Here is a 65,528-nt window from a genome sequence, read left to right on the forward strand (position 1 = left end):
CTCTGGGCCCACTCCAGCCCCTCAGTAGAATAGAATAGACCAGGTTGGAAGAGACCTTCAAGATCATCCAGTCCAACCCATCAACCAATCCAACACCACCTAATCAACTCAACCATGGCACCAAGCACCCCATCAAGTCTCCTCCTGAACACCTCCAATGATGGTGACTCCACCACCTCCCTGGGCAGCACATCCCAAGGGCCAATCTTTCTTGCTGGGAAGAACTTGCTCCTCACCTCTAGCCTAAACCTCCCCTGGCACAGCTTGAGACTGTGTCCTCTTGTTCTGGTGCTGGGTGCCAGGGAGAAGAGCCCAACCCCCACCTGGCTCCAACCTCCCTGCAGGGAGTTGCAGAGAGCAAGAAGGTCTCCCCTGAGCCTCCTCTTCTCCAGGCTAAGCAACCCCAGCTCCCTCAGCCTCTCCTCACAGGGCTGTGCCCCAGACCCCTCCCCAGCTTTGTTGCCCTTCTCTGGACACCTTCCAGCAGCTCAACCTCTTTCCTAACCTGAGGAGCCCAGAGCTGGACACAGGACTCAAGCTGTGGCCTGAGCAGTGCTGAGCACAGGGCAGGATGAGCTCCCTGCTCCTGCTGGCCACACTGCTCCTGATGCAGGCCGGGATGCCATTGGCCCTCCTGGCTGCCTGGGCACACTGCAGGCTCATGTTCAGCCTACCATCAACCAGCACCCCCAGGTCCCTCTCTGCCTGGCTGCTCTCAGCCACTCTGCCCCCAGCCTGTAGCACTGCCTGGGGTTGCTGTGGCCAATGTGCAGCCCCTGGCACTTGGATGTGTTCAGTATCCTGCCCTTGGCCTCTGCCCATCTGCCCAGCCTGGCAAGGTCCCTCTGCAGAGCCTCTCTACCCTCTCACAGCTCAACTCCTGCCCCCAGCTTGCTGTCAGCTGCAAATTTACTGCTGATGGACTCCATCCCCTCCTCCAGATCATCAATATAGATGTTAAAGTGCATGGGGCCCAGCACTGCTCCCTGGGGCACACCACTGGTGCCTGGCTGCCAGCTGGCTGTGGCACCATTCACCACCACTCTCTGGGCTCAGCCTCCAGCCACTTCCTCACCCAGCTCAGAGTGCTGCTGTCCCAGCCAGGGGCTGACAGCTTGGCCAGGAGCTTGCTGTGGGGGGATGGTGGCAAAGGCCTTGCTGGAGGCCCAAACCTGCACCCAGCATTTGAGGTGCAGCCTCCCCAGCAGCCACAAACTTTTTGCTGGCATTCCTGTGAGCATCCCGTGGCTGCTGGGGGTTACAGCCAGGGCTGCTGAGAGGCTTTCCCCTCCCAGGCACAGAAAGGGGGGCTGGGTTGGGCCCTGGTGAGGCAAGCACGGCTGAAGGAGTGAGCTGCAGGCTGCTCAGAGCTGTTTCCTGGCCCTTGCAGGCAGAGCAGCATGACAACAGTGAGTATTTTTAGAGGCCAGCTGCCTGCCACACAAGAGAAGGAAAGCAGCAGACAGGCAAGGAGAGGGGGCTGAGTGATGCTTCCCCCCTTTGCCCAGTGTTTTCCTTCCTCCCAGGATGGGGCTGCTGGGGGTGAGGAGCCCCTGCACCTCTTTGCTGCCCCGAGAGGCAGCCGGCGCAGTTCTGCCCCTCGGCTTTGTGCCTCCTGTCGCGGCTCAGGGGTGGTGCTGGGGGCTCTGCTGGTGGGGTGGCAGATGACTGCCTCACAGCTTTGGGCTGGTGGGGGTTGGAAGGTTTGGAGGAGCCCTTGTCACCAGCAAGGGAGGGCACACAGTGTCTGCTGCAGCTGGGGTCGCTGTAAGTCGTTCGGGAGCTCTCCCGAGGAGGTGGCGGAGCTGTGAGGGGAGTCAGAGCCACGGTTCAATCCATGCAGCCAAGACCTCTACAGCTGGAGCTGGGGGAAAGGGAGGTTGGCTCTAGCCAGAGGGCTTTTAAACTGCCCTCTGCAGGGAGGGTGACTCCTAGAAGGGTAGGGCTTGGAAGGCGCCTCCAGAGATCGTTGAGCCCAACTGCCCTGCAGAATCCCCTCGGGCAGGTCACCCAGGGACACATCCAGAGCCAGGGTCTTGAAAGCCTCCAGAGAGGGAGACTCCACACAGCTTCTCTGGGCAGCCTGCTCCAAGGCTTCAGCATTCCCACCCCACAGAAGTTTCTTCTCCTCTCCAGATGGAGCCTCCTGGGTTCCAGTTTGTATCCATTGCCCCCTGTCTTATCACAGGGCACCGCTGAAGAGAGCCTGACCCCTTCTTGTTGACACCCACCCTTCAGGTATCTAGAGACATTGATAACATCCCTCCTCAGCCTTTTCTTCTCCAGACTAAACAGACCCACCTCTCTCAGCCTTTCCTTATCAGGTGGTCTGGTCCCTTCATCATCCTCATGGTCTCCATTGGATACTCTCCACTGTCCCTCTTCGACTGGGGAGCCCAGAACTGGACACAGTACTCCAGATGTGGGCTCACTGAGGCAGGCAGTGTGGGGTGGGGTTGGTTTGAAGGGGATGGGATGAGGTTGGTTTTAAGGCCAGGCATCTCTTGAGCTGGTGCTTAAGGATAGGGTGAGCCTGAGCCTCCCCATTGCTCCAGGTTATCCCCCACCTCCATCTTGCTCCTTGGCAGCTGTGGCCCAGCTCCTGATTTGTTGATGCCATAGCCCTCCAAGCCTGCTGTCTGCCTGGATCTCCTCCTTCTGAGGGTGCTTGTAGATGCTTTTTGATTTCCTTTTGCTCCTCCTAGCCAGGTGTGAAGCAGACAGTGCTCTGCAGCTGGTCCTGGGTGAGTGCCTCCTGGCATGGGTGGACTCTGCTTCCCACTTCCCAGCTCTGGAAGTGCTCCTCTGCTTGTTGCCTCGGTGGTTTTCCTTTCTCTTGGGGAAGAGACATCCCACAGCTGGGAGTTTGGTCATCTGCAGCCCCACTGCCTCCCTCCTGCCCCCAGCTGGCTGTGAGGCAGGGTGGCCTTTCTCGTGGTTGAGGGTGGCACACCTTGAAGAGAAGGAGAGGCAGAGAAGGTGGCACAGCTGAACAGGGCTTTGCTTACCTGTAGGAGGGCCTGGCATGGGCAGGCCCTGCTGCTCACCAAGGGGTTCATTCCTCCAAGAGATTGTGCTCTGTGCTTTGAGGCTTCAGAAGAATACAGAATTAACCAGGGTGGAAAAGACCTTTGAGGTCATCAAGTCCAACCTACCACCCAGCACCATCTAATCAACTAAACCCTGGCACCAAGTGCCTCATCCAGTCTTGTTTTAAACACTTCCAGGGATGGTGGCTCCACCACCTCCCTGGGCAGTCCATCCCAATGGCCAATCACTCCAAGCAGCTGCTGTGTGCTCCAGTAAGGACCTGCTGCAGAACCACCCTACACAACCACAAATAAACCCAGGAGCAAAACTAAGAAGATGAGGAAAGGAGGCTGCCTTCTGTTCTGGCTTTAAATTCCTCTCTCTCCATGCTTCCTCTCTAGGCAAGGTAAATGAGTGACTCTGCAAGGCAAGCAGCAATACCACAACCCTCACAATCCTCAGCTCCCAGAGCTGCCCTGTCTGCCAGCCACCTCCATGCTGCCAAGGCAGCTGGGGAGTGCACGGAGCAGGGCTGCTCCAGAGCGAGCCTTGTGCTGTGGCAGCCTCACCCCTGGCACAGGGCTGTCTCCCAAGTCATAGCATGGATCATGGAATGGCTGGGGTTGGAAGGGACCTTAAGGATGAGCCAGTTTCAGCCCCCCTGCCACACCTTCCACGAGCCCAGGTTGCTCAAGGCCCTGTCCAGCCTGGAGAGTGCCATCCTCTGGCTGGAGTAGGGGAGCTGCTGCTGCCTGGCTGAGCAGCTCAGTGCTATGGAGCCTGCCTCCCCTCCTGCTGCACCACACAGAGCAGAGCAGAGGTGTGTGATCACCCTGCAGATCCACACCTCACTATCCCTTTTGCTGCTGCCCTGGAAGCCTGGGGCCTTTCCCAGGCATCCCTGGGTAGGTGCAAAGCCTCCTGGGGAGCAGGGAGATGCTCTCTGCCACCGCGCTGCTCCTGCCTGCTGCGAGGAGCTGGGGGCAGGTGAGGTTAGGCCTTGCTCTGCAGCATGCTTCTCCCTGGGGCTTATTTTTTTCTCCCAACAGTGTCTTTCTTCCTGCAGGAAACCCTCAGTGCTAACTGCCTGGAAGCATTTCACAGCCATGCTCTGCCTGTGGGTGTAGCTGCCGGTGCCTTTGGAGCTCTTTGTTGCCTGCCACTTAATAATTGCCCTTTTACTTCCTCTCCCCCCCGGCTCCAAAAGGCAGTGTTCTGGTTTTCCCACACACCCCAGGGGCTGGAGGGGTTCTCAGTGCTGAAAACCAGTTGCCCCAGTAACTCCTGCCCCCTTGAGCCAGAGAGGAAATGCCGTGGGAAATGCCTCCGCCGCTCCCTTTGTGCGGCGCTGCCGTGGGATGCCCAGGGAGGAGGTGTCCCAGGAGCTGGATGGGATCACTCCTCAGCGTGGCTGAGGTCAGCAGTGGGCTCTGCTCCCTCTGCCGGCATGGCATGTCACCATGGAGTGTCCCTTCATCCTCCCAGTGAGGTCAGCTGAGGCCTGAGGGAGCCTGGGCAGCACCAGGGCACGAGTTCTCTGCTTCAGGCAACCCCTGGGCTCAGAAGGGAGGTGGCCAAGGAGCTGCTGCGTCACCCCACGGGGCTGGATCCAAGCTGTGTTTGGGAAGTGGCTCAGGTCAGCCCTTTGGAGCAGCTCCAGAGCCTCCCCTGTGGATGGCTGAGTCAGGAGTGAGTCACCTCGCCGGCAGGTCCCCTCCTGACGTTTCCTTGCTGCTCCCTCCCAGCCCTCCCAAGCCGACATGTCTGACTCTTGCCCTTTCCTCTCCCACTGTGCTGCTGAGGGATCCCTGAGCTCCTTGATTCCAGCACCTGGGATCTCCCCACCCCCCTTGCCCCTTTGGCTCTGTGAAGCTTGCAGGTGCTTGCCACCCACTGCAGGGCTTGCAGTTGGGCTTTGTCCTTCACTCAAGAAATACTCAGGAGGGAAAAACCCAGGCATGGGGGCAAACCCTTTGGGAATTCCCAGGCCTGCCTGCAGGATCCTTCTCCTCTCTGGGCAGTGAATTTGAAACCCCAAGCCTCCCTTGAGAGGTGAGGGAGCAGCCCCAGAGCAGCTCTTCTGCAGGCTGAGCTGCTCCCAGCCCGGCTCTGTGACTTGAATGAGCTCCTGACTCGGTCAGGCCAAGCCCAAGGGCAGGAGGCTGAGGTGTTAATGCCTTCACTGAGCTGTCACCCAGGACCCCTCTGCTTGACTCTGCAGTTCTCCAAGGATGCTAAAATTAGCTTTGGGCTACACACTCTTCCTTATGAAGCCTGCTCCTAGCAGCTGGGGGAGTGTGCCTGCAGTAAAGTAGGGCTCACTGGATGGCAGGGTGACCCTGGGAGGTCACCTTTCTCCCCCAGGCTTGGGGGAACCTGGCCCTGCAGCACTGTCTGGGCTGGAGGAGGCAGATGCTCTCCATCTGTGGTGTAGGCACTTCTGTGCAGAAGAGGGCAGCTGCAGCAAAGGGGCAATACTCAGGCAGGCCCAGGGGATGCTCAGGGTGCAGAGGCTGTTTGCCTGTCTTCCCTGAGGATCTGTGTGCAAGGAGAGTGGCTCTGGATGTCCTGTGACCTTACCTCCAGGCCTCTTTGCCCTCCTGCTTCCCAGCATCCATGGGCTGGATGTGTCTTGCAGGGCTTTGGTGTGTCCATCTGCTGAGGCTTGATGACTCTGGGTGCTCTGGAGCAAACAGCCCTGTGGGGCTCCCTCTCTCACATCATCTACCTCTTCCCAACTCTTTGGCTTCCCTTGGAGCAGCTACTGCAATCTGTTCTGCTCCTTTCCCATCCTCCCCCACCGCCCCCAGAAGAAACCAAGTGGCTAAAAAAAGCTCTCTCTGCCTCCTGGCTTGCAGCAAGCCAGCCCTGGGTGGCTGAGGCATGATGCCACTCAGCCCCTCCTGCATCCCCCCTGGCTCTAGAGACTTCTCTGTGGCATATCCGGAGCCCCAGCAGCTTTTCCTTGCTGCTGTGTCTCCTTCTCGTGGCTGGAGCTGGGTGGGGGTGGGCAGAGGAGTCTCCAAAGCCTGATCCCTCAGGCAGTGAGGTGGTGCTGGCCTTGGCCAGCTTCATGATCCATGGGCACGTCCCTGCCGCCCCGTGCTGGCACGTGGCCGACCTGACAGCGTGGGGGCTCTGCCAGGAGCCACTGGGAACCAGGGACAGCTTTTCTTAGAGGTTGGCCAGGGGCAGCTGCTTTTTGGGGTGCTGCTTCACATGACAGGAGTTTATTTTCTCTCCCCTCAGCCAACTGGACTGACTCAGCAAGGCAGTGGTGAGGTGGGATGGAGCAGGAGCAGCCCTCTGCCAAGGCAGCAGCCTGTGCTGCTCCAAGTGGTGCCAGCCAGGAATGTCCCAGCTCAGCCATCAGAGAGTCATGGAATTGTTTGGGTTGGAAGGGACCTTTCAGATCATCCAGTCCAACCCTTAACCCAGCACTGCCAGCTCACCACTAAACCAAGTCCCTCAGCACCACCTCTGCAGGGCCTTTGAACCCCAGCAGGGATGGGGAGTCCACCGCTGTGCTGGGCAGCCCTGTTCCAGGGCCTGACAGCCCTTTGGGGAAAGAAATTGTTCCTCATGTCCAACTGAACCTCTCCTGGCACAGCTTGAGGCCCTTTCCTCTGGTTCTGTTGCTTGTGCTTTGGGAGAAGAGACCAAGCCCCACCCAGCTCCAGCCTCCTTTCAGGGAGTTGTGGAGGGCCAGAAGGTCTCCCCTCAGCCTCCTCTTCTCAAGACTGAACCCCAGCTCCTTCAGCTGCTCCTCTCCAGCCCTGTTCTGCAGACCCTTCCCCAGCTTTGTTACCCTTCTCTGAACCCACTCCAGCACCTCACTGTCATCCTTGCAGTAAGAGGCCCAAAACTAAACCAAATATGTGAGGTGTGGCCTCACCAGTGCCCAGTACAGGTGGACAGTCCCTGCCCAGGTCCTGCTGGCCACACTGTTGCTGACCCAAGCCAGGATAGTGGTGGCCTTTGTGTTCCCCATGCCTGGCTCACTGTCCAGAGCTGAGTGGCTGCCATCCCCCAGCCCTAGGAAGGTTGGATGTCTTGTTTCCACCTTGGGCCTATCCTTTATGCTCTTCCCCACCTCCCTGCAGCCTGGAGTCAGGAGGAAGGACTCTCATAGGGCCCTTTTGAGGAGCTGGCAGAGGAGGCCCTGCAGTGCTTCCTGCCTAGGTGTCCCAGCTCCTCTCACCCCCTGTGCTGCACAGGGGCCAAGCCCCTTCACCTGCCAGGGCACTGGGGCTGTGTTGGGCTCCAGCTCCTCCACCTGCCCCTGCAGATGGTGCTGGTTCCTTCTGCAAGGCAAATGGGTTTGGGCCTGATGCTGCTGGGTACCATGGCCCTCAGGCACTCAGTGCAGGTGCTCTGCTGGCAGAGGGAGCGTGGTCCTGAGTGGCACAGGTCTTTGGGGCAGCTTTGAGATACCTCCTGGTGCAAGGTGGCATCACCAGCTGCAGGGCTCAGAGACTGGTAGAGCTTCACTTCCATGGGGAGTGATGCCCTCGGGACAGCCAGCAGGTCCCTGTGGTGCCCCAGTGCTGGAGGTGTGCTCTGTGCTCTGCATGTGACACCTCCAGGAGATGCTAGGTCAGAATAGAACAGAAATAGAATTAACCAGGTTGGAAGAGACCTTTGAGATCATGGAGTCCAACCTATCCCCCAGCACCACCTAATCAACTCAACCATGGCACCAAGCACCCCAGCCAGGCTCTTCCTAAACACCTCCAGGGGTGGGGACTCCACCACCTCCCTGGGCAGCACATCCCAAGGGCCAATCTCTCTTGCTGGGAAGAACTTTCTCTTCCCCTCCAGCCTAAACCTCCCCTGGCACAGCCTGAGACTGTGTCCTCTTGTTCTGGTGCTGCCTGCCTGGGAGAAGAGCCCAACCCCCACCTGGCTCCAACCTCCCTTCAGGGAGTTGCAGAGAGCAAGAAGGTCTCCCCTGAGCCTCCTCTTCTGCAGGCTAAGCAACCCCAGCTCCCTCAGCCTCTCCTCACAGGGCTGTGCCCCAGACCCCTCCCCAGCTTTGTTGCCCTTCTCTGGACACCTTCCAGCAGCTCAACCTCTTTCCTGACCTGAGGAGTCCAGAGCTGGACACAGGACTCAAGGTGAATGTCCTGGCTCTGCAGATACCCTTTGCTTGGCTGCTGAGGAGGACAACTCCTCTGTGCTGCCTTCCCTCCTGGAACCCATGAAGGGTAAGGGGAGAAAACTTGGGAGTCCCTTCACCTTCCCCAGCCCCCTGTGCTTCTGCTTCGCTCTGAGGGGGCTGACAGATGAAGTCTTTCAGTGTTTCCCTCCTGTCTTGATCAGAGAGAATCCAACTCTTCCAGCCCCCACCTGGTGCTGGAGCAGCTGGTGCCATGGGGGAAGCCATGGGAGGAGGTTGGGTGCTCAGGCTTTGCTCAGCAAGGAGGAGGTACCAGGACTCTGCTTCACCTGCCAGCTTGGACCAGCTATCCCCTGTGTGTCTCTCATGACTGGGCACATCCTCACCTGGTGGAAGCCAGCTCCCTTGGCTGTGGGCCCAGGATGCTCTCTGGAGACACTGAGCTGGGCTGTGCAGTGGAGCTTTCCAGCTCTTCCATGGACCTTAAGCAGCCTGGGCTTACCCCTGAGCTCCCTGGGGCCTGGGGTGTCCCATGCTGGGGCTGGGCACTGTCAGAGGGACCCCTCCTGGGGCAGGCACCTCTGGGGAGCTGGTGCATGCAGGGCTCCTGTTCAGCCTGGGATCCCTTAGGTGAATGTCTCTCTGTGTGGAGTGGGTTGCTGGGCTTCAGAGAATCCCAGCATGGAGGGGCTGGAAGGGACCTCGAGGTCACCCAGCCCAACCCCCCCTGCTCCAGCAGGGCACCCACAGCTGCTTGCCCAGGGGCACAATGGCCAGGAGGGGTTTGGAAGCTCTCCAGACAAGGAGGCTCCACAACCTCTCTGGGCAGCCTGCTCCAGGCCTCCAGCAGCCTCACACCAAAGAAGTTTCTCCTCCTGTTCAGATGGAACCTCCTGGCTTCCAGTTTGTGCCTGTTGCCCCTTGGCCTGTCCCTGGGCACCACTGACAAGGATCTGGCCCCAGCTTCTTGCCCCCCAGCCTTTAGCTCTTGCTGAGCATTGCTCAGCTCCCCTCTGGGGCTGCTCTTCTGCAGGCTCTCAGCCCCAGGGCTCTCAGCCTTTGCTCCTCCCAGAGCTGCTCCAGGCCCCTCAGCAGCTCTGTAGCCTCTGCTGGACTCTCCCCAGTAGTTCCCTGTCTCTCTTGAGCCCAGAACCTGGAGAGCCCAGAACCTTGGGGAGCCCAAAACCTGGAGACAGTACTCCAGCTGTAACCTCCCCAGGGCAGAGCAGAAGGGGAAGGGAACCTGTCTGGCCTTGCTGGTCACACTCTTCTTAATGCCCCCCAGGAGACCATGGGTGTGCTTGCCCATGAGGGCAGCTTGTCCACCACACTGCCACCACCTTCTCCACAGAGCTGCTTCCCAGCAGGTCAGCTCCCACCACCACCAGCAGCCTGTACTGGTGCAGGGAGTTATTCTTGCTCAGGTCCAGGACCCTGCACTTGCCCTTGTTGAGCAGGCTGCAGCTGGGCGCTTGGCCTGGGCTGCTGCTGCCCTCTGCCTTCAGGGCACATCCTCCTCCTCCTCCTGGCACTGGAGGTGTGACACTGCTGCTCTCTGCATTTCAGCCATCTGCTAAGGGGAGAACTGGTATCTCCCACCCCTGGGGTGATGCCACAGCTCCTGGCCAAGCTGTCAGCCCATGGCTTGGATGGGAGCACACTGAGCTGGGTGAGGAACTGGCTGGAGGCTGAGCCCAGAGAGTGGTGGTGAATGGTGCCACAGCCAGCTGGCAGCCAGGCACCAGTGGTGTGCCCCAGGGAGCAGTGCTGGGCCCTTTAACATCTTCATTGATGATCTGGAGGAGGGCATTGAGTCCATCAGCAGTAAATTTGCAGCTGACAGCAAGCTGGGGGCAGGAGTTGATCTGCTGGAGGGTAGAGAGGCTCTGCAGAGGGACCTTGCCAGGCTGGGCAGATGGGCAGAGGCCAAGGGCAGGAGATTGAACACATCCAAGTGCCAGGGGCTGCACATTGGCCACAGCAACCCCAGGCAGTGCTACAGGCTGGGGGCAGAGTGGCTGAGAGCAGCCAGGCAGAGAGGGACCTGGGGGTGCTGGTTGATGGTAGGCTGCACATGAGTCTGCAGTGTGCCCAGGCAGCCAGGAGGGCCAAGGGCATCCTGGCCTGCATCAGGAAGAGTGTGGCCAGCAGGAGCAGGGAGGTCATTGTGGTCATTGTGCCCCTGTACACTGCACTGGTTAGGCCACACCTTGAGTCCTGTGTCCAGCTCTGGGCTCCTCAGGTTAGGAAAGAGGTTGAGCTGCTGGAAGGTGTCCAGAGAAGGGCAAGAAAGCTGGGGAGGGGTCTGGGGCACAGCCCTGTGAGGAGAGGCTGAGGGAGCTGGGGTTGCTTAGCCTGGAGAAGAGGAGGCTCAGGGGAGACCTTCTTGCTCTCTGCAACTCCCTGCAGGGAGGTTGGAGCCAGGTGGGGGTTGGGTTCTTCTCCCAGGCACCCAGCCCCAGAACAAGAGGACACAGTCTGAGGCTGTGCCAGGGGAGGTTTAGGCTGGAGGTGAGGAGGAATTTTTACACAGAGAGAGTGATTGCCCATTGGGATGTGCTGCCCAGGGAGGTGGTGGAGTCACCATGTCTGGAGGTGTTCAGGAGACTTGATGGGGTGCTTGGTGCCATGGTTGAGTTGATTAGGTGGTGTTGGATGATAGGTTGGACACAATGATCTTGAAGGTCTCTTTCAACTTGGTCTATTCTATTCTATTCTATTCTATTCTATTCTATTCTATTCTATTCTATTCTATTCTATTCTATTCTATTCCATTCCATTCCATTCCATTCCATTCCATTCCCTTCCATTCCAGGGGCAGTGGGGCTTGTCAGCAATCCATCAGGAGGCACACTGAGCTACCAGAAGGTTTGGCAAGGGACTGTGGACGTGGCAAGTGCCTTGCCCTGCAGTCAGAGATGGGCTTGCAGCTCCTGTAGAGCAGCCTCTCCCCCACCCTCCAGAGGAGCAGCCTCTTCCACTTGTGGGATGTGGTGTGACTGACCCTGCTGCCGTGCTCAGTGCCTTCCCCAAGCCTTGCAGCTTGCTGCAGGCACCCCTTGTAGCCACGAGTGAGGGGAATTTCCTGTCCCAGCTTCAGAAGCAATTCCTAGCAGGCCTGGCCATGGCTGTGTTTGGGTCTGTGACTACAGAGGGGTCAGAAAGAGCTTCAGCCACCTGCCATCCCCCAAGCTGCCCCAGCAGCCCCTGTGGTGGTGCTTCCAGCAGCTGCAGGGTTAAGCACAAGGCCTTTGCAGCTTGCAGAGGAGCCCGGTGGAGGTTTTCAGAGGTTCCCAGCCCTGCTTCACCCAGCTCTCTAAAATTACCCATGTAACCTTCCTAAAAATACTCAGAGGGCAGCAGCCCCTGGGGAGCACAGGCTCTTGCTTGCTCCTGGTTTCTAGACCAAGCCACCAGGGAGATGAAGTCACCTGCCAGCCCGTGTCCTGCAGCCCTGGGAAAGCCCTGGGGCTTTCTCAAAAGCCCTGCTGCAAGGATCCAGGAGGGCAGGGCGGGCAGGAGCTGAGCCTGCCCTTTCCAGGCCAGCCCACCTCCCCCCCAGCATCCTTCTCTTGCTCCTGGCCAGAGCAGCAGCCTGCTGCCAGCCCCAGCCGCGGGGTTCGTGTGCTGCAGGGCAGGAGGCTCCCCAGCTGCCCCGGGAGGGAAGGAAGGAGGAAGGGAGGGAGGAAGGATCCATGGCCTTTCCCCGGAGCATCCCCGGGGGTGGAGGAGGCCCAGGCGAGGAGGAATCGCTGAGCCCTGCCCCTCTCTCTCTCATTCTTTTTCAGGCGTGTGGGAGGAGGGCGGAAAGGGCTGGAGGAGGGAGGGAGGGAGGGAGGGAGGGAGCTGAATTTTCCATGAGCAGCTGTCAAAATGTAATCTCCTGCGTGGCTGGGGCCGGCAGCTTAGGCAGGATAAATGACCAGGGATTTCGGGGAGCATGGAAAATACCACGGCCGGGGAGGGGGGGCTGGCTGCCGGGGGGGGGGGGGGGGGGGGGGGGGGGCTTTCAGCTGTGGGGTCAGCGAGGGGAGGGGGGATGGATGGATGGATGGATGGATGGATGGATGGATGGATGGATGGGTGGATGGATGGATGGGTGGATGGATGCTCCCAGGCGCTGAGCGCGGTGCCTGCCGCCGCCAGGTGCTGTCTGTCCCCTGCTGGCAGTGCCTTTCCACCCAGAGGTCACCCCGGGGAAGTGGGGAGAGACCCAGCCCTCTCCTCTGCTTCCCCTCTGCGTGGCAGGGGGCTCCCCACAGCCCCCCCCCCCCCGCTCTCCCTGCCCGGCAGTTGCTGTTGCAATGCCAGTTATCTGTGCTGACAGCTGGGGCGCAGGGCAGCTGCCCCCCCCTGCCCCCCATCCCCTGGGGGCCCTTCGGCTCCTCGCTGCTGCTCAGCCCCAGCAGTTGCCACAACTGCATTTGCATCACTTCAGTTATTTTTCTCTCCCCCCTCCCCCCCCCCCCCCCCTTTCATCTTGTGAAATGGAGAGCCAGGAACGTGTGTGTGTGTGAGCTGCTGAGCTTGGCTCAGCCCCCAGCCCTGCCTGGCAGCCAGCGGCTGGCGCTGGAGCATGCCCGGGCAGGGTGCTGGCCTTGGAGCCTGGGCCCCTCAGCCTGCCCCCATGTCCTTGCTGTGGGGCTGTGGATTGAGCCTGGGCCCCTCAGCCTGCCCCCATGTCCTTGCCATGGGGCTGTGAGTTGAGCCTGGGCCCCTCAGCCTGCCCCCATCTCCTGGCTGTGGGGCTGTGGGTTGAGCTTGGGCCCCTCAGCCTGCCCCCATGTCCTGGCTGTGGGGCTGTGGGTTGAGCCTGGGCCCCTCAGCCTGCCCCCATGTCCTGGCTGTGGGGCTGTGGGTTGAGCCTGGGCCCCTCAGCCTGCCCCCATCTCCTGGCTGTGGGGCTGTGGGTTGAGCCTGGGCCCCTCAGCCTGCCCCCATGTCCTGGCTGTGGGGCTGTGGGTTGAGCCTGGGCCCCTCAGCCTGCCCCCATGTCCTGGCTGTGGGGCTGTGGGTTGAGCCTGGGCCCCTCAGCCTGCCCCCATGTCCTGGCTGTGGGGCTGTGGATTGAGCCTGGGCCCCTCAGCCTGCCCCCATGTCCTGGCTGTGGGGCTGTGGGTTGAGCCTGGGCCCCTCAGCCTGCCCCCATGTCCTGGCTGTGGGGCTGTGGGTTGAGCCTGGGCCCCTCAGTGTGTCCCCGTGTCCTTGCCATGGGGCTGTGGTGGCAGTGGGGTCCCTGCCCCCCAGCCAGCTGGGCAGGGAGCACTGCAGAGCTGGCTGTTGGTGCTGGCTATTTATAACAGTGCTAAAGCTGCCCCAGCCAGGAGAGAGGTCTGGAGACAAGGCAGCAGCCACAGCATGCACAGGGCCCTGCTCTGTCCTCCAGCTCCTGCTGCCTGCACAGGGCCCTGCTCTGTCCTCTAGCTCCTGCTGCCTGCACAGGGCCCTGCTCTGTCCCCTAGCTCCTGCTGCCTGCACAGGGCCCTGCTCTGTCCTCCAGCTCCTGCTGCCTGCACAGGGTCCTGCTCTGTCCTCCAGCTGCTGCTGCCTGCACAGGGCCATGCTCTGTCCCCTAGCTCCTGCTGCCTGCACAGGGCCCTGCTCTGTACTCCAGCTCCTGCTGCCTGCACAGGGCCCTGCTCTGTCCCCTAGCTCCTGCTGCCTGCACAGGGCTCTGCTCTGTCCTCCAGCTCCTGCTGCCTGCACAGGGCTCTGCTCTGTCCTCCAACTCCTGCTGCCTGCACAGGGCTCTGCTCCGTCCTGGGCTCTGTTGCCTGTCATGCCCCAGCAGCCATGGGCTGGACAGTCTCATCTGGTCCTCCTCTCCCTTTGCCCTGGTTGCACATCTCCTAGGATGCCTTTGGGTGCTGCCAGATCTGGGGCAGCTGTTTAAAATAACACACTGGCACAGAAAAGGGGGGAGCAGAGAGAACGAGGTCTTCCCAGGCGCCGCGCAGGGGATGGAACCTGCCCTCTGCCAATGTCTTGCCCTTAACACCGAGTTCACAGCCCAGACACCTCTTCCACAGGGAGCCCTCCACAGCTGCCCCCTTCCAGGAGCTTGCTGCTGGAAAGCAGCCCCCACAGCTTTCCCCCAGCAGGGGCTGGTGGCTGTGGTGCTGGCAGAGCGCCGGCAGCCGTGCGGGCTGCCAGGGGACCCAGGGGATGGGGAAGGTGTCTGCCCAGGGGGAGGCTGGTTGGGACTTGCAGGAGACAGGCTGAGAGGCTATCTGAGCCTGCTCTATAAATACACCAGGCAAGTAAACACTCAGGAAGAGGAAAAACCCAACTGTGTTCAGCTGCTGGGCACTGCTGCCCCAGGGGATACATTGGTCCGGAGTAAAATTAGGCTGGAGGGGGGAAGGCAGCTTGGTGCTGCTGCCCTTGAGGCTCTGGCTGCTGGCACTGCCCCTTTGGCCAGGGCTTGGTGCAAAGGCCCCAACAGCAAAACCTGGCTGAGCTAAAGCCCCAGCCCCTGGGGCTCAGGGGCTCCTTGTTTGAGCAGGTGCCTTTAAAGCCAGGCCCCACCATCCATAATGGTCATCCCTGCTGTGCCCCTTCTGGGAAACTGGGATGGGATGGAATGGAATGGGATGGGATGGAATGGAATGGAATGGAATGGAATGGAATGGAATGGAATGGAATTAACCAGGTTGGAAAAAACCTCAGAGATCATCCAGTCCAGCCTATCCCCCAGCACCATCTGATCAACTCAACCATGGCACCAAGGGCCTCAGCCAGGCTCTTCCTAAACACCTTCAGGGATGGTGACTCCACCACCCCCCTGGGCAGCACATCCCCAGGGCCAATCTCTCATGCTGGGAAGAACTTCTTCCTCACCTCCAGCCTAAACCTCCCCTGGCACAGCTTGAGACTGTGTCCTCTTGTTCTGGTGCTGCTTGCCTGGGAGAAGAGCCCAACCCCCACCTGGCTACAACCTCCCTGCAGGGAGTTGCAGAGAGCAAGAAGGTCTCCCCTGAGCCTCCTCTTCTGCAGGCTAAGCAACCCCAGCTCCCTCAGCCTCTCCTCACAGGGCTGTGCCCCAGACCCCTCCCCAGCTTTGTTGCCCTCCTCTGGACACCTTCCAGCAGCTCAACCTCTTTCCTAACCTCAGGAGCCCAGAGCTGGACACAGGACTCAAGGGGTGGCCTGAGCAGTGCTGAGCACAGGGCAGGATGAGCTCCCTGCTCCCTCTGGAGGGGCAGGAGGTGGCATCTCTGTCCTAGGCTGTCACCCAGGGAGCTGGGAAGGCATCACAGACTTGTCAGGGTTGGAAAGGACCTCAGGGAGCATCCAGTTCCAACCCCCCTGTGATGGGCAGGGACGCCTCACACTGGACCAGGCTGCTCACAGCCACCTCCAGCTTGGCCCTTAAAACCCTCCAGGGGCTGAGGCTTCCAGTGATTGATGTTTATCACCGTGGCTGATGAGAGGCCGCTTGGGTGTTCCAGCAGCGTTCCAGGCTGTTTGCAGGGCAGAGGTCTGAGATACCTCCCTCTAAAGCCACCCACGGCTCTTCCTTCCCAGGGAGTCAGAAGTCATGCCCTCCCCGCGGCCACGTGGTGGCAAAGGAGAACCTGATTGATGCTGGGATGATTTGTGTGCCTGCCTTCCCCTGTGTGCCTGCCCTCCCTTGTGTGCCTGCCTTCCCTTGTGTGCCTGCCTTCCCCTGTGTGCCTGCCTTCCCCTGTGTGCCTGCCTTCCCTTGGGTGCCTGCCTTCCCCTGTGTGCCTGCCTTCCCCTGTGTGCCTGCCCTCCCTTGGGTGCCTGCCTTCCCTTGTGTGCCTGCCTTCCCTTGGGTGCCTGCCTTCCCCTGTGTGCCTGCCTTCCCCTGGGTGCCTGCCCTCCCTTGTGTGCCTGCCTTCCCCTGTGTGCCTGCCTTCCCCTGTGTGCCTGCCCTCCCTTGTGTGCCTGCCCTCCCTTGTGTGCCTGCCTTCCCCTGTGTGCCTGCCTTCCCCTGTGTGCCTGCCCTCCCTTGTGTGCCTGCCTTCCCCTGTGTGCCTGCCCTCCCTTGTGTGCCTGCCCTCCCTTGTGTGCCTGCCTTCCCCTGTGTGCCTGCCTTCCCCTGTGTGCCTGCCCTCCCTTGTGTGCCTGCCTTCCCCTGTGTGCCTGCCTTCCCCTGGGTACCTGCCCTCCCTTGGGTTCCTGCCTTCCCTCCCTTCCTGAGCAGCCCCTGCATGGCTGTGAATAAAGTCCTTCAGCAGCACTGCAGTCGAACCTGATCTGCGTTCAGCAGGCAGCTCCTTAAACTGCCCTCTCTGCAGGCAGGGAGGGGCTGGGTGTTGTGCTGCACACCCAGGGTGGCACACTGGATGTTCTGGTGCCAATGTTTGGTGGCAGTGGTGGCACACTGGATGTTGTGATGCCAATGTTTGGTGGCAGGGGTGGCACACTGGATGTTCTGGTGCCAATGTGTGGTGGCAGTGGCGGCACACTGGATGTTGTGATGCCAATGTTTGGTGGCAGGGGTGGCACACTGGATGTTCTGGTGCCAAGGTGTGGTGGCAGTGGCGGCACACTGGATGTTGTGATGCCAATGTTTGGTGGCAGGGGTGGCACACTGGATGTTCTGGTGCCAAGGTGTGGTGGCAGTGGCGGCACACTGGATGTTGTGATGCCAATGTTTGGTGGTAGGGGTGGCACACTGGATGTTGTGGTGCCATGGTGGCACACTGGATGTTGTGGTGCACACCCATGGTGGCACACTGGATGTTGTGATGCCATGGTGGCACACTGGATGTTCTGATGCCAATGTATGGTGGCAGTAGTGGCACACTGGATGTTGTGATGCCAGTGTATGCTGGCACACTGGATGTTCTGGTGCCAATGTATGGTGGCAGGGGTGGCACACTGGATGTTGTGATGCCATGGTGGCACACTGGATGTTCTGATGCCAATGTATGGTGGCAGTAGTGGCACACTGGATGTTGTGATGCCAGTGTATGCTGGCACACTGGATGTTCTGGTGCCAATGTATGGTGGCAGGGGTGGCACACTGGATGTTGTGATGCCAACGTATGGTGGCAGGGGTGGCACACTGGATGTTGTGATGCCATGGTGGCACACTGGATGTGTGGTGGCAGTGGTGGCACACACGACCCCAGCTGTGTCAGCCTTGCTGTGCTGGACAGGGACAAAGCCCAGGGCCCTGAACTGGCTGTGGTGGGAGGGCAGGGAGGTCTGGGCAGGGGAGCTGCAGGGCTGCTTGGGGACGTTTGGGGTTTAGGAAGCTGGGTTTAGGATAGCACGCTTGGTGGCTCTGGGGACGATAGCGGTCTGTGCAGCTTGAGCAGGTGGTGGCACCGCTGCGGTGCCCTGGCACCGGCTGGGCATCCTGCAAGCAGAGACAGAGCAGATCTGGGTAGCACAGCCAGCTTTGCCCAAGAGCCCGGGTCCCCAGGCAGGTCCGGTCTAGGTGGCGAGACAAACCCCAAGCTCTGTCTGGGATGCCATCTTGCACGGCTCCCTGCTCCTGGAGGCCTTTGGCTGGCATCAGAGGGGCGAGCCCCCGGCCTCCCTGCTGCCCACCGCTGGAGCCGCTGGCGCTTGGAGCGCACAGCTCCGGCCCGCCCCGCCCCACCCTCCGCCCTCAGCCTCCTTCCTCGCCGCCTCGCTGGCTCAGCCCCGCGGGGCCGAGCTGCGGCCGCGCCGCCCTGGCACGGGGCCGTGCCCCCCCCTGGCACGGGGCCGTGCCCCCTGCCCTCGCCGGCCCGGGCCGCTCCTCGCCCTTTAAGGCGCAGCAGCAGCTGCCGGCCACGTGTGCGCCGCCTTGGCACAGGCCGGCTGCCCTCTGCCTGCGAGGGGCCGGGGGACGGCGGGCGCCAGCTGGGGCGGCTGTGCCCCGCGGGGTGCCCGTGCCCCCCCCCCCCGCGCTGCCGGCGGCTGGCACAGGATGAGCGGGCGGCCGGCGGGCGCTGCGCGGGGTGCGTGCCACCATGCAGGCGGCAGGTGAGGAGCTGCCCTGCCCGGCCGTGCCCTCAGGGGGCCGCCCGGGCTGCTGGGGAGGACTCTTCCATCTCCCGGCCGCTCGCTAAGAGCTCCTCTCTCTCTCTCTCTCCCTCTCCCTCTCCCCGCTCTCCCTTGCAGGTTTCAAGTGCCCCATTTGCTCCAAGTCCGTGGCTTCTGACGAGATGGAAATGCACTTTATCATGTGTCTGAGCAAACCTCGCCTCTCCTACAACGGTAAGGGCTGGGGGCCAGGCTGCGCAGGGGACGCCGCAGCCTGCCTTCCGCCGCGGGAGGGCACAGGGAGGCTTGCCCCAGGCTGCGGACAATCACAGAGCTGTCAGGGTTGGAAGGGACCTCAAGGCTCAGGCAGATCCAACCCCCCACCCCCCGCCACGGGCAGGGACACCTCGCACTAGAGCAGGTTGCTCGGAGCCACCTCCAGCCACCAGGGAGGTTTTCAAGGCCAGGTGAGGGCCGGGGGCCAGGCTCCGCCGGGGACGCTGCGTCCTTCCTCCCACCTCGGGAGGGCCCGGGGCAGGCCCCAGAGGCTTGCCGCCGGCTGCACGGGCGAGCGGCTGCGCAGGGCTTGCCAAGAGGGCTGTGCTCCAGCAGGCTGCTGCTGCTGCTGCTGCTGCTGCTGCTGGGGCCCTGCTCTGCTCCCCTGGCGCCGCTCAGCGCTGCTGCCCCCGCTTGAGGTCCTGCTGGGACGCAGCTCCCTCGCTGCATTGCTGCTGGCCAGGCGTCACAGACTCCCAGCGGTGGGAAGGGACCTCTGCAGCTCGCCCAGTCCAGCAGGAGAATAGAATAGAATAGAATAGAATAGAATAGAATAGAATAGAATAGAATAGAATAGAATAGAATAGAATAGAGTAGAGTAGAGTAGAGTAGAGTAGAGTAGAGTAGAATAGAATAGAATAGAATAGAATAGAATAGAATAGAATAGAATAGAATAGACCAGGTTGGAAGAGACCTTCAAGATCATCCAGTCCAGCCCATCAACCAATCCAACACCACCTAAACAACTAGCCCATGGCACCAAGCACCCCATCAAGTCTCCTCCTGAACACCTCCAGGGATGGTGACTCCACCACCTCCCCAGGCAGCCCATTCCAATGGGCAATCACTCTCTCTATGTAGAACTTCTTCCTAACCTCCAACCTAAACCTCCCCTGGCACAGCTTGAGACTGTGTCCTATTGTTCTGGTACTGGGTGCCTGGGAGAAGAGCCAAACCCCCACCTGGCTACAACCTCCCTTCAGGTAGTTGTAGACAGCAAGAAGGTCACCCCTGAGTCACCTCCTCTCCAGGCTGCGCAACCCCAGCTCCCTCAGCCTCTCCTCACAGGGCTGTGCTCCAAACCCCTCTCCAACTTTGTTGCCCTTCTCTGGACTCGTTCCAGCAAGTCAACCTCCTTCCTAAACTGAGGAGCCCAGAACTGGACAGAGGACTCAAGGTGTGGCCTAAGCAGTGCAGTGTACAGGGGCAGAATGACCTCCCTGCTCCTGCTGGCCACACTGTTCCTGATGCAGGCCAGGATGCCATTGGCCCTCTTGGCTGCCTGGGCACACTGCAGGCTCATGTTCAGCCTACCATCGACCAGCAGGGCACCCACAGCAGCTTGCCCAGGAGCACAAGGGCCCGGGGGGGATTGGAATCTCTCCACAACCTCTCTGGGCAGCCTGCTGCAGTCACCCTCCAAGTGGAGAAGGTTTTTCTTGTGGTCATATGGAAGGACACAGGCGAGGTCCTGCCTGGCTGGAGCAGGGGATGTTTGTCCTCCCAGGCTGCCCCTCTGAGAGGAGCAAGGCTTGCAAGGTCTGCAAGCTCCTCCTGCACCTCCCATCCTCTCTCCTGACCACTGGCCAGGCAGCGACGCTCATCCCTGCCTTGGTGGTGCTCGTTTGGGTGCCGGGGCAGGGCACCACCCTGGGCCTCGACCTGAGCCCTCCTGCCAGTGTTGCCAGTTGGCTGCCTCACCCTAACTGCCTCCCTGGGAGGTGGCCACGGGCTTCCCTCCACCCCAGGAAGGGGAAAGCCATGGTGGATCCCATCTCAGCACTGCCCTCTCCTCCCCTCCCAGATGACGTGCTGACCAAGGATGCCGGCGAGTGCGTGATCTGCCTGGAGGAGCTGCTGCAGGGGGACACGATAGCCAGGCTGCCCTGCCTCTGCATTTATCACAAAAGGTATGGAAGCTGCCTGGGTGGCAGGGGGACAGGCAGGGACCTCCCAGGCCTGGTGGTGACACCCTCTCCTCTCTGCAGCTGTATAGACTCATGGTTTGAAGTGAACAGATCTTGCCCGGAGCATCCTTCTGATTGACCTGCCGGGCCTGCTTGCTGACTTCTCTCTTAAGGTGGGCATGCTGTGGCCATGGGCTGCTTGAGCCAAGCTTCCTCTGCTGGCTTCAAATCCTGGACCAGGAGAGTGGGATGGGGTGGGGTGGGGTGGGATGGGACTTTTTAGGGTGTCAGCTAGTGATAGGACTAGGGGGAATGGATCCAAGCTAGAGGAGGGGAGCTTTAGATTCGACATTGGGAAGAATGTGTCCAGAGCAGGGCCAGGAGGGTGAGCAGAGGGCTGGAGCTGCTCTCCTGTGAGGACAGGCTGGGAGAGTTGGGGCTGTTCAGCCTGGAGAGGAGAAGGCTCCAAGGAGACCTTATTGTGGCCTTCCAATGTCTGAAGGGTGTTACAAGAAAGCTGGGGAGGGACTTGTTAGGGTGTTGGGTAGTGATGGGACTGGGGGGGATGGAGCAAAAGGAGAAGTGGGGAGCTGGAAATTGGCTGTGAGGAAGAAGTTCTTCCCCATGAGGATGGTGAGAGCCTGGCACAGGTTGCCCAGGGAGGTGGTGGAAGCCTCCTCCCTGGAGGTGTTTGCAACCAGGCTGGATGTGGCTGTGAGCAACCTGCTGTGGGGTGAGGTGTCCCTGCCCATGGCAGGGGCTTGGAGCTGGCTGAGCCTTGACCTCCCTTCCAAACCCTGACAGTTCTCTGTGTGTGATTGGGATGGGATGGGATGGGATGGGATGGGATGGGATGGGATGGGATGGGATGGAGATGCAATGAGATGGGGTGAAATGGGATGAGATGAGATGAGATGAGATGAGATGAGATGAGATGAGATGAGATGAGATGAGATGAGATGAGATGAGATGAGATGGGATGGGATGAGATGAGATGGGATGGGATGGGATGGGATGGGATGGGATGGGATGGGATGGGATGGGATGGGATGAGATGAGATGGGATGGGATGGAATGGGATGGGATGGGATGGGAAATGGGATGGGATGAGATGAGATGGGATGAGATGGGATGGGATGGGATGGGATGGGATGGGATGGGATGGGATGGGATGGGATGGGATGGGATAGGATGGGATGAGATGAGATGGGATAAGATGAGATGGGATGAGATGGGATGGGATGAGATGAGATGGGATGGGATGGGGATAGGATGGGATGGGATGGGGATAGGATGGGATGGGATGAGATGGGGTGAAATGGAATGGGATGGGATGGGGTGAGATGAGATGAGATGAGATGGGATGAGATGAGGATGAGGATGAGATGAGATGGGGTGAAATGGGATGGGATGGCATGGGATGGGGATAGGATGGGATGAGATGGCATGAGATGGGGATAGGATGGGATGAGATGGGGTGAAATGGGATGGAATAGGATGAGGTGGGATGAGATGGGGTGAAATGAGGTGGGCTAGGACGGGGTGGCCACAAGTCCTCCTCACCTGAGACGGTCTCTCCCTCCCTTCACAGGGCACCTTGCTATACCTGCTGTACCTCCTCTCCCCGTTCCCCCTTTGCCCCGCCTGGAGTTTTGGGCTGACTTTAAATTCCTCAAGAAGACAAACAATAAAACCCAGAAAAAAACAAATACAACACTTGAATCCACTTGGGACAACAAGAGAATTTTAGTTTGTTTTGGGGGTTGGGTTTTTTTGTATCATTATTATTATTATTATTATTATTATTATTATTATTATTATTATTATTAATTATTTTCTTTTGTTCTTGTTGAGGGTTTTGGAGGTTTGCCTTTTGTTCTTTTTTTTTTCTCCCTCCCCCCCTTTGTTGTTTGGTTTTTGTTTATTATTATTATTATTATTATTATTATTATTAATTAATTATTTAAAAGCTTTGAAAGTGGAAAAAGAAAAAAGCAGCATCCAGGAGAAGAGAAGAGTGAGGGGGAAAAAAACAACTCACCAAACCCCTCCCACCCACCCAACAACAACCAAAACAAAAGCAGCAGCGGAGCGACTCTGCTCTCTCCCCCTCCACAGCCGCTGGTCACCGAGGAGAGAGAGCTCTGCCTGCCCCCCCTACCCCCCACCCCCCCTGAGGAGAGGCTCCAGGGATGGACACCCTCGGCCGAAACCCTGCCATGATGTTTGGCTTTTACTCCCCGGAAGGCCATGGGGGACAGCTGCCGGGGGGGACGAGCCGGCCAAACGGAGCACCACGCGGTTCTCACCGGCAAACCCCATCCCAACCCACCCCCCCGCCTCCCCTCCTCCCAAGCCGCCCTCCCGGACTCGCCCCGGGGGCTCTGCTCGGATTTTTTTGCACTGACTCAACAGGAATTTTTCTTCTCTTTCTCTCTCTCTCTCTCTCTTTCTCTCTCTCTCTCTCTCCTCTCTCCCTTTTGGAGATCTCCACCTTTAGCCCCTGGCAGCGTGAGACGACAGGGGGAGGGGAACTCTTTGCCCCACGCCGGGAGCGGGGCCACTGCTCCCCCAAGTCAACCTGCAAGGGTTTGGGGGCTGGGAGGGGAGGGGGGTGGGAGAAGGGAGGAGGGGACGGGAGGGAAGGGGGGATGGGGGGTGTCTGTCTTTCAAGTGTTTACAATGAGCAAAAGAAAAAAGGGGAAGGGGGGAAAAATAAAAAGATGATGGAGGGGGGGGAAAGGGAAGAACAGATGGAAGAAAAGGCAAAAAGGTGAAGGAAAAAGGGGGGAAAAAAGGAAGGGGGAAAAAAAGGAATGGGGAAAAAAAGGAAGGAAAAAATTGAAGGGGAAAAAAGGAGAGGAAAAAAGAACAAGAAAAGGAGAAAAGAGGGGAAAAGGACAAGGAGAAAAAGAGGGGGGGAAGGAAAAGAAGAAAACAAGGAGGGGAAAAAATGGTAGGGGGGAAAAAAAGGAGGGGAAAAAAATAGGAGGTTGGGGTGGGAAGAGAAAACCAACAAAGGCAAAGTGAAACAAACCCCAACCAAGCCACCCAGCACTGAAGCTCGGTGTGGAGTGGCAGCGTGGTTGGATCCGAGCTTTCCCTGCCCCGGTGATGTTTACAGCCCGGTCACTCTTTAACTCAGCCAGAACCACTCAGAGACCGGAGAGCCGCAACGGCATCCCCGCCGCCCCCTTCCCGTCCCCGCGGGGGCTCCTCTCTTGCCAAACCCTCCCCCCCCCCCCTACCCCTATCCCTTCTCTCTTTCCAGCTCCTTGGGAGTTGGATGCATTTCAAAGAGAACCCAGGGGATGGGGTCCCCCCCCTTCCAGACGCACACACACGCTAGAGCGTGGGGGTGCCAAGATGGGAAGCTGTTTCACGGCAGTGCCCCCCCCCCCCCCAGTCGCCGTCCCCTGCTGGCTGCGGCGGGCGCGGTGAGCGTTCGTGAGCCCTTCCCCTGCCGGTGGCCGTGCCCCCTGCGGGAAACCTTTCTGTATTTATATATGAAAACAACATAAAAACCAGGGGAGGAAATAAAAAACCCCAACCAACAACCACACACGAGAAAAAATAAAGAGTTCCGAGCTTTGGGGGAGGGGGGGGAGGGGGAGGGATGGGGTGGGGGGGAGGGGGAGGGAAGCTTCCTTCATTAGTCAAGGTGTTTTGATATGGTATTAAAACAATGTTCAATAAAATATTCACTGTTATTTTATTTCATTGGCTTGCTTGCTCAAGTGGGTGATGGGGGGGGGAGTGCTGGAGTGTTCCCCCCCAAGCCCTGGCTGTGCCCCTTCCCCACGGCCACACCTCGGTGTGGGTATGGCTAATGGCGAGCCAGAGGCCGGCACAGGTTGCCCGGGGAAGGCTGTGGGTGCTCCATCCCCGGAGGGGTTCAAGGCCCAGATTGGATGAGGGCTTGAGCCACCTGGGCTGGTGGGAGGTGTCCCTGCCCGTGTGGGCTGGTTGGAACTAGATGGGCTTTAAAGGTGCCTTCCAACCCAGACTGAGGTCTGCTGTCAGCAAGCACGGATCAGAGAATCAGAGAAGCAGCAAGGTTGGAAAAGACCTCAAGGACCATCAAGTCCAACCTGGGTTGTCCGGGGAGGTGGTTGGGGCCCTGTCCCTGGAGGTGTTTAAGGCCAGGCTGGCTGAGGCTCTGGGCAGCCTGATGTAGTGTGGGGTGTCCCTGCCCATGGCAGGGGGGTTGGAACTGGCTGATCCTTGTGGTCCCTTCCCACCCTGACTGATACTATGATACTATGAACCTGTCACTCAAGACCTCATGACTGCTAAACCATGTGTGACACACCATGGCTCCAAGTGCCACATCCAATCCCCTCTTGAACACCTCCAGGGATGGGGACTCCACCACCTCCCTGGGCAGCACATCCCAAGGGCCAATCTCTCTTGCTGGGAAGAACTTCTTCCTCACCTCCAGCCTGAACCTCCCCTGGCACAGCTTGAGACTGTGTCCTCTTGTTCTGGTGCTGGTTGCCTGGGAGAAGAGACCAACCCCCACCTGGATACAACCTCCCTTCAGGTAGCTGTAGACAGCAGATGTCCTGATGGCTGTGGAATCCATCTGCTCTTTCAGGCTGGTATTTGGCTTGGCTATTAGCAGCCTTCCAGTACCTGAGGGCTGGGAAGGGACTTCTGACAAGGGTTTGCAGTGACAGGCTGAGGGGGACTGGATTGAAGCTGGAAGTGGGGAGACTGAGGCAGGAGATGAGGACGAAATTCTTGCCAGTGAGGGTGGGGAGAGACTGGCACAGGTTGCCCAGGGAGGCTGTGGCTGTCCCCTCCCCTAGAGGTGTTCAAAGCCAGGTTGGATGAGGCCTTGAGCAACCTGGGCTGGTGGGAGGTGTCCCTGCCCAGGGCAGGGGGCTGGAACTAGATGGTCTTTGAAGTGCCTTCCAACCCAAGCCATTCTGCGAGTCTCTGACTGAATGGTGGTGATCAGCACATCACCGCGGCTCTGGAGGTGTGGCCAAAGCGCTGGGACCTTCTGCTCTGCCTGCCTGGGCACTGCCTGGAGCAGAGTCCCCCTGGAGAGGGGCAGTGGTGGCCTGTCCCCCCCCGCCCCCAGCAGACAGCATGGCACACGGAGGTGGTGAGTGCACAGAGGTTTATAGAGAGTCCCTGCCCCACGGGGCCGGGGGTGGGGGGATCTGGGGGAACACGGCGGGTGGCAGCGCGGGGCGGCGCGACCGCCCCAGCCCTGACTCCAGAAGCTGCCAGGTGGGTGCTGGTGCCCCCTCAGAGCACCTTGCCAGGGTTCATGAGGTTGTGGGGGTCCAGGGCGGTCTTGATGCTGCGCAGGGTGTCCAGCCCCTCCTGGCCCAGCTCCTCCCGCAGCAGCGCCCGCTTGCCCAGCCCCACACCGTGCTCCCCGGTGCAGGTGCCCCCCGCCGCCAGCGCCCGCCTGGGGGACAGAGGGCATCAGGACATGGCACAGGGGCATCTGTCCCCCTCCATCCCCCTGGCCTGTCCCTGTCCCCACCTGCCCAGGCGCTCAGTGAAGGCGTGGACCCGCCGGGCCTCGGCCGGGTCTTGGGTGTTGAAGACGATGATGCAGTGGAAGTTGCCATCCCCTACGTGTCCCACCATGGGCCCTGCGGGGACATGCAGGGGCCAGATGGGACATGCCAGGGAGGATGGTGGCCCCCCTGCACCCCGCCCTACCCCGAGGGTCTGCGGCCCCACTGACCAGTGATGCCAGAGTCCTGTAGGTCCTGCTTGGTCTCCACCACCACGTCGGGCAGGCGGGAGATGGGCACGCAGACGTCTGTGGAGTAGCCCTGGGCCGGGCAAGGCAGCGTGGTGGTTGCCTGCAGCTCCACTGGGAGCTGCCACCCTCGTACCCTGTGCCCAGCCCCGTGCCCGTCCCTCACCTGGCAGCCGGGCCGCAGGGCCAGGGCAGCGTACCAGGCACTGTGGCGCATGGCCCAGAGCTGCTCACGCTCCTCCAGCTGCTTTGCCCAGGCCAGGCTGGAGCCACCGTTCAGCTGCACGATCTCCTCTGGTGATGGGGTCAGGGGCCCTGGGATGGGGCCAGGACAGGACCCGCAGCACCTCCCAGGCCCCACCCTGGGCACCAATCCCATGCCCCCCTGTTCCTGGGCTCTATCACCCTAGGACAACCCCTGGTCCCCTCTGGTCTCCCCTGGCCCTTGCACTGGACCATTTACTCCAGGCACCCATCCCTCACACTGGTGACCCACTTCTTGTGCCCAGTTCCATTCTGAACACCAATCTCTGCTCCCCCTGGGCACATGTAACCATCACTGAGCCTCACCCCCCAGACCCTCAGTCCTGTGGTCCCCAGCTCTAGATATCTGTCCCCCACCCTGGTGACCCCAAGGTCCCCCAGCCAATGAACCAGGACATCTATCACACTCCAGAGCCACACCACGCCCCCACCCCTCACCCCAAGACACCACTGCTCCCCTTGTCCACAGGCCCTGGTGACATCCACCCTGGTTCCCTAGTGTCCAGCCTGGGCACCCACCCCTCATCATGGTGACCCCAAGGTTCCCCAGTGAACGGCTTTGTGTACTCATCCCTTGTCCGAGGGCACCCCCCCCCCCCCCCCCCCACACACCCATCCCTGAGCAACCCACCTTGGTCCCCGGGTACCCACCGTGGCTCCCAGCCCCAGCCACGCTGGTGTCAATCCCAGCCACCCTACCCCCACGCCAGGCACCTCCCGTCCCTACCCGTCTGCTGCTGCTGCTCGGCCAAGCCGCGCCGGGAGCCGTGGAGCTCCAGCAGCAGCGTGGCCGCCGCCGGCAGCTCCAGCTTGCTGAAGCGACTGCAGGCCTCCACCATCACCTCATCCAGGAACTCTGCAGTGGGAGAGGGCAAGGCTGAGCCCACCCACTACCGGTCCCCTGTGCCCTGGCGCCACCCTCCCCCCCAGCCGGGCACTCACCGATGCGCGCCACAGGCACGGCCGCCTGCAGCACCTGGACAGTGCAAGCCACGGCCGCCCGCACGCTGGGGAAGGCGGCAGTGGTGACGGCCACGGCCTCGGGCAGGGGGTGCAGCCGCAGGGTGGCCTGTGTCAGGAAGCCCAGCGTGCCCTCGGAGCCCACGAAGAGAGAGGTCAGGTCGTAGCCGGCCGCTCGCTTCCTGCGGGAGGGTGGTGAGCGGGGCGCCGGCGGGCACCCATCCCGTCCCGTCCCGTCCCGTCCCTTCCTGGCCCCGCCAGGCGCCCACCTGGGCTGGCGCCCGGGGCCGGCGGTGTGGAGCAGGCGCCCGTCCGGCAGCACCACCCGCAGGTTGAGCACGTTGGGCCGCATGGTGCCGTAGCGCACGGCGTTGGTGCCCGAGGCGCCGGTGGCCGCCATGCCGCACAGCGAGGCGTCCGCCCCGGGGTCTGCGGGTCCAGATGGGCATGGCTGCAACGGTGCAGGGATTTGGGCCGTGGGATGCCCCCCTCCCCGCCCCCCCCCCCGAACCCCAGTGCACCCCCAACGCTATGGGCACCCCAGCACAGCTGGGGCTATGGCATCCGCTCCTCTGTGGGTACCGCTGGTGTGCCCCTGGGATCACGGCACCCCATCCAACATCCCTATGGACCATAGTGCACCCAAGAAGACCCCTAGCACCCCCGCACCTCTAGTCCTGTTAGCACCCCTGATACATCACTGGGACCATGGCACACCTAAGCAGACCCCTGCCACCCCTGCCACCCCTGCACCTCTAGTCCCATTAGCACTCCTGATACATCACTGGGACCATGGCACACCTAAGCAGACCCCTGGCACCCCTGCACCTCTAGTCCTGTTAGCACCCCTGACACATCACTGGGACCATGGCACACCTAAGCAGACCCCTGGCACCCCTGCACCTCTAGTCCTGTTAGCACCCCTGACACATCACTGGGACCATGGCACACCTAAGCACACCCCTGGCACCCCTGCACCTCTAGTCCCATTAGCACTCCTGATACATCACTGGGACCATGGCACACCTAAGCAGACTTCTAGCATGTCTCAGACACCTCCAGGGGGACCTCAACATCCCTGGGACCTTGGGGACCCCTGCAACCATGGTTTTCATTCCCTGCTGGACACCCCTGAGACCACAGCACTTCAGTGTGGACCTCCAGCACCCCTGGGAGCACAGCACAGCCATGAGCACCCCCCAGCGTCCCCAGTTCCATAGGGAGCCCAGCACCTGTCAGACCACAGCAACCCCAGCCCCGTGGGCACCTCTGGGACGTCTCTGGCACCATGACACATGCAAAGTGATGACCACAACAGCCATGGGGCACCTCCAGCACCTCTAGAAGCTCAGCACCCCACGGGCGTGGCAGTGCTACTGGGGCCCTGGCACCTCCAACCCCACGGTCACCCCTGGGACCATGGCATGCCCATGGGCACCCCAGCTTCCCCCGGGCTCCCAGTACCCCCAGCCCAACAGGCGTCCCCCAGCACCCCTGGGCCTCCTCTGCCGCTCCCCAGTGCCCACAGTACCAACGGGGAACCAGAGCCCAGTGCCACGCAGGTGTTTGTTGAGGGCCTTGCGGGTGACGCCAGGCTCCACCACCACGGAGAAGTCCTCCAGACTCAGCTCCGTGATGGCATCCATGCGGCTCAGGTCGAAGCAGACGCCGCCCTGGCACGGGGGAACCGAGGTGAACGGGCACAGCCGGGAACTGAGAGCCCCCAGGCAAGGGCAGGGCAAGGGGCGCCAGGGGTGCCGAGGCAGTGCCGGCTGTGCCAGTACCTGCACAGCATTGACGCCGCCCTCGAGGCCGGTGCCGGTGCCAAAGGGCACCATGGGCACGCGGCAGCGGTGGCAGAGCGCCGCCAGCTCCTGCACTTGCTCCACAGCCTGGGGCCACACCACAGCATCCGGGGGGGCACAGCTGGGGCACAGGATGGCACCGCTGACACACTGACTTCCCTGCCCGGACCCTTCATGGACCTTCCCCTCCACATAGCCTCTCTCCTCCCCCAGACCCTTGCCCTCTCCAGGGACCTTCCTCTCCACACAACCTTCCCCTCCCCTAGACCCTTAGCCTCTCTCGAGGGCCTCATCCCCTCCCCGAACCCTTCCTCTTCCATGACCCATTGCCCTTCCCCTCCCGATGCCCCTTCCCCTCCCCAAACCCCTTCCCCTGCCCATGGTTTTTCCCCAACCCAGACCTTTCCTCTCCCCGAGCTCTTCCCCTGTCAAGTCCATTCCCATCACCAGGACTCCTCCCCTGAATAGACCCTTCCACGCACCAGGACCCCTTCTCTCCATGGTCCTGCCCCTCCCCGAACCCTTTCCTCTCCGTAGCCCCTCCCCACGCCAGCCCTTCCCGGGGGTCCCAGCCCTGCACCCACTCGTGCATGGACTCGTCGTGCCCGTGCTGCTCCCGCACCGCCGTGGCCGTGGACACGTTGGGAGCCCCCACCACGGCCCTCAGCGCCTCCACGAAATCGGGGGGCAGTGGCTGCTGGGGGGGGTGCAGAAAGGAGAGGGACCCCTTAGGGGGAGGACAAGAGGCTCGGCCCCGGGGGCCACGCAGCTGGTTCCTTCATCCACGCCGACCCACGGACTCCTGCCTCTCGCTGCCACCCGGTCCCTCCCGACCCCGCGGCACCCCCGGTCTGGCCCCACCTTGGAGCAGAAGCTCCGGCGGCCCAGGGCCGCCCCCAGACCCAGCACCCTCCGCAGAGCCATGGCGGGGACAGCCCGGGGCAGGACCAGCGCCAGGAACTGCCTCCAGCACCGCCCCACGGCCCGGCCCCTCCTGCCGACACCGCCTCCGGCACCTTAAGGTGGCCCCGGGCTGGCACACGGAGCCTCTCTCCGACGCGGATCTTGTGACTCCAGCACCAGCCGTGGGAGCCCCATGCACGGACACGGTCCCCAGAGCCCACCATGCCCCCACACGCCCACCCTGCTGGCCCCACACCTGGCCATGGCCCCCAAGCCTGCCCAAGCTCCCACTCCCTGCCCAGCTGTCCCCAGGGCAGTCCACCTGTCCCACACCTGCCTCCTGCCCACACACCTGCTCTACAGCCCCATCTCCCTCAGCCTGCTCAGCTGTCCCTGCCTCTGCCCAGCTGCCCCTGCCTGCAGCCAAGGGCCCAGCGGAGCCCACATGTCCCCAAGCCTCCTACCCTCCTTGGCCAGGAGTCTCCAAGGCACCAGGCAGGTCTCCCCTGCCTGCTCTGCTTCCTTGCACCTCCACACGTGTCCTCACACCCGGCCGCAGCTCCCTGACCCCGGGAGACACCCCATGTCCCTGCCCCTCCAGCCTTCTGCCCAGGGGTCCCCATTCCCCCAGCCTCATGGCCCCACCTGGACACCTTTCCCTGCGCCTCCAGCCCCCCCAGCCGCCTCTTCCCACGCCCTCCTCTCTCTCTGGCCTGCTGCTCGCCCCCATTTAACCTCCTGTCCCCAGCTCCTGCCTGCCAGCCGCTTCTCCCTATGCCCAGAGAGCCGCCCCTGCACCCCCCCCGGGCCCCTCTCCCCAGCCCTGTGTCGCCAGCCGCCTGCCAGCCCCTGGCCCCTCCCCGCCCATCCCGCAGCCACGGTCGGGACACAGCAGGGCGGGTGGCAGCGTTTATTGCCGGCCTCAGTTGGCCTCCAGGATGGAATCGATCCAGCCGCGCAGCTCGGTGACACGGGCGTAGACGCCGGGCACCTCGGGGTCGCAGGTGGCGCTGCCCCAGGAGACGATGCCCACCAGGGTCCAGGCGCCGTCCTTCTGGCACACCAGCGGGCCGCCGGAGTCGCCCTGCGGGCAGAGAGTGAGGGCAGGGCGGGGGCAGCACGGGGGGCAGGGCGGCGCGGGGGGCAGGGCGGCGCGGGGGCACCTACCATGCAGGAGGTGGCACCGTCAGCGCCGGCGCAGATCATGGAGCTGAGGATGCGGAAGCCCCAGAACTCTTTGCACTGATCGTTGGTGAGCAGGGGCAGGGCCACCTGCTGCAGCACCGCGGGGGTGTTGGAGGCTGCGGGACAGGCCAGGGGTCAGCCGCGGACACGCTCAGCGGGGCACAGGGACAGGGCTGGGGACTGGGCTGCGGGTGGGGATGGGAAGCAGCACGGGGACGGGGTGGGGATGAGGATGCAGAGAGGGAGTGGGGATGGGGACAGGAAGCAGCACACTGACAGAGATGGGGGTGAGGACAGGGAAAGGGCCAGGGCTCGGGACAGGGATGGGAACGGGGACAGGCACGGGAACGAGGACAGAGACTGGGATGAGGTTGTGGGCAAGTAGGAACAGGAGGACAAGGAGGGACTGGGATGGGGATGGAGATGAGGAGGGAGAAGGGTCAGATGCAGGGACTGGGGGTGAGGCTTAGGAAGGGGTTTGGGCATGAGGATGGGCACGAGGACCGGAGATGGGGCTGAGGATAGGGCCAGGGATGAGAGCGGGAGACGAGGAGGAGAGTGGGAATGGTGAAGGGGCCGAGGCTGGGCAGAGGAAGGGGCGGTACCGTTGGGGTCAGTGAGGCCCCAGCCGGTGGTGACACAGGTGGTGCCCCCGGGGAAGTCCTCGGTGGCCGTGGGCAGGCAGACAGGGGACACGCGCTGGGTCAGGCGCGCAGGGGTGGCCAGTTTGATCAGGGTGATGTCGTCACGGATGGTCAGCATGTTGAACTTGGGGTTCTTGAAGACCTGCAGCAGGCAGCACCGCTCCCAGGGCCTGCACCCCCGGCCGCGGCCCCCGGCGCTGCGCAGGCACCGAGGGGCACCCCAGGGACCGCAGGGGAGCTCAGGGACCGAGAAGGGCTGAAGGGCATCCTGCAGAAGGGCTCTGAGGCACCCGGGTCGATAGGGATAGCGTGCTACAAATCCCACCCCCGGGTCACAGGACAGCAGGGACATGGTGGGGACTCACGGGCACCTCAGGGAGCAGACTCCAACCCTAGGACCAACGGAGACCTGAGGAGCAAACCCCAACCCCGGGGGCAGCAGGGTGGCCCCAACACCCCCACCCAAGGGAGCAGAGACCCAAGCCCGGGCTGATGGGACTCCAGGGAGCAGAACCCAGACCCAGGGCACAGGGCTGTGGGGACACCTGCAGAGACCTGCGGGACTCTGGCACAGACCAGACCCCACAACCCGTGCTGAGGTGCCACCCAGGAGCAAGGGACAGCCCCGGGAACAGACACATCCAAGGGACAAGGGTCAGCCCTCAGGGCTCAGGAAGATGAGGCCACCACAAGCACATGTCCCAGCCAGAGCTGATGCTGACTGGGGACCTTGGGACTGTTCAGGGCACTGCAGGGCAAGCACTAAGGTGTGGGCACTGGGGGCACCCCACATCACACCACAGGCACTGCTTAAGAGGACCCTGTGGCCCTAGCCCCTATTCCTCCAGTGTCCCGGGAGTTGGGGACACCCAAGCTGAGCAGTGACAAGGAGCAGAGACACCCCAGGGAGCTCAGCTCATGGGTGCAGGGCACCGTGGACGTCCCAGGGACCCTGAGCCTCAGGAGAGGAGGAACCAGGGACCCCCTGGGAACCTGTCCCCCAGGACAAGAGGGACCTGGGGCTGCCCGTGCTGGCTCTGGGACCCCGTGGGCACATGGCCCTTGCCTCGCCAGTACCTCCTCGATGGTCAGCTTCTGCTGGGCATCAGTGGGGGCGTCCTGGTCGTAGGCGCCCACCACCACCGTGTCGGTTTTCCTGCACACAGGCAGGCGCTGAGCGCAGGGCGCAGGGCACGGGGCGCACCGATGGGCGCTCTTAGGGCCCCTGCGCCCGTGCCCAGCCCCGCGCCGGCCGTCGGCAGAGCCGCTGCCTACCTGACGCCGCAGTGGGCAGCGGTGACCACCCAGTTCTCACTGATCAGCGACCCGCCGCAGAAGTGGAAGCCGTCGTAGCGCTGGCAGGGAGAGGGAGCTGCCGTCGGCACCCGGCCCCGCCGGCCCCGCCGCCGGCCGCTCCGTGCCCGGCCCCGCCCCGGCACCCGCCCAGCCCGGCGCCCAGCCCGCCGCGGGCACTCACCTGGAGGGACACCTGCCAGGGCCAGGAGCCTGGCACGGCCGGCTCTCCGTTGACGATGCGGGTGTAGCCGCGGATGACGGGCGTGATGGCGGGCACGCCGCAGCCTGCGGGGCACGGGCACGCATGGCAGTGGGCTCCGGACGGCCCGGACCCGCGGCCCCCACCGCCGCTCCCGACCCCCGACCCCCGAGCCCTCCTCACCCGGCCCCATGGCCCCACTCACTCTCGGGGAGGGCGGCACGGGCAAAGCCCGCCAGCGCCAGGCAGCTCAGCAGCCACAGAAAAGCCATCGCGAGTCGTGGGGACAGACCCTGCCCGGGGCTCGGGGCCTCTTATAGCCACCCCTGGGCAGGGACCCGCCTCTGGCCTTGGCACCTCCGCCTCTGCAGCTGGCGTGGCACCCATCACAGTGCCGCTGGCACACTGCCACTCCTGATATGTGGCCCTGGGGACCCTGGGGCCCAGCCCCTTGCTCAGCATAAACCCCATGCCCCAGCCTGGGAATGGCTCGGAAGATCTCTGCACGGTAGGCTCCAGGGGCTGGTGGGCACTGCCTTGCCCAGGCACCAGCCATGGGCCTTCGTGGCAGCTGTGGCTGCACAAGGCAGAGCTTTGACAGCAGGTCAGGGGAGGCATCCTGAGCTCCTGCTCAGCACTGGGTGTCCAGGAGTGCCAGGTCTGATGTTGGCCTCTCCAGAATCAGACACACTGGAGAGAATCCTGGGAAACAGGGGACAGGAACAGCTCTGATGGTTATGGGGGCAGAGATGCAATGGGACAGAGCCAGGCTCTTTCCACTGGTGCCCAGTGGCAGGACAAGAGGCAAAGGTACAGTGTGCCAGGCAGGAAGGTTCTTCTGACTGTCAGGAGGCACATCACTGCTGGGAGGTGACTGAGCACAGGCTCAGGCTGCCCAGGATGGCTGTGGAACCTCCATCCATAGAACCATGGAATTGGCAGGGCTGGAAGGGACCTCAAGGCTCAGCCAGTTCCAACCCCCCTGCCATGGGCAGGGACACCTCACCCCACAGCAGGCTGCTCACAGCCACATCCAGCCTGGCTGCAAACACCTCCAGGGATGAGGCTTCCACCACCTCCCTGGGCAACCCGTGCCAGTGTCTCACCACCCTCATGGGGAAGAGCTTCTTCCTCACATCCAATCTGAACCTACTCATGTCTACTTTTACTCCATTCTTCCCAGTCCTATCACTCCCTGACACCCTCAAAAGTCCCTCCCCAGCTTCTTTGTTGCCCCCTTCAGATCCTGGAAGGCCACAAGGAGCCCTGTGCCATGGGGTTCGTGGCAGTTGAGGTTGCAGAAGGCAGAGCTTTGCCAGCAGGTCAGGGGAGGGACCCTGAGACTGGCACAATGCCAAGATGTGGCCTGGGAGTGTGGCACCTGGAGCTGATGCCCTTGGGGGGGCTGTGGAACAAGAGTGGTAGGGCCTGGGTGCTGGCTCTGACATGGCCCTGTTCTTGGAAAGGGCTGTCCCTATGACACAGGGTGGGTGAAGTGTGACGGAACATTGGGGTTCACCTGGTTCATCTCCAGTGGGGCTCCTCATGTGCTGGTGGCTTCTGAGTACCTTCATGGACACATAAGCCAGCAGTGTGCACTTGCAGCCCAGAAAGCAAATCACATCCTGAGCTGCATCAAGAGAAGCATAGCCAGGAGGATGACGGAGGTGATTCGCCCCCTCTGCTCCACTCTGGTGAGACCCCACCAGTACTGTGTCCAGTTCTGGAGTCTCTGTTACAGGAAGGATCTGGAGGTGCTGGAAGGTGTCCAGAGAAGGGCCACAAGGATGAGCAGAGGGCTGGAGCTGCTCTGCTATGGAGGCAGACTGAGAGAGTTGGGGTTGTGCAATCTGGAGAGGAGAAGGCTAAAAGGAGACCTTCTTGTGAGTAGGTTCAGATTGGATGTGAGGAAGAAGCTCTTCCCCATGAGGGTGGTGAGACACTGGCACTGGTTGCCCAGGGAGGTGGTGGCAACCTCATCCCTGGAGGTGTTTGCAGCCAGGCTGGATGTGGCTGTGAGCAGCCTGATGTAGTGTGAGGTGTCCCTGCCCATGGCAGGGGGGTTGGAACTGGCTGAGCCTTGAGGTCCCTTCCAGCCCTGCCAATTCCATGGTTCTATGGATGGAGGTTCCACAGCCATCCTGGGCAGCCTGAGCCTGTGCTCAGTCACCTCCCAGCAGTGATGTGCCTCCTGACAGTCAGAAGAACCTTCCTGCCTGGCACACTGTACCTTTGCCTCTTGTCCTGCCACTGGGCACCAGTGGAAAGAGCCTGGCTCTGTCCCATTGCATCTCTGCCCCCATAACCATCAGAGCTGGTCCTGTCCCCTGTTTCCCAGGATTCTCTCCAGTGTGTCTGATTCTGGAGAGGCCAGCATCAGACCTGGCACTCCTGGACACCCAGTGCTGAGCAGGAGCTCAGGATGCCTCCCCTGACCTGCTGTCAAAGCTCTGCCTTGTGCAGCCACAGCTGCCACGAAGGCCCATGGCTGGTGCCTGGGCAAGGCAGTGCCCACCAGCCCCTGGAGCCTACCGTGCAGAGATCTTCCGAGCCATTCCCAGGCTGGGGCATGGGGTTTATGCTGAGCAAGGGGCTGGGCCCCAGGGTCCCCAGGGCCACATATCAGGAGTGGCAGTGTGCCAGCGGCACTGTGATGGGTGCCACGCCAGCTGCAGAGGCGGAGGTGCCAAGGCCAGAGGCGGGTCCCTGCCCAGGGGTGGCTATAAGAGGCCCCGAGCCCCGGGCAGGGTCTGTCCCCACGACTCGCGATGGCTTTTCTGTGGCTGCTGAGCTGCCTGGCGCTGGCGGGCTTTGCCCGTGCCGCCCTCCCCGAGAGTGAGTGGGGCCGTGGGGCCGGGTGAGGAGGGCTCGGGGGTCGGGGGTCGGGAGCGGCGGTGGGGGCCGCGGGTCCGGGCCGTCCGGAGCCCACTGCCATGCGTGCCCGTGCCCCGCAGGCTGCGGCGTGCCCGCCATCACGCCCGTCATCCGCGGCTACACCCGCATCGTCAACGGAGAGCCGGCCGTGCCAGGCTCCTGGCCCTGGCAGGTGTCCCTCCAGGTGAGTGCCCGCGGCGGGCTGGGCGCCGGGCTGGGCGGGTGCCGGGGCGGGGCCGGGCACGGAGCGGCCGGCGGCGGGGCCGGCGGGGCCGGGTGCCGACGGCAGCTCCCTCTCCCTGCCAGCGCTACGACGGCTTCCACTTCTGCGGCGGGTCGCTGATCAGTGAGAACTGGGTGGTCACCGCTGCCCACTGCGGCGTCAGGTAGGCAGCGGCTCTGCCGACGGCCGGCGCGGGGCTGGGCACGGGCGCAGGGGCCCTAAGAGCGCCCATCGGTGCGCCCCGTGCCCTGCGCCCTGCGCTCAGCGCCTGCCTGTGTGCAGGAAAACCGACACGGTGGTGGTGGGCGCCTACGACCAGGACGCCCCCACTGATGCCCAGCAGAAGCTGACCATCGAGGAGGTACTGGCGAGGCAAGGGCCGTGTGCCCGCGGGGTCCCAGAGCCAGCACGGGCAGCCCCAGGTCCCTCTTGTCCTGGGGGACAGGTTCCCAGGGGGTCCCTGGCTCCTCCTCTCCTGAGGCTCAGGGTCCCTGGGAGGTCCACGGTGCCCTGCACCCGTGAGCTGAGCTCCCTGGGGTGTCTCTGCTCCTTGTCACTGCTCAGCTTGGGTGTCCCCAACTCCCGGGACACTGGAGGAATAGGGGCTAGGGCCACAGTGTCCTCTTAAGCAGTGCCTGTGGTGTGATGTGGGGTGCCCCCAGTGCCCACACCTTAGTGCTTGCCCTGCAGTGCCCTGAACAGTCCCAAGGTCCCCAGTCAGCATCAGCTCTGGCTGGGACATGTGCTTGTGGTGGCCTCATCTTCCTGAGCCCTGAGGGCTGACCCTTGTCCCTTGGATGTGTCTGTTCCCGGGGCTGTCCCTTGCTCCTGGGTGGCACCTCAGCACGGGTTGTGGGGTCTGGTCTGTGCCAGAGTCCCGCAGGTCTCTGCTGGTGTCCCCATAGCCCTGTGCCCTGGGTCTGGGTTCTGCTCCCTGGAGTCCCATCAGCCCGGGCTTGGGTCTCTGCTCCCTTGGGTGGGGGTGTTGGGGCCACCCTGCTGCCCCCGGGGTTTGGGGTTTGCTCCTCAGGTCTCCGTTGGTCCTAGGGTTGGAGTCTGCTCCCTGAGGTGCCCGTGAGTCCCCACCATGTCCCTGCTGTCCTGTGACCCGGGGGTGGGATTTGTAGCACGCTATCCCTATCGACCCGGGTGCCTCAGAGCCCTTCTGCAGGATGCCCTTCAGCCCTTCTCGGTCCCTGAGCTCCCCTGCGGTCCCTGGGGTGCCCCTCGGTGCCTGCGCAGCGCCGGGGGCCGCGGCCAGGGGTGCAGGCCCTGGGAGCGGTGCTGCCTGCTGCAGGTCTTCAAGAACCCCAAGTTCAACATGCTGACCATCCGTGACGACATCACCCTGATCAAACTGGCCACCCCTGCGCGCCTGACCCAGCGCGTGTCCCCTGTCTGCCTGCCCACGGCCACCGAGGACTTCCCCGGGGGCACCACCTGTGTCACCACCGGCTGGGGCCTCACTGACCCCAACGGTACCGCCCCTTCCTCTGCCCAGCCTCGGCCCCTTCACCATTCCCACTCTCCTCCTCGTCTCCCGCTCTCATCCCTGGCTCTATCCTCAGCCCCATCTCCGGTCCTCGTGCCCATCCTCAAACCCCTTCCTAAGCCTCACCCCCAGTCCCTGCATCTGACCCTTCTCCCTCCTCATCTCCATCCCCATCCCAGTCCCTCCTTGTCCTCCTGTTCCTACTTGCCCACAACCTCATCCCAGTCTCTGTCCCCGTTCCCGTGCCTGTCCCTGTTCCCATCCCTGTCCCGATCCCTGGCCCTTTCCCTGTCCTCACCCCCATCTCTGTCAGTGTGCTGCTTCCTGTCCCCATCCCCACTCCCTCTCTGCATCCTCATCCCCACCCCGTCCCCGTGCTGCTTCCCATCCCCACCCGCAGCCCAGTCCCCAGCCCTGTCCCTGTGCCCCGCTGAGCGTGTCCGCGGCTGACCCCTGGCCTGTCCCGCAGCCTCCAACACCCCCGCGGTGCTGCAGCAGGTGGCCCTGCCCCTGCTCACCAACGATCAGTGCAAAGAGTTCTGGGGCTTCCGCATCCTCAGCTCCATGATCTGCGCCGGCGCTGACGGTGCCACCTCCTGCATGGTAGGTGCCCCCGCGCCGCCCTGCCCCCCGCGCCGCCCTGCCCCCCGTGCTGCCCCCGCCCTGCCCTCACTCTCTGCCCGCAGGGCGACTCCGGCGGCCCGCTGGTGTGCCAAAAGGACGGCGCCTGGACCCTGGTGGGCATCGTCTCCTGGGGCAGCGCCACCTGCGACCCCGAGGTGCCCGGCGTCTACGCCCGTGTCACCGAGCTGCGCGGCTGGATCGATTCCATCCTGGAGGCCAACTGAGGCCGGCAATAAACGCTGCCACCCGCCCTGCTGTGTCCCGACCGTGGCTGCGGGATGGGCGGGGAGGGGCCAGGGGCTGGCAGGCGGCTGGCGACACAGGGCTGGGGAGAGGGGCCCGGGGGGGGGGTGCAGGGGCGGCTGTCTGGGCATAGGGAGAAGCGGCTGGCAGGCAGGAGCTGGGGACAGGAGGTTAAATGGGGGCGAGCAGCAGGCCAGAGAGAGAGGAGGGCGTGGGAAGAGGCGGCTGGGGGGGCTGGAGGCGCAGGGACAGGTGTCCAGGTGGGGCCATGAGGCTGGGGGAATGGGGACCCCTGGGCAGAAGGCTGGAGGGGCAGGGACATGGGGTGTCTCCCGGGGTCAGGGAGCTGCGGCCGGGTGTGAGGACACGTGTGGAGGTGCAAGGAAGCAGAGCAGGCAGGGGAGACCTGCCTGGTGCCTTGGAGACTCCTGGCCAAAGAGGGTAGGAGGCCTGGGCACATGTGGGCTCCGCTGGGCCCTTGGCTGCAGGCAGGGGCAGCTGGGCAGAGGCAGGGACAGCTGAGCAGGCTGAGGGAGATGGGGCTGTAGAGCAGGTGTGTGGGCAGGAGGCAGGTGTGGGACAGGTGGACTGCCCTGGGGACAGCTGGGCAGGGAGTGGGAGCTTGGGCAGGCTTGGGGGCCATGGTCAGGTGTGGGGCCAGCAGGGTGGGCATGTGGGGGCATGGTGGGCTCTGGGGACCGTGTCCGTGCATGGGGCTCCCACGGCTGGTGGGAGGCACAAGATCCGTGTCAGGGAGTGGCTCCAGCTGGGCTGGCTGAGGGAGATGGAGCTCCAATAGAGGCTCCATAGTCCTCAATAGAGGCTCCCATGGTCTACATTGTGGTTCCATAGACCTCTACAGAGGCTTCAATTGTCAATATAGAGGCTCCCACAGACAATATAGAGGCTCCATAGGCCTCTATGGAGGCTCCCACAGTCTATGTGGCAGCTTCTTAGGCCTCTGTAGAGGCTCCCATGGTCAATATAGAGGCTCCATACACCTCTATAGAGGATCCCATGCTCAATATAGAGGCTCCATAGACCTCTATAGAGGATCCCATAGTCAATATAGAGGCTCCATAGACCTCTATAGAGGCTCCCATGGTCAATATAGAGGCTCCATAGACCTCTATAGAGGCTCCCATGGTCAATATAGAGGCTCCATAGACCCCTATAGAGGATCCCATGGTCAATATAGAGGCTCCATAGACCTCTATAGAGGCTCCCATGGTCAATATAGAGGCTCCATAGACCTCTATAGAGGCTCCCATGGTCAATATAGAGGCTCCATAGACCCCTATAGAGGATCCCATGGTCAATATAGAGGCTCCATAGACCTCTATAGAGGATCCCATGGTCAATATAGAGGCTCCATAGACCCCTATAGAGGATCCCATGGTCAATATAGAGGCTCCATAGGCCTCTACAGAGGATCCCATGGTCAATATAGAGGCTCCATAGTCCTCTACAGAGGCTCCTTAGGCCTCTATAGAGGCTCCCACAGTCAGTGTAGAGGCTCCATAGGACTCTTCAGAGGCTCCCACAGTGTTATGCTCATTCAAAGGCTATCAATACTTAACAAGCAGCACGGTTAATACAGATATTAATACATTTATTAATCCTTGTGGTGGGCTACACCCATCCTGGAACAAAACAAGGGGGGGCAGGGCTTGTGAGAGTGTTTTTGCCCTCCCTGGAGGGTGTTTTCTCCCCTGGAAAGTGACTTGGGCTGTTCCACTTCCCCCCCCTCTCCCCCCATCCAGCAGGGGTAGAAGAGGGAGGACATTGCAGCCATTGCTCTCTCTCTTCCTTCTGCTTCACAGGGATGAAAGATTTGCTCCCCTGCCAGGTGGTCTTCCCTGCTGCTTCCACACTTTGCAAAGGACTGGTTCTGTATCTCATATTTTTGTTGCTTTTCTTTTCCTTCTCCCATCCATCCTTGTTCCTAACCCTCGTGGACCCTGCCTGTCATTGTTACATAAATATATATATATATACTGCTTAAAGAAAAATTCTTTGCCTCTCTGTGTCCAAGCTGAACCCAAATTATTGCTTGGTGGATTTGCTCCCCTCCCTTTTTTTTCCTTTCTCTGTTGGGGAAGAGGAGGAGGGAAACAGGGGAAGGATTCTCAGCCTTGCCTCCATGGAGGAGCTTTGCAGAGGGACCTTGCCAGGCTGGGCAGATGGGCAGGAGACTGAACACATCCAAGTGCCAGGGGCTGCACTTTGGCCACAGCAACCCCAGGCAGTGCTGCAGGCCGGGGGCAGAATGGCTGAGAGCAGCCAGGCAGAGAGGGACCTGGGGGTGCTGATTGATAATAGGCTGAACATGAGCCAGCAGTGTGCCCAGGGGGCCAAGAAGGCCAAGGGCATCCTGGCCTGCAGCAGGAGCAGTGTGGCCAGCAGGAGCAGGGAGCTCATCCTGCCCTGTGCTCAGCACTGCTCAGGCCACCCCTTGAGTCCTGTGTCCAGCTCTGGGCTCCTCAGGTTAGGAAAGAGGTTGAGCTGCTGGAAGGTGTCCAGAGAAGGGCAACAAAGCTGGGGAGGGGTCTGGGGCACAGCCCTGTGAGGAGAGGCTGAGGGAGCTGGGGTTGCTTAGCCTGGAGAGGAGGAGGCTCAGGGGAAACCTTCTTGCTCTCTGCAACTCCCTGCAGGGAGGTTGGAGCCAGGTGGGGGTTGGGCTCTTCTCCCAGGCAAGCAGCACCAGAACAAGAGGACACAGTCTCAAGCTGCACCAGGGGAGGTTTAGGCTGGAAGTTAGGAAGAAATTCTACATAGGAGAGTGATTGCCCATTGGGATGTGCTGCCCAGGGAGGTGGTGGAGTCGCCATCCCTGGAGGTGTTTAGGAGGAGACTTGATGGGGTGCTTGGTGCCATGGTTGAGTTGATTAAGTGGTGTTGGATGGTAGGTTGGACTGGATGATCTTGAAGGTCTCTTCCAACCTGGTCTGGTCCTATCCTATCCTATCCTATCCTATCCTATCCTATCCTATCCTATCCTATCCTATCCTATCCTATCCTATCCTATCCTATCCCATCCCATCCCATCCCATCCCATCCTATCCTATCCTATCCTATCCTATCCTTTAAGGCCCAGTTTCATAGTTTCATAGTTTCATTCAGGGTTGGAAGGGACCACAAGGATCATCTAGTTCCAACCCCCCTGCCATGGGCAGGGACACCCCACACTAGATCAGGCTGGACAGAGCCTCATCCAGCCTGGGCTTAAACACCTCCAGGGACGGGGCCTCGACCACCTCCCTGGACAACCCATTCCAGGGTTTCACCACTCTCATGGTGAAGAACTTCCTCCTCACATCTAGCCTGAATCTCCCCACCTCCAGCTTCATTCCATTCCCCCTAGTCCTATCACTACCTGATATCCTGAGAAGTCCTTCCCCAGCCTTCCTGTAGGCCCCCTTCAGATACTGGAAGGCGACAATTAGGTCTCCTCGGAGCCTTCTCTTCTGCAGACTGTACAGCCCCAACTCCCTCAGTCTGTCCTCATAGGAGAGGTGCTCCAGCCCTCTGATCATCCTCGTGGCCCTTCTCTGGACACGTTCCAGCACCTCCACATCCCTCTTGTAATAGGGGCTCCAGAACTGGACACAGTACTCCAGCTGGGGTCTCACCAGGGCTGAGTAGAGGGGGAGGATCACCTCCCTCGACCTGCTAGCCACACTTCTCCTGATGCAGCCCAGGATCTGATTGGCTTTGCGGGCTGCAAGTGCACACTGAGAGCTCATGTTGAGCTTTTTGTCCACCAGCACCCCCAAGTCTCTCTCCTCAGGGCTACCCTCCAGCCAGTCACTGCCCAGCCTGTATTTGTGCCTGGGATTGCCTCGACCCAGATGCAGGACCCTGCACTTGCTCTTATTGAACTTCATGAGGTTGGCTTGTGCCCACCTCTCCAGCCTGTCAAGGTCCCTCTGGATGGCCTCCCTTCCCTCCAGCGTGTCTGCTGCACCACACAGCTTGGTGTCATCAGCAAACTTGCTGAGGGTGCACTCAATGCCACTGTCCATGGCACCCACAAAGATGTTGAATAAGACAGGTCCCAGGACTGATCCCTGAGGGACTCCACTTGTCACTGGCCTCCACTGGGACATGGAGCCATTGACAGCCACTCTTTGGGTGCGGCCATCAAGCCAGTTCCTTATCCATCTAGTGGTCACCCATCACACCCATGTGTCACCAGTTTGGAGACCAGGATGTGGTGCGGGACAGTGTCGAAGGCTTTGCTCAGGTCCAGGTAAACGACATCAGTTGCTCGCCCCTCGTCTATTAATTTTGTCACCTGCTCATAGAAGGCCACCAGGTTGGTCAGGCAGGATTTGCCCTTGGCAAAGCCATGCTGACTGCTCCCAATCACCTCTTCACTATTCTTTTGAGCGAGTAGTGACTCCAGGAGGATCTGCTCCATGATCTTTCCAGGCACAGAGGTGAGACTGACTGGCCTGGAGTTCCCTGGTTCCTCCTTCTTGCCCTTTTTGAAGATGGGGGCAATGTTTCCCCTTTTCCAGTCTGTGGGGACTTCACCAGACTGCCAGGACTTTTGAAATATAATAGAGAGGGGTTCAGCAACCTCCTCTGCCAGTTCTCTCAGTACCCGTGGGTGTAACCCGTCGGGTCCCATGGACTTGAACACTTTCAGGTTCTTCAGATGATCACGAACCTGATCTGCACTTACAATGGGCAGTTCTTCCTCCCTGTCCCTGGCTTTGACTTCCATAACATCAGGAGTGTGGCTAGAGGCCCTTGCAGTGAAGACTGAGGTAAAGAAGTTATTAAGTACCTCAGCCTTTTCCTCATCACATGTGACCATGTCACCATTTTCCTTTCTGAGGGGGCCCACACCTTCCCTAGTCTTCTTCTTCCCATTCATATACCTGTAAAAGTTCTTAGTATTCCCTTTAATCTCCCTGGCTAGATTCAACTCAAACTCTGCTTTGGCTTTCCTGACCAGGAGTCTTGCTGCTCGGGCAGCTTCCTTGTATTCCCCCTGTTCTACCTGTCCTTCCCTCCACTTCCTGTAGAGTTTCCTTTTAAGTAATAGTGTGTCCAGTAGCTCCTTGCCCATCCAGGCAGGCCTCCTAGCATTCTTACCTGCTTTTCTCTTTGTTGGTACACAGAGCTCCTGGACACAGAGGAGGTGGTCCTTGAATACTGACCAGCTGTCCTGGGTCCCTCTTCCCTCCAGGGCTTCGTCCCACAACACTTTGGCTAGCAGATCCCTGAAGCGATCAAAATCTGCATGCCTAAAGTCTAGGGTCATGAGCTTGGAATACTTCCTCCTGATTGCCCTGAGGATGTTAAATTCAACTGCTTCATGGTCACTGCAGCCAAGGCCGTCTATGAGCCTCACATTGCTTACCAGCCCTTCCCTGTTGGTGAGAACAAGGTCCAGCATAGCACCATTTCTTGTTGGTTCCTCCACCATTTGGAGGAGGAAGTTGTCTTCTATGCAGTCCAGGAACATCCTGGATTGCTGGTGCCTTGCTGTGTTGTCCCTCCAGCAGATATCCGGGTGGTTGAAATCACCCATGAGGACCAGGGCATCCTGGCCTGCAGCAGGAAGAGTGTGGCCAGCAGGAGCAGGGAGGTCATCCTGCCCTGTGCTCAGCACTGCTCAGGCCACCCCTTGAGTCCTGTGTCCAGCTCTGGGCTCCTCAGGTTAGGAAAGAGGTTGAGCTGCTGGAAGGTGTCCAGAGAAGGGCAACAAAGCTGGGGAGGGGTCTGGGGCACAGCCCTGTGAGGAGAGGCTGAGGGAGCTGGGGTTGCTTAGCCTGGAGAAGAGGAGACTCAGGGGTGACCTCATTGCCCTCTACAACTCCCTGAAGGGAGGTTGGAGCCAGGTGGGGGTTGGTCTCTTCTCCCAGGCAAGCAGCACCAGAACAAGAGGACACAGTCTCAAGCTGTGCCAGGGGAGGTTTAGGCTGGAAGTTAGGAAGAAATTCTACATAGAGAGAGTGATTGCCCATTGGGATGTGCTGCCCAGGGAGGTGGTGGAGTCCCCATCCCTGGAGATGTTTAGGAGGAGACATGATGGGGTGCTTGGTGCCATGGGTTAGTTGATTAAGTGGTGTTGGATGGTAGGTTGGACTTGATGACCTTGAAGGTCTCTTCCAACCTGGTCTATCCTATCCTATCCTATCCTATCCTATCCTATCCTATCCTATCCTATCCTATCCTATCCTATCCTATCCTATCCTATCCTATCCTATCCTTTAAGGCCCAGTTAAGGCTCAAACCACCACAATCTTAAAAATCCCAGGGGAAAATATGAACAAACCCCTATTGCCTGGTTGGAAATGCTGGGCTGTGGAAGAGATCTCTCACCAGCTAGGAGCAAGTAACCATTTAAACAACATGCCCAAAAATCCAGCCACAACAAACAGCACTTTAAACTGTAAGGGGGAAAAAAAAACAAACCAGGGAAGGTCAGCACCAAAGCTGGGGATTGCCCACAAGGTGGGGGGTGTGAGAAATGAGCTCACTGCTCAGTTTCAAATCCAACCAGTTCAGGGTGATTCTCCCCCTCTGCTCAGCTCTGGGGAGACCCCACCTGGAGTCCTGCCTCCAGTTCTGGAGCCCCTATTGCAAGAGGGATGTGGAGGTGCTGGAAGGTGTCCAGAGCAGGGCCAGGAGGATGAGCAGAGGGCTGGAGCTGGTCTGCTGTGAGGACAGACTGAAGGAGTTGGGGCTGTTCAGTCTGCAGAAGAGAAGGCTCCCAGGTGACCTCATTGTGGCCTTCCAGTATCTGAAGGGGGCTCCAGGAAGGCTGGGGAGGGACTGCTCAGGATCTCAGGCAGTGATAGGACTAGGGGGAATGGAATGAAGCTGGAGGTGGGGAGATTGAGGCTGGAGGTGAGGAGGAAGTTCTTCTCCATGAGAGTGGTGAAGCCCTGGAATGGGTTGTCCAGGGAGGTGGTTGGGGCCCTGTCCCTGGAGGTGTTTAAGCCCAGGCTGGCTGAGGCTCTGGGCAGCCTGATGTAGTGTGGGGTGTCCCTGCCCATGGCAGGGGGGTTGGAACTGGCTGATCCTTGTGGTCCCTTCCCACCCTGACTGATCCTATGATACTATGAAACTGTCCCGGGAGCTCCGGGAGGCTTCCTCTCGGTCTCCCTGTGCTGCTGCAGCATCCACCTCAAACCAGCGCCCGAGCCCCTGCCGTGGGGGGCCGTCCCGGGCCGGGGCTCGGCTGGCGAGGCGCTGGTTAACGCTGCCGGTGCCGTTTGCCGTTGTTGGTTGCTGGTGCCGGCTGCCGGTGCGGGTATCGGCTGCTGGTGCCCGGTGTTCGCGCCGGTTATTAGTGCCGGTGCCGGTTGGCGGGTGCCGGTGCCGGGATGTCACGTGCTTTCCCGGCAAAGCAGCCTCGCCGACGGCCGCTGCCGGTGCGGGGCAGCCGTGAGCGGGGCTGCAGCGAACGGGGCTGCAGCGAGCGGGGCAGGCGGAGCCCGGGCATCGGGAGCGGAGCCGTCGGAGAGGGACTGTCGGAGCTAGGTACCGGGAGTGGGGAAGCCGGAGCCGGGCATCGGGAGCGGAGCCGTCGGAAAGGGATTGTCGGAGCGGCGCCGCTGGAGCGGGGCCGTCGGAGGGAGCAGCCGGTGCAGAGCTGCGGCCCCGGCGCTATGGGAGAGCGCCGGGACCAAGCTGCAGCCAGGTTAGTGCCGCCGGAGGGGTCGTCCCGAGGGGAGAGTTTGGTGCTGGGAAGGTTTAGATGCTGGGGGCACCGCAGGGCGGGCAGTGACCTTTCCCTGCTCTCCTTCACGCCCGAGGGCAGAAGCTTCGCGGCGGTGACCTCGTCCCGGGTTTTGCTAATCATAGAATCAATAAGGTTGGAAAAGAGCTCAGAGATCATCAAGTCCAACCTGTCACCCAGCACCTCATGACTACTAAACCATGGCACCAAGTGCCACATCCAATCCCCTCCCGAACACCTCCAGGGATGGGGACTCCACCACCTCCCTGGGCAGCACATCCCAAGGGCAAGCAACTCTCTCTGGGTAGAACTTTCTCCTCACCTCCAGCCTTCCAGTGGTTGAGAACCTAAACCTAAAGAAGCTTCTTGTAACATCCAAACTAAACCTCTCCTGGTGTAACTTGAGGGGGTTTCCTCTTGTCCTATCACTTGTTAGTAGGAAGAAGAGACCAACCCCCACCTCACTCCAGCCTCCTTGAGGGAGCTGTGGAGAAGGTCTCCCCAAAGCCTCCTCCTCTCCAGACCAAACAAGACAACAGGCAGACAAGAGCCCCCACCTCTGGAGTTGCAGAGCTATGAATAGAGCTGCAGAATGCCCAGCTGTTGCCCCAGGCCTGTGCAGCCTTCTCAGCCCCCCCAGCAGAGCTAGGTGCAAGTTTGACTTTGACATTGGCAGGCAGTTGTGGCAAAACAGGGGAAAGGGATACCTGGGAGGCCATGAGACATTAAATTCTAACGATCAGCAAACTATGAGCCTGCAGTGGGATGTCAGGAGCAACAGTCAATGGCATTTTGGGGTGTTCTGTGTCCAGCAGCCTCCCAGTATCAAGGCAGGGAACGCCCTTGTGCAGCCCTGGGGAGAGGAAGGTGATGTAAGTACAGAGAACTCCAGGCTGTCTTAGGAGCATCTGAAAAGCAGCAGCAGTCTTGGGGAGTGAGTAGTCCTGGTTTACAGTATCACAGTATCACAGTATCATAGTATCAGTCAGGGTTGGAAGGGACCACAAGGATCAGCCAGTTCCAACCCCCCTGCCATGGGCAGGGACACCCCACACTACATCAGGCTGCCCAGAGCCTCAGCCAGCCTGGCCTTAAACACCTCCAGGGACAGGGCCCCAACCACCTCCCTGCACAACCCATTCCAGGCCTTCACCACTCTCATGGGGAAGAACGGGGGGGAGATGTGTGTGGGGAGAACACTGGGGCAGGGGGGGGAAGTGTGGTGATGGACCAGGGCCTGGCAGGGAAGGTGGCAGAGTGGGGCAGGGCACGGCGTGGGTGCTGCTCTGTCGCTTTGCCAGCTGCTCCTCGCCACCCGCCGCCCCCTCCAGCCGCCTCCGCTTCTCATCCCCATCCCCCCCTGCCTCGGCTGAGGACGAGCTGGCCCGGGCAGACCTTTCTGGCTGGAGGTGGAAGGTGCTGCTGGACCTGTGTGATGATTTTTCCTCTCTGATGAACTTCCCAGCAGCTCTCTGTGCCATCTCTGCCTTGACTGAGACTCGGCTGCAGCTTCTTTTCCGACCCAGCTGCCCTGCAGCTTTTGGGGTTGGTTTTGGAGGAAGGAGGCTCAGGGGAGCCCCTTATCACCTCGTTCCGGGACTGAAAGGGTGGTTACAAAGAAGGTGGAGACTTCCCTTTCACAAAGGAGTCCCACGGGAGGGGCAAGGGGTGATGGCTAGCAGGTATTCCCGGGGAGATTCCCAATGGATGCAAGAGAATACATCTGGAGAGCAAAGACAATCAGCCACGGGAATGAGCTCCCCAGGGAGGGTTGGAAGAGTCTGGCACAGGCTGCTCAGGGAGGCTGTGGCTGCCTCCTCCCTGCAGGTGTTCAAGGCCAGGCTGGATGAGGCTCTGAGTCACCTGGGCTGCAGAGAGAGACGTTTCCCGAGGGTGTCTGGAGCTAGGCCAAGGGGGAATGGTTTGCAGCTGAGGCAAAGCAGGGTTAGAGTGGAGCTGAGGCAGAAGTTCTCCAGCAGGAGGGAGCTGAGACTCTGGCACAGGCTGCCCAGGGAGGCTGTGGATGTTGAGCCTGGAGAAAAGAAGGCTCCATGAAGACCTCAGAGCAGCTTTCCAGGAGCTGGAGGGTCCCCAGGAGACTTTGGCCAAGGGCTGGGAGTGGCAGGAGCAGGGAGAATGGCTTGGAGCTGGGAGAGGGCAGAGGGAGAGTGGAGAGGAGGAAGGAATGGTTGGCAGGGAGGCTGGGGAGAGCCTGGCACAGGCTGCCCAGGGAGGCTGTGGCTGCCCCCTGCCTGGAGGTGTTCCAGGCCAGGCTGGAGGAAGCCTTGAGCAGCCTGGGCTGGTGGGAGGGGTCCTTGCCCATGGCAGGGGGGTTTGAGTAGAGGATCCCTGAGGTCCCTTCCATCCTGAGCCACTCTAGGATTCTATGGTTTGAGAGTAGGAGAAGACTCTGCTGCTCTTCTGTTTGGGTGGTTTTGCTCATCTGGGTGTTCACCCCCTCCCCCATCCCCTCCTCGGGAGGTGCTGTGGCTGGGGGAATTCCTGGCTGGTTGCACTTTCATTTTGCTCAGCAGGTCCCAAAAGGCAGCTTGGAGCTGTGCTCCTGGGGAGAGCAGAGGATTAGCAAAGGCAAGAAGTCAACGCAGCAGAGATTGGCCTCCAGCTCCTCTTCTGGGACCCCCTCTTTGCTTGCAGAGCTGCTGCTGGGTTTCTGAGCTCTCAGGAAGTAGCAGGAGCCCCTCAGAGCAGGGCAGGGGATGGTGGCCTGGCAGCAGGCAGCTTCCCATCTCAGCTTTCTGCTCTGTGGCTGGGAAGGACTTCAGGGATGCTTGCAAAGATGTGCAGGGCAGCCTGGGGAGCACGGAGCCAGGCTCTGCTCAGGGATGGCCAAGGGCAGCACCAGAGGAGCTGGGGGCAAGCTGGAGCAGAGGAGGTGCCACAGGAGCAGGAGGGAAAACTTTGCCACTGTGAGGCTGCTGGAGCCTGGAGCAGGCTGCCCAGAGAGGTTGTGGAGCCTCCTGCTCAGGAGAGCTTCCACCCCCCTGGATGTGTTCCTGGGTGCTGCTCTGGCAGGGGGCTTGGACTGGATGATTTCTGGAGGTCCTTTCCAAGCCCTGCCCTGCTGTGGTTGATGGATGCTATGAAAGCCAAGCTGGGAGGCGAAGGGAAAGGGAATTTTGCACAGCATGGTAGTGATTGTTCTGCAGTCAGAGGGTGAGGGCAAAGGTCAGCTCTCACAGCTCTCAAAAGCTCTTCTGGGGAGGTGTTTTTTCTGTTCCTGTGCCTTTCATTAGCTGACACCACTCTGGTCTGTGCCTGGATGGTTTTTTGGTCTTCACTGGCATCAGGTTATTTATTTAATATGAGCTCCTGACTTGAAGGCATCCCTGCAGGGAGGCTGCAGAGAGACTTCTGCTGAGGGTGTCCAGAGCCAGGCCAAGGAGGAAGGGTTTGGAGCTGAGGCAGAGCAGGGTCAGAGTGGAACTGAGGAAGAAGTTCTCCAGCAGGAGGGAGCTGAGACTCTGGCCCAGGCTGCCCAGGGAGGCTGAGGATATTGAGCCTGCAGGAGAGAAGGCTGCAGGCAGAGCTCAGAGCAACCTTGCAGGAGCTGAAGGGCTCCAGGAGAGCTGGGGAGGGACTGTGGGCAAGGGCTGGGAGTGGCAGGAGCAGGGAGAATGGCTTGGAGCTGGGAGAGGGCAGAGGGAGAGTGGAGAGGAGGAAGGAATGGTTGGCAGGGAGGCTGGGGAGAGCCTGGCACAGGCTGCCTAGGGAGGCTGTGGCTGTCCCCTGCCTGGGGGTGTTCAGGAGCAGGCTGGATGAGGCCTTGAGCAGCCTGGGCTGGGGGGAGGTGACCCTGCCCATAGAGCTGGCTGAGCTCTGAGGTCCCTTCCAACCTGAGCTATCCTCTGCTTCAGTGGGTGGCTGCTGGTCACCAGAGGATCACACTCAGGGCACTGCTGTCTACAATTGCTGATTTTTGGACTGGTGGAAGATGGAAAGAAATCATCTGGAGGTTGCCTGCTCAGGCTGCTGGGCACTGGAGGTGGTTTTGCCAGGAGCTCTCTTTCCTTGCACTTCATTGCAGCTTGCACCTGGCCTCCTTGAACTTCATGAGGTTTTGGTGGGCCAACTCCTCCAGCCTGTTGCTGTCCCTTCTCTCCAGCTTCTCATCCACACCACAGAGTTTGGGATCTCTGGGAAGCTCACTCTGGATGGCTCCCACTGCCCCTGCTGAGGACAGCAGCAGTGGCTCCCTGAGGAGCATTGCTGCCCACTGCTCTGCACTTGGAGATTGAGCTGTTGCCTGCAGCCCTTTGAGTGCAACCATCCAAGCAATTCCTTACCCATCCCATGGTTTGTCCCTCAGGTCCATGGCTCTCCAATGGACAGCCAAGGAGGGTCACATCCTGCTCTGTTGTCACTGTCCCCAGGCATCAGCCCCGAGTGAGACAGCAGCCCCTCAGCATGCACCAGGCCTTGGGCTGTCACCTGCTGCTGCACTGCTGCCTCTAGAGGACCACTTCCTCCTCAGGGTATGGAGCAGAAGCCACCTCTGCACTGGAGAAGCAAGAGGAGGCTGACCACACAACCATGCAGGTAGGAGCCCATCTGCCAGGGCTCTGCTGTGGGAGGGAAGTGGAAGGGCAGGGGGGCCTTGTGACCCAAGCAGAAATCAGCAAAGCTCTTGGGAGTTCTGCTCCTCCCCAGAGGTCCTGCTGCAGGTGGAAGGTGCCTGAGATGTTGTATTTGGCTTGTGGCTGCTGCAGAGAGGCATCAGCTGAGCCAGGGGCTGACCCCTGCCCCCTGCAGTATGGCTGTGCCAGGCACTGTGCTCCTTCCACCACAGAGCCATTCAGCTGTTGAGGCTGAGGAGACTTTTGACATCACCAAGTCCAAGCACAGAATGGTTTGAGTTGGAAAAGCTCTCTGAGGTCATCCAGGCCAGCACCAACCCAACCCCCCCCGGCCACCAGCCCCTGGCCCCCAGTGCCATGGCCACAGGGCTCTGTGACCCCTCCAGCCATGGGGACTCCACCACCTCCCTGGGCAGCCTCTGCCAGGCCCTGACCACTCTGCCACCAAAGGAATTGTTCCTCCTCTCCAACCTCAGCCTCCCCTGGCACAACTCCAGGCCAGTTCCTCTCCTTCCATCCCCTGAGCCTGGGGAGCAGAACCCAAGCCCCAGCTGGCTGCAGCCTCCTCTGAGGGAGCTGCAGAGAGCAAGGAGGTCTCCCTCAGCCTCCTCTGCTCCACACCAAACCCCCCAGGGCCCTCAGCTCTTGATGGACATTGCTCAGATCCCTCTCAGCCTTCTCCTCTGCACACTGCACCCCCCCAGGGCTCTCAGCCTCTCCTGCCCAGGCAGTGCTGCAGTCCCTTCAGCAGCCTTGGAGCCCTCCCTTGGCCTCTCTGCAGCAGATCCCTGTCCCTCTGGAGCTGGGGAGCCCAGAGCTGGCTGCAATCATCCAGCTGTGGCCTCCCCAGGGCAGAGCAGGGCAGAGCAGAGGGGGAGGAGAAGCTCCCTGGCCCTGCTGGCCACACTCTGCTGAATGCCCCCTGGGTGCCCCTTGGCCCCCCCAGGGCTCATTGCTGTGCCCTGCAGAGCTTGCTGCCCCGCACTGCCCTGTGTCCTGCTGCGCTCTGGGGCAGCCGCGGGAGCTGCGGGGCAGCCGCGGGCCGGCCGGGGCTGTGCTTGCCTCCCGCTGCCGCTGCCGGCACTGAGCGCTGGCTCTGCCCTGCAGCCGCCGCCGCAGGAGGCTGCCCCGGCGCTGGGCAGCGCTCGGCCGCAGCTGCTGGAGCTGCTCCGGCGCCGCCCGCAGTGGCTGCTGGCCGCCTGCCGCCGCTTCCTGCCCGCCGGCGCCCTGCCGGCCCCGCAGGGCAGCGCTGACCGCCGGGACAGAGCCTCCCTGCTCCTCGACCGCCTGGAGCAGGCTGGCCCTGCCACCTGGAAGGAGTTCGTGCAGTACCTCTGCATGGAGTGCGACCTCCCCCTGCACCTGGAGGTGCTGCTCATCAGTTCGGCAGGAGAAGGTAAGGCAGCCTGGGCCGGGCTCTGCTGAGCGCCCCCGAGCACAGCCGCAGCCTTGGCCTCCCAGGGGATGAAGTGGGGGGGTGGGGGCTGCAAGAGAGCTGGGGGAGGGACAGTTTAGAAGGGCTTGAGATGGTAGGATGAGGGGCAAGGGTTTGAACCCGGGGTTTGGTAGCTTTAGATTGGCCATTAGGAAGATGTGAGGCTGCTGGAACGCTGCCACAGGCTGCCCAGGAGGTGGTGGAGGCTCCATCCCAGGAGATGCTCAGGGTCAGGCTGGACAGGGCTCTGAGCAGCCTGATCCAGTGGAGAACGTCCCTGCTGACTGCAGGTGTCTGCACTGGATGAGCCTTGGAGGTCCCTTCGAGCCCACAGCATTCTGTGCTGATCAGAGGGCTGCAGAACCTCCCTGTGGGGCCAGGCTGGGAGAGTTGGGGCTGTTGAGGCTGGAGACTCCAGGCAGAGCTCAGAGCAGCCTTCCAGGAGCTGAAGGGCTCCAGGAGAGCTGGGGAGGGACTCTGGGCAAGGGCTGGGAGTGGCAGGAGCAGGGAGAATGGCTTGGAGCTGGGAGAGGGCAGAGGGAGAGGAAGGAATGGTTGGCAGGGAGGCTGGGGAGAGCCTGGCACAGGCTGCCCAGGGAGGCTGTGGCTGCCCCCTGGCTGGAGGTGCTGAGGACCAGGCTGGATGAGGCCTTGAGCAGCCTGGGCTGGGGGGAGGGGTCCCTGGGCATGGCAGGGGCTTGGAGCTGGGTGACCTTTAAGGTCCCTTCCAAGCCATTCCATGAAGGCTTCCCAGCTGGTTTTGCTCAGTGATGCTTTCAGGCCAGCAGAGCCCTGGGGGTGTTGCAGGCTCCTGTTTGGGCTGAGCAGGATCTGCCTCTGCAGCTCTGCCAGCAGTGCCTGTGGGGCTTGGGGGCAGCTGGAGCTGTGCAGGGACTCAGAACAGGCCCTTGGTTGCCACCTGCCTTGGTTCCCCCCCTGTCCCCCCAGCAGCAGGCAGGAAGAGAGCAGAGCAGGGCTCCCCTCTTTGGCTGCTCCCAGCCCAGCCACACTCTGAGTGTGTCAGTGTCACCCAGCCAGGCCACCCCTGCCTGGAGAGCAGAGCTCAGCTGTGCTTGGAGCAGCCCTGAAGGGGGAGAGTGGCTGGGCAGGGGGAGGGCAGGGGGCTGCAAGCTGCCTGTCTTGCCTCAGCCCTGCTCCTGAGCTGTGGTTTGGGGCACTGGGTGCTGGGAGCTGCTTGCCTGGTGGCTGTGGCCAGCAAGCACCCCAGAAAATCAGAGTCACAGCAGGGCAGGGCTTGGAAGGGACCTCTGGAGGTCATCCTGCCCAAGCCCTCTGCCAGAGCAGCAGCACCCAGGGCAGGGCACCCAGGCACACATCCAGGGGGGGTTGGAAGCTCCCCAGAGCAGGAGACTCCACAACCTCTCTGGGCAGCCTGCTCCAGCAGCCTCACAGGGACAGAGTTTTCCCTCCTGTTCCCAGGGCACCTCCTCTGCTCCAGCTGCCACCCAGTGCCCCTGGAGCTGTGCTTGGCCATCCCTGAGCAGAGCCTGGCTCCAGCCCTGCACATCTTGATCCCCCCTCAGGCTCCTCTGCTCCAAGCCCCAGCTCTCTCAGCCTGGCCTCACAGGGAGATGTTCCACTGCCTGCAGCAGCTCTGTGCCTCTGGGCTGGACTCTGCAGCAGCTCCCTGAGCTCCTTCTTGACCTGAGGGGCCCAGAACTGGCCACAAGATTGCAGAGGTGGCCTCAGCAGGGCAGGGCAGAGGGGCAGGAGAACCTCTCTGACTTACTGACCTCAGCCCTTTCAAGGGCTCCAGGATGCCCTTGGCCCTCTTGGCCACCAGGGCACCTTGCTGGCTCAGCCAGGACTCCTCAGCCAGGACTCCTCAGCCAGGACTCCTCAGCCAGGTCTCTGCCAGTAACTGCCCTGCATTTCCCCTCCCTCCCCTCAGGTAACTTCAGCCAGGAGCAAGAAGCCTGCAGAGAGGTGAGGGCCAGGCCAGCTCTGCCCCCAGGTAAGGCTGCAGCAGACCCTTGGCTCTTCACCTCCTTGGGCTCCACCTTCTCTGCCCAGGGGCTGGGCAGGGCTGCAAGTGTCCCACCACAGAGTGGGGAAGCCACTTGAGGTTGGAGCTTCCTGCTCTTGGTGCTTCCCAGGTGAGCCTCCCCTGCTTTGTTTCCTCTCCCTGCATCTCAGAAGAGCCTCCGTGGCCCTCAGCTCTCTCCCTTTAGTTTCTCCAGCCAAGAGAATCTGCCACCCACCCTGCAGCATCCCCACTGCTGGCTCCTGCACTGTGCTTGGCTCCTTGCTTGCTGGAGAAGGTTGGGTTGGGTTGGAAAGGAAGAGCAGAAAGCATTGGACATCTCTGCTGGGAGGGAGGGTGGGCTGAGAGCCCTGGGACTGTTCAGTCTGGAGAGGAGAAGGCTGAGAGGAGACCTAATCCATGTCTGTAAATATCTGAGGGCTGGGGGTCAGGAGGAGGGTGCCAGGCTCTTTGGGTGGTGCCCAAATGGCTTGGAAGGGACCTTAAAGGTCACCCAGTGCCAACCTCCTGCCATGGGCAGGGAGCCCTCCCACCAGCCCAGGCTGCTCAAGGCCTCACCCAGCCTGACCTGGAACCCCCCCAGGCAGGAGGCAGCCACAGCCTCCCTGGGCAGCCTGGGCCAGAGCCTCAGCTCCCTCCTGCTGGAGAACTTCTTCCTCAGCTCCACTCTGACCCTGCTCTGCCTCAGCTCCAAACCCTTCCCCCCTGGCCTGGCTCCAGACCCCCTCAGCAAAAGTCTCTCTGCAGCCTCCCTGCAGGATCCCTTCAGGTCCTGGCAGCAGCTCTGAGGTCCCCCTGGAGCCTTCTCCTCCCCAGGCTGCACAGCCCCAGCTCCCTCAGCTGTGCTCCCAGCAGAGCTGCTCCAGCCCTGGCAGCATCTCTGTGGCCTCCCCTGGCCTCCCTCCACAGCTCTGTGGCCTCCTCCTGCTGGGGACAGCAGAGCTGGAGGCAGGGCTGGAGGGGAGGTCTGAGCAGAGCCCAGGGGCAGGATCCCCCCTGCTGCCCTCTGCCCACCCTGCTCTGGCTGCAGCCCAGGGGCTGCTGGATGAGCACCAGTGGCACAAGGCCAGCATGGGTGGAGAGGGGATCCTGGGCATGATCCATCAGTCCTCCATTCTCCTCTTAAGGAGAGAGCAAGGTTTAGTTTCTCTCTAAAGCTGAGTCAACTTTGCCCTTTATGCTCTTCCTCCTCAGCTCCTGTGCAAAAAGTGAGTAACAATCACAGAAGGCTCTGGGCTGGAAGGGAGCTCCAGAGCTCAGCCAGTCCCAGCCCCTGCCCCCAGCAGGGCCATCCCCAGCTGGAGCAGGCTGCCCACAGCCCTCTCCAGCCTCCCCTGGGATAGCTCCAGGGCTGGAGCCTCAAGCCCCTCCCTGGGCAGCCTGCTGCAGTGCTCCAGCAGCCTCCTGGGGCAGAACTTGTTCCTCACATCCAGTCCCAACCTGCTCTGCTCTCACTCCAAACCACTGCCCCTGGGCCTGGCCCTGCAGGCCTTTGGGAGCAGTCTCTCTCCATCCTTCTTGTAGCCCCCTCCAGGTCCTGGAGGGCTGCTCTGAGGTCTCCCTGGAGCCTTCTCCTCTCCAGGCTGAACACCCCCAGCTCCCTCAGCCTGGCAGAGCTGCTCCAAGCCCCTGAGCATTTCTGTAGCCCTCCTCTGGAGCCTCTCCATCAGGTCCAGGTCAGGAACTGGTGAGACAACAGAGTGCAAAGAGTGGTGGTCAGTGGTGCTGGAGAGCTGTGACCAGTGGAGGCTCCCAGGGGTCAGTGCTGGCTCTGGGCCTGTTCAGCATCTTCAGCAATGCCATTGGGGAGGGACAGACAGACAGACAGAGGCTGCTCAGCAAGTCTGCTGAGGATCCCAAGCTGGGAGGCTTGGCTGAGCCAGCTGCTGGCTGTGAGGCCATTCAGAGACCTGGAGGGGCTGAGAGCTGGGCAGGGAGGAAGCTGCTGAGGCTGAAGCAGGAGGAGAGCAGAGTCCTGCAGCTGGGCAGGAAGAGCAAACTGCAGCAGCAGAGGCTGGGAGGGGATCTGCTGGAGAGCAGCCCCCAGGAGAAGGAGCTGGCAGTGCTGCTGGGCAGCAAGGGCTGCAGGGCACAGCAATGAGCCCTGGGGGCCAGGAAGGCCAAGGGGGTCCTGGGGGGCATTCAGCAGAGTGTGGCCAGCAGGGCCAGGGAGCTTCTCCTCCCCCTCTGCTCTGCCCTGCCCTGGGGAGGCCACAGCTGGAAGACTGCCTCCAGCTCTGGGCTCCCCAGCTCCAGAGGGACAGGGATCTGCTGCAGAGAGGCCAAGGGAGGGCTCCAAGGCTGCTGAAGGGACTGCAGCACTGCCTGGGCAGGAGAGGCTGAGAGCCCTGGGGGGGTGCAGTGTGCAGAGGAGAAGGCTGAGAGGGATCTGAGCAATGTCTCTCCAGAGCTGAGGGCTGGGGGGCAGGAAGGGAGGCACAGGGACAGCCTCTGCTCACTGTGCCCTGGGGGAGCACAAGAGGCAAGGGCTGGAAAGTGCAGCCCAGGAGCTTCCAGCTCAGCAGGAGGAAGAACTTCTTGGCTGGGAGGCTGCCAGAGGCCTGGAGCAGGCTGCCCAGAGAGGTTGTGGAGTCTCCTGCTCTGGAGCCTTCCCAGCCCTGGCTGGATGTGTTCCTGTGCCCCTGGGCTGGGCTCTGTGCTCCTGCTCTGGCAGGGGCTGGCACTGGAAGTCTTCCAGGGGTCCCTTCTAAACTCCTGACTCCCTGTGAGGCTTTTGGCTCTGCCCCAGCTCAGCAGTGACTTTGTCCCCTTCCCCTCTCAGGCTCACCGGAGCAGTACCGGCAGCAGCTCATCGCCTCTGTGCTGCAGAGGTACAGCAACAGGAAAGCAGCAGGAGCAGCAGCACAGCCCCCAGCACAGCCCCAGCCTTCCAAGCAAGCCTTTGTCAACCTCCTCATCCGGCAGAGCAAAGCCTCCCACTGCAGGCAGAGAGCAGGCAGAGCCCAGGGGCGGGGGGCAGAGGCTGCTGAGCTGGCAGAGAGCCTGGGCACAGCCATGGAGGTTTCAGACCTCTTCCCCACTGGAGTCCCACCAGGCAAGACCAGGGTGGTGTTCCTCTTTGGGAAAGCAGGCACAGGCAAGAGCCTGCTGGTGCAGAGGGTCTGTCAGAAGTGGGCAGAAGGGCTCCTGCCTCAGTTTCTCTTCGCTTTCCTCTTCGAGTTTCGGCAGCTGAGTTTGCTGAGGAGCAAAGTGACCCTGAGGGAGCTCCTGTTTGAGCTCTGCCTGCAGCCCCAGGACAGCCCCGAGGCAGTGTTCCAGTTCCTGCTGGAGAATGCCTGGCACACCCTGCTGATCTTTGATGGCCTGGAGGAGTTTGCAGCCAGCAGGGTGGTGCAGCCCTCCCCCGAGGCCAGCTCAGCCCCGGGGGCCCCGAGGTCCATCTGGGAGCTCTTTGCAGCCCTGTGTGGGGGGAAGCTGCTGGGGGGCTGCACAGTGCTGGTCACTAGCAGAGCTAAGAGGCTGCCTGACTGCTTAATTAACACTGTGGACCTCCTGGCAGAGGTCTGGGGCTTTGACCAGGAGAGGGCTGAGGAGTACATCAGCTGCCACTTCCATCAGCACCCCCTGAAGGAGCAGGCCATTGCCCAGCTGAGGAGCAGCCCCAGGCTCCTCAGCATGTGCCTCCTCCCTGCCCTCTGCCACGTCGCCTGCGTCTGCCTGGAGCATTTGCTGCCCCAGCAGCAGGGGGCCGTGCAGCTGCCTCAGACCATCACACAGTTCTACACCAAGATGCTCCTCATCTTCCTCAGCAGGCAGCAGGGAGAGGGGGCAGGTGGCAAGGAGGCTCAGCTGAGCTCCCACAGGAAGGCCATCCTGGGGCTGTGCGACCTTGCCCTCGGGGGCCTGGAGGAGAAGAAGTTGGTCTTTCCCCTGGGGGACGTGGCAGGGCAGGTGCAGGAATTTGCTTGCCTGCATGGCCTGATGACTGCCTTGGAGGTGAGGACCCCTGGCAGGAGCCCAGAGCCTGGCTGTGCCTTCCTGCACTGCAGCCTGCAGGAGTTCTTCGCCGCCCTGTGCCTCATGGTGAGGCAGAGCGTGGGCGAGGCCGACCTGAGCAAGAGGTTCTCCTTGAAGTCCAGGTGGGCTGCGAGGAGCGAGGCCGGGGCAGAGCTGCAGGAGAGGTTGCACATCTTCCTCTCGGGGCTCTCCTCCCCGGGCTGCAGGAGGCTGCTGGGGCTGCTGGCCGGGCAGGGCGCAGCCGGGCTGCAGGGGAAGCAGGAGGCCGTCCTGCAGGCGCTGCGGAGGCTGGCGGCCTCCCGCCTCACCGGCCCCAGGCTCCTGGAGCTCTGCCACTGCACCGTGGAAGCACAGGACCCCCAGCTGGCCCAGGACGTGGGCAGCCTCCTGGGCTGCAGCTACGAGCTCAGGAACCTCAGGCTGACAGCCCTGGACCTGGCAGCTTTGGTCTTCGTTGTCAACTCCAGCCAGGATTTGGCTCACTTGGACTTTGCAGGCTGCCTGCTGGACAGGGAGGGTCTGGAGGTGCTGGCTGGCTGCAGGAACATCCAGCACCTGAGGTAAGGACACTGCTGGCAGCTGGTGCCTGCAGGCAAGGGCTGGGGGTAGGGGTTGGAAGGGTTGGGAGGGCAAGCCCAGGGCTGGTTTAGAAGGGACAGGGAGAAGATGTGAGGAGTGTGGCCAGCAGGGCCAGGGAGCTTCTCCTCCCCCTCTGCCCTGCCCTGCCCTGCCCTGCCCTGGGGAGGCCACAGCTGGAAGACTGCCTCCAGCCCTGGGCTCCCCAGCTCCAGAGGGACAGGGATCTGCTGCAGAGAGGCCAAGGGAGGGCTCCAAGGCTGCTGAAGGGACTGCAGCACTGCCTGGGCAGGAGAGGCTGAGAGCCCTGGGGGGGTGCAGTGTGCAGAGGAGAAGGCTGAGAGGGATCTGAGCAATGTCTCTCCAGAGCTGAGGGCTGGGGGGCAGGAAGGGAGGCACAGGGCCAGGCTCTGCTCACTGTGCCCTGGGGGAGCACAAGAGGCAAGGGCTGGAAACTGCAGCCCAGGAGGTTCCAGCTCAGCAGGAGGAAGAACTTCTTGGCTGGGAGGCTGCCAGAGGCCTGGAGCAGGCTGCCCAGAGAGGTTGTGGAGTCTCCTGCTCTGGAGCCTGTGCAGCCCTGGCTGGATGTGTTCCTGTGCCCCCTGGGCTGGGCTCTGTGCTCCTGCTCTGGCAGGGGCTGGCACTGGGAGCTCTCCAGAGGTCCCTTCCAACCCCTAGCATCCTGTGAGCTGTGATTCTGAGCTCAACATCATGGCTTTGGTACTGAAGAAATTTATGAGTCACAGAATCACAGCATGGGAGGGGTTGGAAGGGACCTCTGGAGATCATCCAGCCCAAGCCCTCTGCCAGAGCAGGGGCACCCAGGTCTGGTCACACAGGAGCACATCCAGGGAGGATTGGAAGCTCTCCAGGGAAGGAGACTCCACAACCTCTCTGGGCAGCCTGCTCCAGGCCTCCAGCAGCCTCACACCAAAGAAGTTTCCCCTCCTGCTCAGGTGGAACCTTCTGGGTGCCAGCTCATCCCTGTTGGTCCTGCTGTTCCTAGGCACCACCCCAAAGAGCCTGGCACCTTCCTCCTGGCCCCTTCCCTCCTGGCCCCTTCCCTCCTGGCCCCTTCCCTCCTGGCACCTTCTCTCCTGGCCCCTTCCCTCCTGGCACCTTCCTCCTGGCTCCCACCCCTCACATAGTTATGGGCACTGCTCAGGTCCCCTTTCTGCCTGGGGTGCTGTGGTTCAGGGGCTGTCAGTCCTGGGTTTGGGAGGCTGCTCTGAGGGCTGCCTGGGTTTGGGCTTTGCTGTCTTCCAGCTTTCCCCTTCCCTTCCCTTTCCTTCCTGCCTCAGCTTCCGCAGCCGGAGGATCGGCGACGGCTTCGCCGCTGCCCTGGCGAAGAGCTTAGGAGGGATGAGGAGCCTGAAGAAGCTGGAGTGAGTCTGTCCTCATGAGGTCAGAGCCTTGAGTCAGGCCCTGTGCAGCACAGACCTCTGTGGCTCCTGTTTGCTGCTGCCAGCAGGAGAGTAGGTCTGCATTGCCCTGCTTGGACAGGAGGTAGGAGGTGCCAGGCTCACCTCCTGTGGGTGTTGGAGTGCTGAGGCCAGGCTTGCCCTGAGCTCTCTGGGCTGTGCTCTGCCTTCTTCTGTGTGAGCCACAGGATGGTTTGGCTTGGAAAAGGCCTCCAGAATCATCCAGTCCAACCCCGCCATGGCCACCAGCCCCTGGCCCCCAGTGCCATGGCCACAGGGCTCTGCAACCCCTCCAGCCATGGGGACTCCACCACCTCCCTGGGCAGCCTCTGCCAGGCCCTGACCACTCTGCCACCAAAGGAATTGTTCCTCCTCTCCAACCTCAGCCTCCCCTGGCACAGTTTCAGACCATTTCATAGAACCCCAGAGCTGGCAGGGCTGGAAGGGAGCTCCAGGCTCAGCCAGCTCCAAGCCCCTGCCATGGGCAGGGACACCTCACACCACAGCAGGTTGCTCACAGCCACCTCCAGCCTGGCTGCAAACACCTCCAGGCATCAGCAGGAGGCTTCCACCACCTCCCTGGGCAGCCTGGGCCAGGCTCTCACCACCCTCCTGCCCAACAACTTCTTCCTCACAGCCAATCTCCAGCTCCCCATACCAGCATCAGCTCCCTTGATAACAGCAACCTATGTGGAGTCCTGCCCCAGGGCTGCTCAGCCCCCAGAGGCTTCCTGGGGATGGTGGAATCACAGCATCAAGCATCAGAGAACTGTTTGTGTTGGAAAAGGCCTCTGAGGTCATCCAGTCCAACACCAACCCAACCCCACCCCTGGCCACCAGCCCCTGGCCCCCAGTGCCATGGCCACAGGGCTCTGCAGCCCCTCCAGCCATGGGGACTCCACCACCTCCCTGGGCAGCCTCTGCCAGGCCCTGAGCCCTCTGCTACCAAAGGAATTGTTCCTCCTCTCCAGCCTCAGCCTCCCCTGGCACAGTTTCAGCCCAGCTCCTCTCCTTCCATCCCCTGAGCCTGGGCAGCAGAGCCCAGCCCCAACCTCCCTGCAGCCTCCTCTCAGGGAGCTGCAGAGAGCAAGGAGGTCTCCCTCAGCCTCCTCTGCTCCACACCAACCCCTCCCAGGGCCCTCAGCTGCTCCTCCCCAGCCCTCTTCTGCAGACCCTTCCCCACCTTGCTTGCCCTCCCCTGGCCCTGTTGCAGCTCCCCAGGCTCCTGCTGGCAGTGACTCTTTCCCTCTGCAGGCTGACAGGAGGACGCATCACAGCTCAGGGCATGGCTGCGTTGCTCCAGGCTTCAGCAGCATGCCTGCAGCTGGAGGAGATCAAGTGAGTGTGAGCTGGCAGTGAGCCCCAGCCCAGCCCCTGGGGCCGTGGGGGGCCCTGGCTGCTGGTGCTCACTGCCTCTGTGTGCAGCCTGCAGGACAACCGGATCCGGGAGCCCGAGGCGGAGCAGCTGGTGGCCTCCTGCTGCAGGATGGAGAAGCTGCAGAGAGTGGAGTGAGGAGTCCCAAGAGAGGCTTCAAGCTGTTAGAAGTGGGAGGGACTCTGAGGCCAAGCCAAGAGGCAGAGAGAGCTGAAATCCTCAGCAGGGACAGAGCCTATCAAAGATGGGGTTGGGGTGGAAGGGACCTCCAAGATCATCCAGTGCCAACCCCCTGCCCTGGGCAGGGACAGAGTTCATCAAAGCCTGGCTTCATCAGATGGGGTTGGGGTGGAAGGGACCTCCAAGATCATTCCCTTCCCAGCCCCCTGCCATGGGCAGGGACAGAGTTCATCAAAGCTTGACTTTATCAGAAGGGTTTAGGATGGAAGGGACCTCCAAGATCCAAACCCTGAGTCCCTGCACAGCTCCAGCTGCCCCCAAGCCTCACCAGCCCCACAGGCACTGCTGGCAGAGCTGCAGAGGCAGATCCTGCTCAGCCCAAACAGGAGCCTGCAACACCCCCAGGGCTCTGCTGGCCTCAGGCCTGAAAGCATCACTGAGCAAAACCAGCTGGGAAGCCTTCATGGAATGGCTTGGAAGGGACCTTAAAGGTCACCCAGCTCCAGCCCCCTGCCATGGGCATGGACCCTCCCCCCAGCCCAGGCTGCTCAAGGCCTCATCCAGCCTGGTCCTCAGCACCTCCAGGCAGGGGGCAGCCACAGCCTCCCTGGGCAGCCTGTGCCAGGCTCTCCCCAGCCTCCCTGCCAACCATTCCTTCCTCCTCTCCACTCTCCCTCTGCCCTCTCCCAGCTCCAAGCCATTCTCCCTGCTCCTGCCACTCCCAGCCCTTGCCCAGAGTCCCTCCCCAGCTCTCCTGGAGCCCCCCTTGACCCTGAATGCCAAAGAGCTGCTTTGGCTGGGTCCTGGGTGACAGGAGCTGTGCTGGTGGCTGGGGGTGACCCCTGGGTGTCAGGAGCTGTGCTGGGGGCTGGGGGTGACCCCTGGGTGTCAGGAGCTGTGCTGGGGGCTCTAGGTGACCCCTGGGTGTCAGGAGCTGTGCTGGGGGCTCTAGGTGACCCCTGGGTGTCAGGAGCTGTGCTGGTGGCTGGGGGTGACCCCTGGGTGTCAGGAGCTGTGCTGGGGGCTGGGGGTGACCCCTGGGTGTCAGGAGCTGTGCTGGGGGCTCTAGGTGACCCCTGGGTGTCAGGAGCTGTGCTGGGGGCTCTAGGTGACCCCTGGGTGCAGGAGCTGTGCTGGGGGTGACCCCTGGGTGTCAGGAGCTGTGCTGGGGGCTGGGGGTGACCCCTGGGTGTCAGGAGCTGTGCTGGGGGCTCTAGGTGACCCCTGGGTGTCAGGAGCTGTGCTGGGGGCTGGGGGTGACCCCTGGGTGTCAGGAGCTGTGCTGGGGGCTGGGGGTGACCCCTGGGTGTCAGGAGCTGTGCTGGGGTCTAGGGGTGACCCCTGGGTGTCAGGAGCTGTGCTGGGGGCTCCAGCCTGTGTCCTCTTTCTTGTTGACAGCCTGAGCAACAATGACCTCTCCTTGAGAGCTGTTCTCCTCCTGGCCAAGAGAGTCCTCTCCTGCCCCAGAGCTGCTGAGCTGTGTGTCAGGTACCAGTGCTTGGGAGCTGCTCCTGAAGCCAGCTGCTGCCTCCTGGGCTGCTGCCTGGGGCTGGGCTCTGGCTGCCAGCTGCCATGCAGTGGCTCTCAGTCAGCTCAGTGTCCTGGGGAGCTGGAGCTTCATTCAGGCTGTCCCAGAATGGCTCAGGGGGGACCTCAAAGCTCTTCCAGTGCCAACCCCCTGCCATGGGCAGGGAGCCTTCCCCCCAGCCCAGGCTGCTCAGGACACCTTCCAGCATCTCCATGACCTCAAACTGAGGAGCCCAGAGCTGGACACAGGACTCAAGGGGTGGCCTGAGCAGTGCTGAGCACAGGGCAGGATGAGCTCCCTGCTCCTGCTGGCCACACTGCTCCTGCTGCAGGCCAGGATGCCCTTGGCCTTCTTGGCCCCCTGGGCACACTGCTGGCTCCTGTTCAGCTGCTCTCCACCACTCCCCCCAGGTCCCTCTCTGCCTGGCTGCTCTCAGCCACTCTGCCCCCAGCCTGTAGCTCTGCCTGGGGTTGCTGTGGCCAAAATGCAGCCCCTGGCACTTGGATGTGCTCAGTCTCCTGCCCTTGGGTTTGTTGTTGCCTGGTGTTGCAGGCAGCTTCTGGGTTGTCATTCCTTTCTTTGGGGGTTTTATTGTTGCAGGCAGCTTTTTTTTCCCTCCCCCTGCCCCTTTTTCCCTTGCTGGCTTGGAGTTTCTGCTCAACCTCTTCCCCCAACACATCTGCTGCCCTCAGAGGATGAACAAGCCCAGCCCAGCCTCCTCAGCCCTGTTTCTGTCCTGCCTGTACCAGCAGCTCCCAGTAAAAAATGGGTTGGAGCTGCTGGGAGCTGCTTTGCCCCACACCTCCTGCCCCATAGATCCACAAAGCCCCAGTTGGTGCTGTGCAGGTGTCAAGGAGCTCTTTAGCACCCAGGCACCATCCAGGTCCTTGCTGAGCATCCTTACTGCAGCAAGAACTTCCTCCCCCCTCCCCATGCCCTAACCCTGCCCTGGCTCTCTTTGCAGGGAGGACTCTGTCATCATCTCCTTTTCTGGCCTCTCTGGGACAGCTCCAAGGTGAGAACCTGCTCTGGGGGCTCTGCTCTGCTCAGGGTGGTGCCAAGCTGCAGCTTTGGTGTCCCTGCAGCCACAGGCTGGAGTGTCTCTGCCCTTGTGCCTTGGCAGAGCTGCATCCAGCTGGGCAAAGCAGCTTGGGCTGAGCACCAGCAGCTTGCTCTGGAAGGGCCTTAGTGGCTGTGGGAGCTTGAAGTGCTGCTGAGAGCCAGATGAACATGATCATGGAGTTGCTTGGGGTGGAAAAGCTCTCTGAGGTCAGCCAGTCCAACCATCAGCCCAACCCCCCCTGACCACCCAACCCTGGCCCCAAGTGCCATGGCCACAGGGCTCTGCAACCCCTCCAGCCATGGGGACTCCACCACCTCCCTGGGCAGCCTCTGCCAGGCCCTGACCACTCTGACACCAAAGGAATTGTTCCTGCTCTCCAACCTCAGCCTCCCCTGGCACAGCTCCAGCCCAGTTCCTCTCCTTCCATCCCCTGAGCCTGGGCAGCAGAGCCCAGCCCCAACCTCCCTGCAGCCTCCTCTGAGGGAGCTGCAGAGAGCAAGGAGGTCTCCCTCAGCCTCCTCTGCTCCACACCAAACCCCCCCAGGGCCCTCAGCTGCTCCTCCCCAGCCCTCTTCTCCACACCCTTCCCCACCTTGCTTGCCCTTCCCTGGCCCTGCTGCAGCTCCTCAGGCTCCTGCTGGCAGTCAGGAGCCCAGAACCGAGCCCAGGGCTCAAGCTGAGGCCTGCCCAGTGCCCACTCCAGGGGCACCATCCCTGCCCTGCTCCTGCTGCCCACCCCAGTGCTGCTCCAGGCCAGGCTGCTGGAGGCCTTCCTGCCCCCCTGGGCACCCCCTGGGCTCCTCTCCAGCTGCTGCCCCCCAGCACCCCCAGGGCTTTCTCTGCTGGGCACTTTGCAGCCTCTCTGCCCCCAGCCTGGAGCCTTCCCTGGGGTGGTTGTGAGCCAAGGGCAGGACCCAGCCCTTGGCTTTGTTCCACCTCAGAAGTGAAGG

General features: G+C 61.6%; 5 protein-coding genes across 7 annotated transcripts in view; 3 read left to right on the forward strand and 2 right to left on the reverse strand.

The window, feature by feature from the left end:
- The first annotated feature begins 17,944 nt into the window (after window positions 1-17,944).
- LOC137458836 (E3 ubiquitin-protein ligase ZNRF1) lies at window positions 17,945-22,341 on the forward strand. The gene is made up of 5 exons (XM_068170128.1): window positions 17,945-18,097; window positions 18,236-18,331; window positions 20,178-20,283; window positions 20,362-20,453; window positions 21,872-22,341. The coding sequence occupies exons 1-4, from the start codon at window positions 18,085-18,087 to the stop codon at window positions 20,417-20,419; spliced, it is 273 nt and encodes a 90-aa protein (XP_068026229.1). The 5' UTR covers window positions 17,945-18,084; the 3' UTR covers window positions 20,420-20,453; window positions 21,872-22,341.
- Window positions 22,342-25,391: 3,050 nt separating this feature from the next.
- On the reverse strand, window positions 25,392-29,980 carry LDHD (lactate dehydrogenase D). Of its 3 annotated transcripts, XM_068170125.1 has the most exons (11): window positions 29,899-29,980; window positions 29,622-29,734; window positions 29,017-29,158; window positions 28,764-28,905; window positions 27,502-27,661; window positions 27,215-27,414; window positions 27,000-27,128; window positions 26,175-26,302; window positions 25,991-26,081; window positions 25,784-25,895; window positions 25,392-25,705 (listed from the first exon to the last, which is right to left on the reverse strand). In XM_068170125.1, exons 1-11 carry the CDS (start codon window positions 29,959-29,961, stop codon window positions 25,540-25,542), a joined length of 1,446 nt encoding a protein of 481 aa, XP_068026226.1. In that variant the 5' UTR covers window positions 29,962-29,980; the 3' UTR covers window positions 25,392-25,539. The 3 variants fall into 3 exon arrangements, with proteins under 3 accessions (XP_068026226.1, XP_068026225.1, XP_068026223.1); XM_068170124.1 differs by having other exon boundaries at window positions 27,215-27,661; window positions 29,622-29,731; XM_068170122.1 differs by having other exon boundaries at window positions 27,215-27,661.
- Window positions 29,981-30,843: 863 nt separating this feature from the next.
- LOC137458835 (chymotrypsinogen 2-like) lies at window positions 30,844-33,536 on the reverse strand. The gene is made up of 7 exons (XM_068170127.1): window positions 33,470-33,536; window positions 33,247-33,350; window positions 33,045-33,124; window positions 32,847-32,925; window positions 31,731-31,911; window positions 31,108-31,241; window positions 30,844-31,024 (listed from the first exon to the last, which is right to left on the reverse strand). The coding sequence occupies exons 1-7, from the start codon at window positions 33,534-33,536 to the stop codon at window positions 30,863-30,865; spliced, it is 807 nt and encodes a 268-aa protein (XP_068026228.1). The 3' UTR covers window positions 30,844-30,862.
- A 2,496-nt stretch (window positions 33,537-36,032) lies between these two features.
- On the forward strand, window positions 36,033-38,722 carry LOC137458837 (chymotrypsinogen 2-like). Its single transcript, XM_068170129.1, has 7 exons — window positions 36,033-36,099; window positions 36,219-36,322; window positions 36,445-36,524; window positions 36,644-36,722; window positions 37,659-37,839; window positions 38,323-38,456; window positions 38,540-38,722. The coding sequence occupies exons 1-7, from the start codon at window positions 36,033-36,035 to the stop codon at window positions 38,699-38,701; spliced, it is 807 nt and encodes a 268-aa protein (XP_068026230.1). The 3' UTR covers window positions 38,702-38,722.
- A 7,344-nt stretch (window positions 38,723-46,066) lies between these two features.
- Window positions 46,067-65,528, forward strand: part of NLRC5 (NLR family CARD domain containing 5) — a 59,325-nt gene continuing 39,863 nt past the window's right edge. Inside the window, exons 1-10 of the mRNA XM_068170132.1 lie at window positions 46,067-46,531; window positions 50,896-50,979; window positions 52,125-52,413; window positions 54,365-54,427; window positions 57,240-58,995; window positions 60,313-60,396; window positions 61,687-61,770; window positions 61,858-61,941; window positions 63,386-63,475; window positions 64,480-64,530. Of these exons, the coding sequence (XP_068026233.1) occupies window positions 46,067-46,531; window positions 50,896-50,979; window positions 52,125-52,413; window positions 54,365-54,427; window positions 57,240-58,995; window positions 60,313-60,396; window positions 61,687-61,770; window positions 61,858-61,941; window positions 63,386-63,475; window positions 64,480-64,530 (3,050 nt within the window). The remainder of the gene's footprint in view (window positions 46,532-50,895; window positions 50,980-52,124; window positions 52,414-54,364; window positions 54,428-57,239; window positions 58,996-60,312; window positions 60,397-61,686; window positions 61,771-61,857; window positions 61,942-63,385; window positions 63,476-64,479; window positions 64,531-65,528) is intronic.

The sequence above is a fragment of the Melanerpes formicivorus genome, unplaced genomic scaffold, assembly GCF_026170545.1.
Source record: "Melanerpes formicivorus ecotype bairdi unplaced genomic scaffold, bMelFor1.0.p_v2 SCAF_287, whole genome shotgun sequence".
Classification (NCBI taxonomy): Eukaryota; Metazoa; Chordata; class Aves; order Piciformes; family Picidae; genus Melanerpes; species Melanerpes formicivorus.

Excerpts from the sequence above, each read along its gene's own strand:
- LOC137458836 (XM_068170128.1), top strand. Across the intron at positions 18,332-20,177 it reads ACCTCGCCTCTCCTACAACG|ATGACGTGCTGACCAAGGAT; the intron begins GTAAGGGCTGGG and ends CTCCCCTCCCAG. Across the intron at positions 20,284-20,361 it reads CTCTGCATTTATCACAAAAG|CTGTATAGACTCATGGTTTG; the intron begins GTATGGAAGCTG and ends TCCTCTCTGCAG.
- LOC137458837 (XM_068170129.1), top strand. The coding sequence starts at position 36,033 with ATGGCTTTTCTGTGGCTGCTGAGCTGCCTGGCGCTGGCGGGCTTTGCC. Across the intron at positions 36,525-36,643 it reads GCTGCCCACTGCGGCGTCAG|GAAAACCGACACGGTGGTGG; the intron begins GTAGGCAGCGGC and ends GCCTGTGTGCAG. Across the intron at positions 37,840-38,322 it reads GGGCCTCACTGACCCCAACG|CCTCCAACACCCCCGCGGTG; the intron begins GTACCGCCCCTT and ends CCTGTCCCGCAG.
- LDHD (XM_068170122.1), bottom strand. The coding sequence starts at position 29,961 with ATGGCTCTGCGGAGGGTGCTGGGTCTGGGGGCGGCCCTGGGCCGCCGG. Across the intron at positions 29,735-29,898 it reads GCCGGAGCTTCTGCTCCAAG|CAGCCACTGCCCCCCGATTT; the intron begins GTGGGGCCAGAC and ends CACCCCCCCCAG. Across the intron at positions 27,129-27,214 it reads CGTGCCTGTGGCGCGCATCG|AGTTCCTGGATGAGGTGATG; the intron begins GTGAGTGCCCGG and ends CTCCCACTGCAG.
- LOC137458835 (XM_068170127.1), bottom strand. The coding sequence starts at position 33,536 with ATGGCTTTTCTGTGGCTGCTGAGCTGCCTGGCGCTGGCGGGCTTTGCC. Across the intron at positions 33,351-33,469 it reads CCGTGCCGCCCTCCCCGAGA|GCTGCGGCGTGCCCGCCATC; the intron begins GTGAGTGGGGCC and ends CGTGCCCCGCAG. Across the intron at positions 31,912-32,846 it reads AGAAGCTGACCATCGAGGAG|GTCTTCAAGAACCCCAAGTT; the intron begins GTACTGGCGAGG and ends TGCCTGCTGCAG.